At 38.0% G+C, this 72089-nt stretch overlaps 3 protein-coding genes and 1 long non-coding RNA gene across 4 annotated transcripts in view; 1 reads left to right on the top strand and 3 right to left on the bottom strand.

Annotated features, from left to right (window-relative positions):
• LOC101745327 (adenomatous polyposis coli protein) overlaps positions 1–25000 on the bottom strand; it is a 51527-nt gene extending 26527 nt beyond the window's left edge. The window contains exon 1 of the mRNA XM_021347395.3: positions 24811–25000. The gene's annotated coding sequence lies outside the window, so the exon portion shown is untranslated. The remainder of the gene's footprint in view (positions 1–24810) is intronic.
• A 16412-nt stretch (positions 25001–41412) lies between these two features.
• On the bottom strand, positions 41413–44126 carry LOC134199022 (uncharacterized). The gene is made up of 3 exons (XR_009973337.1): positions 43801–44126; positions 41956–42031; positions 41413–41465 (listed from the first exon to the last, which is right to left on the bottom strand). It is a non-coding gene; the product is annotated as an uncharacterized LOC134199022 (long non-coding RNA).
• Positions 44127–44926: 800 nt separating this feature from the next.
• LOC101740185 (FAST kinase domain-containing protein 4) lies at positions 44927–58544 on the top strand. Its single transcript, XM_004925215.5, has 11 exons — positions 44927–45073; positions 45290–45452; positions 45955–46145; positions 46848–47075; positions 47473–47645; positions 50492–50717; positions 51238–51388; positions 51559–51786; positions 52960–53026; positions 53666–53771; positions 54706–58544. The coding sequence occupies exons 2-11, from the start codon at positions 45290–45292 to the stop codon at positions 54820–54822; spliced, it is 1650 nt and encodes a 549-aa protein (XP_004925272.1). The 5' UTR covers positions 44927–45073; the 3' UTR covers positions 54823–58544.
• A 1169-nt stretch (positions 58545–59713) lies between these two features.
• On the bottom strand, positions 59714–70517 carry LOC101745468 (carbonic anhydrase 1). Its single transcript, XM_062669230.1, has 9 exons — positions 70501–70517; positions 67887–68068; positions 67179–67355; positions 64333–64459; positions 63735–63837; positions 62931–63043; positions 62290–62413; positions 60855–61027; positions 59714–60415 (listed from the first exon to the last, which is right to left on the bottom strand). The coding sequence occupies exons 1-9, from the start codon at positions 70515–70517 to the stop codon at positions 60385–60387; spliced, it is 1047 nt and encodes a 348-aa protein (XP_062525214.1). The 3' UTR covers positions 59714–60384.
• Positions 70518–72089: the final 1572 nt, after the last annotated feature.

The raw sequence follows: 72089 nt of genomic DNA, 5'->3' as shown, positions 1-72089 counted from the left end.
TTTAATGCAAATAACATCAGAGAATTTCTATTGCTGTTATTGTAATGTGTTGTGATTGTCAGTGGAATGGAAAGCGAACGTTAAACGCGTCATACACAATTAAAATTTCCAAATATAATTATAATTCCAAATATTTAACCCTTAGAGCGCGAGCTATCGATAGATCGACTCTCTATTAATGCGTATAAAGTGCGGAGTGTCGGAATATCGACGGAATGCTTAGTTTGATTATAGGTATAAGGCATCGACCTGTACGACGCGTCATTTTTAATAAGCTAATAACATTTGTAAATAACCATTTAAAATGATTTTGCTGTGAATTTAGCATTGTTTTTTTTTTAAGTTATTTTCAAAAATCCTTTAGCAATTTTTGCAAAATATATGAAAAGCAGATCAGCGCTAAAAGGGCCCACAGACACAGCTCACTGAGTTTCTCGCCGGATCTTCTCAGTGGGTCGCGTTTCCGATCGGGTGGTAGATTCTGCGAAGCACTGCTCTTGCTAGGGCCAGTGTTAGCACAACTCCGGTTTGAACCCCGTGAGCTCACCTACACGCTAGGGTGAAGCTGATATAGCCTTTCAAGGCTATCAGCATAGGTAGGAAAAAAAAGCTAAAAGGGGTAATAACAAATTCCAATAATACGATAAATTTGCTGTCCTTTCGACATTCAAGACTCGTAAGAAGGTCATCTGCACAATACGAGACGCCGGGCAGGTTCCCGTCAAACACACAATGGCGAAGCACCGGTATCCTCCCGTTACAATGGACGTCGAGTGGAAGCGACACGCACTATTGGTTCCGGTCGGAAATTTGCAATGTCTGCTTTAGAAACGGGTGTCGGGTCAAGTGGATTGTTTACGTTTGACAGTTCGCTCATACGAACGAATACGCTATCTGCTTACCGGAGCAAATAAATAATACCAAAATCCACGGTACATGTGCGTCCCATTTATTGTTTATTTGGAGCACTCTTAATCTGAAAGACCCCCAAAAAGTTATTGATTTGTTTTGGCGTTGTAAACTGCATTTACCTACTCAATGGTACACAGACGTTGAAGTATTTTTATGATTAAAAGAAGAGTATTTAAAACTTATGCTTTGACAATATATTAGATTTAAGAAAAGTCACTTAGGTAGATACAGTTAAATGAACACACACACAATAAGCCGCTACTTCTTTAATTACAAAAATTAAAAAAACCTTTTACAATGGACGACATTTAGGTACATAAAGAGTAAACAAATGACAGATCTAGTGAAATTTGACAAATTTTTTCTAAGTTTTTATACAAAAGCAAATGTACCAAATAGTCCGTTTTTATTCACAGAGAACTTACCAAATCGCTATCTTTAGAAGTTAGATCATCGAGTGGATTCCCGTTCTCCATGTCCACTCCGGAATCATTGGGATCCGTTGTTCTTCTTCGTGTCGCGTCACTTGTCGTCACCTCAACGTAGTTTTGTCGCAACGGATTAAAGCTAATACGCAGATCGGTCGTGAAATCATCGTATAATTTGAACTGATTCGCGTTGAATTCCGTTACGTTATCCAAGAAATCATTATCGTGGCTGTCCCGTGTCGATGTTTTGGAGCGATCTGTATCGCTTTTGTACGATCTATAGTAATCGCGGGAACTCATTTTTGCACTTTTTTATATTCCTACTAATTTCATTTCTTTCGAGGAGCTCCTGGGAATAGTGTTTCAGTAAGAGCTGTTGCGTCAGTATGTATCTATTTATCTAGATGTATTGAATAGCGTCTGGCATACAATAAAACTAGTGTTGGGCAATAAATTCTATCGATATTTTAAGATCTAGTGCGTGCGTGTGTTTGGCCTAGATATGGACTATAGTTCAATAATAACTGATGTAAAATTTTATTAAAAGAGATCCCCTTAGTAGAAACGATGTTTCTGTTTTATTATTTTAGTTGGATGATAGTTTTGTTTGGTACGTTGCCAAGATGAGATGGTCTACGGATACCAAGTTTCAAGTCAATCGGATGCACGGTTCAGTAGTTATAACGGAACATCCGTAAAAATCACTGTAAATTTATATATTAGTATAGAGTATAGATAAAAAAAATCAAATCGTAATTTCAATCATAGTTGAACTCTCTTTTCGTGTTAAATAAACTATATTCAAGTTTAATATAGTGGTACTTGTGGTGGACGACAACAGCATTAATAGGCCACAGCAGTTAAACAAATTTATTTTCAAATTGGTCGTTCAAGACCGAGAATTGTTGTTTTGTGTCACACTTAGTAAATAAATCTATGCACTTGTGCCCATACGGTTTCTTTCTGTTTTATACTTTTTTTAAATATTACGAATTAGTATTTCCATTTCAAGAAACATTGTGTCGCAGGTATTCTGACAAAATTCACAAGTCGAGAGGCGAAAGTAGGTCGAAAGGCTATTTGCTTTTAGAGCCATTTCGCTTGATACGCGACATTTGTCTTTGTAATTATTAAAGGTCGGTTTTATTTGGTATTATAATCAAAAATTTTACGTTTTTAATTGAACTGCAATGAAGTTTACCACGTTCAAATAGCTGAACGAATTTTTTTGTTATATTTTTCCGTATTTCAAAATTTAAATGAATCTTCTGTAAAATTGCAAAAACGTCGCTTAAGCCGCATAGCTTTTCACTCCTCAATTTTTTTTATAGCTTAGATGTGTGCGCGAGCTCACAGCCCACCTGGTGTTAAGTGGTTACTGGAGCCCATAGACATCTACAACGTAAATGTGCCCCACCTTGAGATATAAGTTCTAAGGTCTCAGTATAGTTACAACGGCTGCCCCACCCTTCAAGCCGAAACGCTGCAAGCTGAAACTGCTTTACGGCAGAAATAGGTGGGGTGGTGGTACCTACCCTCGCGGATTCACAAGAGGTCCTACCAACGCAAATTATAATTTGCGGATTTGATTTTTATTACACGATGTTATTACTTCACCGTGGAAGTCAATCGTGAACGTTTGTTAAGTACGTATTTCATTAGAAAAATTGGTACCCGCCAGCGGGATTCGAACACCGGTGCATCGCTAGATACGAATGCACCGGAGGTCTTATCCTTTAGGCCACGACGACTTCAAAATATCTATTCTATAACCGATTCTTCATGTTCACGTTAAAATAATTAACAAATTTAATTATTTTCCACGTAAACGCCTAAGTTGTAAGCGTGATAAAGATCGAAAAGAATGAATGGAACGCAATCATCAAAGCCTCATCTCAATTTAGATAAATTGTGTTTGTTTTGGTATTACGAAAGAATTTGAAAGCATGAATCAAACTTGAATCTAAGTTTTGTTTAATTTTGACTTAAACCACGACTGATAGTACCTACGAGTCTTAGGAGGTTTACCAGCATACGTGGACATCAACAATGTCAGGGGCATGGTTGAACCGCTGCTAAAGATAACATCATACGTGGACCCGAAGCACGCGTTAAACAGATGGCAGATGCCATAAGATCCACATCCGATTCACGTACAGTTTAGAAATACAACGGCGATCGTAAATTTCATTTGAAAATAGCTTGTTTACGTTGGTAGAGATTCAAGGTTGATTTGAATGTTTAAAAATTAAACGTAGGGAAATTATATGATAGTTAAAATATAAAGTAAAAAGGTTTTTTTATTGAGTTGTATAGTAAATCGAAGTATTACGTGATATTAATCTGACAGGATTCATTAGAAGATACGGTGTGACGATAGTTATGTAATAAACTTATAAACAAAACATCATGATCACATGGACATTTCACCAGGGTCCTGCTTAATGCAAGAAGACAAAAATAAGACATAGCGTTTCTTTTTCCCCCATAAGTCATTACATTGACACACTATCGTATCTCTGAGAATGTTCAACGAAAATACATATATTCATCAGATGTGGAGAAACAAAATCCCTTTTAAATTTGGTATCCATGAGAACCAACCAAATGATAAACCAATTCCTTGTGTTTTACAACAAACGTCTCGCGATTGATATAAATAGAGTTGTATTTCAATCGCTCCCGAAGCTAAAAGTAAGACAGTGCCGTAAGTAACCTCAGCAGGCAATAATAATTGTAAAATATGATCCTATCAAATTTCATCTTAACAATCTCACATATCGTGAACCTGCAATGTATTTCAAATCAATATTCGAGTTATAATCAACGCTATAACGCGAAGGCGGGTAATGCGTGTATATCGGCAGTTGTAGTTAGTTGTAGTTATTACAATTATCTAAATTCTAACTTCGCGCTTCTGTATGCCGCCTGTTCGTTTGGGAACCTTCGTTTAAAATTTAGGGATTTGTTTTACTGTGGTTATCGTTACCTTTGAGGAAACAATTTTTCAACATCATCATGAATTCCGCATCGCTCAATCAGGTCGAGCGTATGCACAGAGGTTCGTGATCAAGTTTATTGATCGAGCTACAAACACATTTTACGATGCATCCTTCACATTACAAATAGATCATAAAGCTAGTAAAGAGGTTGCGTGGCAAGGTGGAACGAGGTCCTCATTGTTATACTACATTAAAATCTAAGTTTTATTTTTTAATTAGCGCAACGAAATATTGTACATATTTGGTAAAAACGGACGCAAGAGAAACTGAGCTAGCCGGTTGGAAGTTATTTGAGGAGCTCTCGACCGACTTCGTCGACTCGCTCTGACGATATCTCGATGGCCCTACGCTCTTATACTCTTATTAATAGTAAGGGCTCTTGTGAGTTCATATTTTTAGATCGAAGGCACCTCGATTTAACCTTGAATAGGGTTGGATAAAGACATTTCAAGATAATATATCTGTTTTATGTCTAATTGCGCTTCTGCCACACAATCCGGTAATCGTTCTCGTCGAACCCGTCGCTTGCGATGAAGGACTCGACGAGTAAATTAACCCACAGACACAGCCCATTGAGTTTCTCGCCGAATCTTCTCAGTGGGTCGCTTTTCCGATCGGGTGGTAGATTCTGCGATGCACGGCTCTTGCTAGGGTTCGTGTTAGCACTAGCCCGGTAAAAAAAGGGCTTCAAAGTTCAGAATGTTATTGTACCACACGAAGTGCTATTAAGTCAGTCCGGGAACTATTCATTTCTCATCGTCACAACCCGACTTTATGTTATCAAATTTTTACTCCACTGCAACTATTTGGCTAATTTACTAAATACGTAAATAGGGCCTGTAAAAATGCTAAACGTGAGATTATTGTCAACGATAACATACGAGCAAGCGGTCTACTGGTCTTACATCAACGGTGTGATATGACGCTATGGCTCTTTGCAACTGGGTAAATGAGTTCAGAAGTTTTTATTATATATCTGTCATCAGCAGCCCCCATTAGTCCACCATTGGACATAGACTCTAGCAATGGCCGCAACTGAACTCGGTCTTCGGGTCTGCTCATCAGCTATCAAACTAGAACCACTGATAGATGTTGATCAGGGTTTGAAATGTTCGAAGTAGTTATTTACTGGTGGTAGGACCTCTTGTGAGTCTGCGCGGGTGGGTACCACCACCCTGCCTATTTCTGCCGTAAAGCAGTAATGCGTTTCGGTTTGAAAGGTGGGGCAGCCGTTGTAACTATACTTGAGACCCTAGAACTTGTATCTCAAGGTGGGTGGCGCATTTACGTTGTGGATGTCTATGGGCTCCAGTAACCACTTAACACCAGGTGGGCTGTGAGCTCGTCCACCCATCTAAGCAATAAAAAAAATAAAAAAAAGTATCCGTTACATTTAAATCATGAGACTCTTCGCTTAAAACGATACACATAATTGCGGCGAGAACTTATGCAGACTGACGAGAACGCCCTGCTTAGAGCCTGGTAATACATATTTATGCAACGGTGTGCGACGTAAGCCGTAACTATCGCCTATACTTACGACCACACCATTACACGGTAACGCGGAATGTTGTTGCAGCACATCGGTAATTAAAGCCATTTAGTATGTACGATTAATTAATTATGCAATGATTTTCCTAATGGATTACTAGATCACTGTTATACTTCACCTCTTCGATGTTTCGTCTTGGCTTGGAATACTTGTGTATAGGGTTTGAGAACCGTTCTTAGAGTGGCTTTTTTTTATTGCTTAGATGGGTGGACGAGCTCACAGCCCACCTGATGTTATAGACATCTACAACGTAAAAGCGCCACCCACCTTGAGATATAAGTTCTAAGGTCTCAAGTATAGTTACAACGGCTGCCTCGCCCTTCAAACCGAAACGCATACGGCTTCACGGCAGAAATAGGCAGGGTGGTGGTACCTACCCGTGCGGACTCACAAGAAGGTCCTACCACCAGTAACTTAAATGCTGCTTTAACTTTTAATGTCTCCAACGACTTCAGAAGAGTAGTTAGGGTAGTGGTGACAGCCTCATGTCACCCTTATCCATGAGCAGCGGGATCGTTTTATAGATTTTCGTTGGCATTAAATAAGGCTTTAAAATTTTGAGTAAAAAAAAATCTAAAGTTAAATATAATCACATTCGAACCGAGAGTTAAAATACTAGACGTGACACACGACACAGCAGGAAGTGTGACTTTTAAAAATAGACTTCGGGTTTCTTTTACTTTTTATGGGCACGTGGAGCTGTTCAAAAGAGACGACCGTTCGAAAGGATTATCCAGTTTATTCATAGATCTGTGTGAGCGGTTAGTGGACGGTTTCATTATTTTTAATCTAGTTCATTAATTCAGTTTCGTATGGTCAATTAACATCACACGAAATATTCTTTTTAGTGAAGACAGATAGATTCTTTATCGTTTAATTTATGGGTAATTCTCATAATATTCTGAAATGAGGTGTGAGATGATTTTTTTTATGCAATTAATTCGATGTATATATTATTCTTTAAAGATTATTATATTTAATAAGGAAAGTAATTACCAATACAATTAGTCTTTTTTTTTTCCTACCTATTCTAGTAACCTAGTATCTATAGTACATTCTAGTATCTATAGTACACCGCAACATAATTATATATATTTTTATATTTTCCAGAATTTCTGTAAATTAAACAGTTGTCTGGAAGAGATCGCTTTTAACGATAAAACTGCCTATTGTCCAAATGTATTTGGCTTTTTTGATTGTTTTTTGAATGTAAATTGTGTTTTGGTGTGCAATAAAGTGTATTCTCTCTCTCTAACCTTGAGGGATTATTCTAGATTCACCGAATTAGTAGGTGAGCTCGCGGGGCTAAAAACCTGACGTTGTTGCTATCACGAACCCTAGCAAGAGCCGTGCTTTGCAGATTCTAGCACCGGATCGGAAACGCGACCCACTGAGAAACCGGCAGAAATGCAGTAGTGGGCTGTGTCTGTGGGTTAATTTACTCGCCGAGCCCTTCGTCGCAAGCGACGCGCAATTAGTCCCAGTAACGTTATTTTCAAGGAAAAATAATTACCATTCTACATCGGTTAGATGTTTGTAAAAACCGAAGTGTCAAGAATTTAGAGATTTCATGAGAATTATCTTTATACAGATTTGAAATACCAACGTATGGAATAATTTGAAAATATCAAATTTAATTGGCCACTTTTTTTAAATAACTATCCCTTACTAATTATAACGCTGGTTGTCTCGCGAACGTTTTCAATTTTTGAGGAACAGTTAAATTGACTGGTTTGGTAAGAGCGTTTGAGGATCACCCCCCCCCCCTTTACTTACACGGAACAAGAGCTCGGCTTCAGACAAAACCTCAACCAGATCATGAGTATCGAAAAGAGCTTTATTAAGAGAAAGAACGAAGCGCACAACAATTAGGAGCACGAAAGCAAAACGTTCAACGAACGGTGAAAGTCCATAATCATTTATGGAATTTCGCGATGCGCAAAGCCATTACAATAATTGGACCGTGACGACCGGCTCTAGGCGCCAACGCGATACGTCCAGCCCATTTTTGCCGGAATTTTACTGGTGGTAGGACCTCTTGTGAGTCCGCGCGGGCAGGTACCATCACCCTGTCTATTTCTGCCGTGAAGCAGTAATGCGTTTCGGTTTGAAGGGCGGGGCAGCCGTTGTAACTATACTTGAGACCTTAGAACTTATATCTCAAGGTGGGTGGCGCATTTACGTCGTAGATGTCTATGGGCTCCCGTAACCACTTAACACCAGGTGGGCTGTCAGCTCGTCCACCCACCTCAGCGATAAAAATTTTTTAAATTATCTAGACCGGTTTTTACGTCAAATTAATTGATATTCCAATACCTACTATCGATATTTTCAGTTCACGGCTCTTCAGGTCGGCAAATAAAAAAATAATGTTGGAAAACGGCAAACAGTCACAAATTGGCTTCAAAATAGTAACGCTCTAAATGTTCTCACATGCAAATCAAAAAAACTGAACCGTTTTATTACGTAAAGAATATATTACTACAATTTAACCAATTCTGTTTTTTATTTATTGCGCATTTTTATTAAATGCGCCACCCACCTCGAGATATAAGTTCTAAGGTCTCAGTATAGTTACGACGGCTACCCCACCCTTCGAACCGAAACGCATTACTGCTTCACGGCGGAAATAGGCGGGGTGGTGGTACCTACCCGTGCGGACTCCCAAGAGGTCCTACCACCAGTGCGTTAAGTGTTTTAAGAGAGTTCATTTATACGACGACAAACGCATAGTATACATAAATATTCAAATATTTAGATTGTAAACAACCTTGAAACTTGTATGAATGAAACTGATAAAATGAGATGGTTGTAAGAAAATCAAATACAATAAATGCAAGCGTACAAATAATGTTCTTATCTTATATAAACAAGCTTTGATGTTCTCGAAAAAAATGTTTTTTTTTGAGACATCAGGTCGCAGTGTCGTCGAGTCTTCAAACTGCAAGGCATTATTGCGTCGAAACATAAAGAGACAGAATCTGTATCCACTCAGTGAGAGAGAAAGCCTGTTTGTTATCTCTTCTCCAGACTATCCTTTAGTCAGTCTTTACGACACTGACAGAAATAAAAAATAGGTAAGTGATATTCTAGACATTACACGACATTTTTTTTATTGCTTAGATGAGTGAACGAGCTCACAGCCCACCCGGTGTTAAGTGGTTACTGGAGCCCGTAGACATCTACAACGTAAATGCGCCACGCACCTTGAGATATAAGTTCTAAGATCTCAGTATAGTTACATTTGTGTAGATAGGCGTTAATAATCCCAGATCAACTTTTGAACTCCCGAGCAGTGAGTGGTTCGGCAACTAAATTTTGGTTCAATATTCCGTTGGTTAGGCGAAAAACGTTACGAAGAAAGAACTATCAGTAGTGACCTATTAGCGTTAACATCTGGTTTAGCGTTTCGTAAATAGTTGGCACAACTTCACAACATCAGTGATATACAACAGTCGTGTTAGTCAGCTGATTCTTGGAATAGCAGGTTGAGATAATGCATATTAGACTGGTAAAATCCGAAAGGATATATTATTGTTTTTTGGAAAATTATCGTGTGACGAGCCCGCATTTTCTTGACGCCCGCGGCCTTGAAATCGAAGTATCAGTTCCGGTAGAACAATGGTCATCTTTCCCTTCAAATCGATATGTATGACGGAAACGCTGGGTATATCCCATAATTCTGTGGTGCGAATTTCCATTTGACAATTTTATTAGCAATTTAGGTTTATTATAGTTTAGTTAGGTTTGTCTATAGACTTCGAAACCATGTTAAAGGATAGCAGTAGTCAGTCGATCCACAAATAAAAAGTTGCTGGAAATATTTACGCTTTATTTTCCCCTGCCTAATCGTTGGTAGCCTTAGGGGCTATTTCAACTTGGCGCAGACCGGTAGGTGATCTTACGGGCTCAACCTGAGAGAATTTGCTAACACTAGCCCTAGCAAGAGCAGTGCTTCGCTGAATCTACTACCGGATCGGAATCGCGACACACGGAGAAGATCCGACAAGAAAATTAGTATGTCTATAATATGGGCTAGTTTGCCCGTCGAATTCTTCGTCGTAGCCAACGAGTTCAACCGACCGATTGACCGGTATTTTCGCATCAGGACAGCCATGAGCGCCTTGGACGACAACAGTTGCTGATACGGCGCACCAAAAAACTCCATGCATCTTATGCAAGCGACCGCTTACAAAGAAATAATGAGACAAATTTTATATTATGCAACTAAAACTCTTTTTTTATATGTGCCGGTACAATAAGCCATTCGAGAACTCACAGAGACAATAAAAATCAAGCCATTAAAGCACAAACAATGGATTACGAAATTTATATCAACTAGTATCAAGAAAAACGACTAAAAACTTATTACAAAACACGTGGGGACAATGACACATTGAAAGCATGTAAGAAACGGCTTTGAATTAACAGTCGCCCGTGTCGGTAACAATCTTAGTAATTAGATTGCTCGAAGGATATAGAGAGTCATTTACTGGTGGTAGGACGTCTTGTGAGCCCGCGCGGGTAGGTACCACCGCCCTGCCTATTTCTGCCGTGAAGCAGTAATGCGTTTCGATTTTAAGGGCTGGGCAGCCGTTGTAACTATACTTGAGACCTTAGAACTGATATCTCAAGGTAGGTGGCGCATTTACGTCGTAGATGCCTATGGCCTCCAGTAACCACTTAACACCAGACGGGCTGTGAGCTCGTCCACCCATCTAAGCAACAAAAAAAAAACATACATAGACGTGCATACAGCCTATCCGATTGTAGGTATTTAGCGTTGTTCATGGACATCAGCAATGCCAGGTATACAGGCAAGTCGCTGTCTACCGCAATATAGTCTAGTATCTCTCTCCACAAAAGGCGTGAGAATTGAAAAAAAAAAATCGTAAAAAAAAAAGTATTACGAAATATTTATACGATTTGACTCACAACACAGTAACAGTTGTTCCGGTGCGTTATTTCTTTTAAAAGAGATAATTTAAAGTGATATTACTCTGGGAAACGTGTTTTATCTTTTTTAACGTGTGAAGATAACATTGTTAGGTGATATGAATAAGACGTTAACAGTGTGCTCAGTGCGAGTCCGTTAACGTTCTCGATAGCGTAAAAGTTAACTCAAAAGCTAACAAAAGTTTGTATGGAGTTGAAACGTTGCCTACGTTTTCCGCTAGGGGCGCTGTTCCATACAAATTCGAGTTAACTTTTACGCTATCGAGAACGTTAAAAAACTCGCTCTAAGCACACTGCATCGAAGGAGGATAATTTGAGTGCTCGTGGGCTAGCCATGTTCAATCAGACATCTGACTGTCAGGTCACAGGGTCGAGGGAGAAGCAGTATCTATATTTTCTGAGAGACACTACAGTGCATGAGAAAAACAAGTCTTTGATTTCTCAGAAATATTCCGAAACGCTGTTAAATGTGCAATTGCAAAACTAATTTCCAATCCCGAATCCCGCCAAGGGAAGGTATTTGTATGATAAATATAAATGTCTTTTCTAGGGTTATGGATGTATATTAAATATAGGTATGTGTATAATAAAAATCTTACATTTATTTCCGTTATCTGGTACCTGTAACACAAGTTCTTCACGAACTTATCACGGCACCAGTTAACGTGGTGTTATTGTTAGTAAATATTTATTTATTAGTTAAAAAAAAATAATTGAAAATAAGCATTTTATATCTGGACTTCCGAGATACCAGATTCGTAGGTAAAGCGATAATTTATATAGCCTATCATTATTCCCATCTTAAAACGATTGTTCCTAACAATGATCTGTTTAGTTACATCTACATTCTTTATTACGTGCAATGAACAGCAAAAAATCGAGGTTTGAGTACAATGCGCGTTAATTATGACAAGTTAATGTGAAATTATGAGATCGAGTGTCGTAAGCCGCGACCTCTTACGCATATGAAGTCAGTCACTCATGTATATTACAAAGCTAGGTGGTGCGGTTTAATAATCTAAGTACAATATAATACAATATTATGCCGTTGTATTGAACTAAAGGGTTTAGTATTTTATGGAAGAAAGTTTTATAGTTTTTTTTTTATTGCTTAGGTTACCGGACCGCATAGACATCTACAAAGTAAACGCCGCCACCTACCTTGAGACATGAGTTCTAAGGTCTTAGTTTTTACAGTACAACGGCTGCCCCGCCCTTCAAACCGAAACGCATTACTGCTTCACGGCAGAAATAGGCAGGGTGGTGGTACCTATCCGTGCGGACTCACAGTACGTTCTACCACCAGTAAGTTTTGTTCTGTTTATCGAACTATAGGCGATATAGTTCGGGTTGTCGGTAGGAGTTTACCGATTGTGATTCCCACGAGTAGGTACCACCACCCTGCCTGTTTTAGCGCGAAGGGTATTTGTTCTAGTTCGAAGAGTGGGATAGCCGGTACACATATGCATCCGCGATATAGACCTAATGTCTCAAGGTAGGTGGTGGCATTCAGATTGTGACATCTATCGCAGTAAGTAACCACGCAACTTACATTGGGCCGTGAGGTCAATGCAATAAAAAATCGTAAAAACTTAATTAATGCAATCTCTATTGAAAGCCTTATTTTAAGGTAAAAGATAACCAGTATTCTAATCGATTGAGTGGGTATTGGTGGAGGATCATGGGAGAGTCGCCCGGCAAGAAGTCGATGATGACAGTGTAGGTAAGTGACAAATATACAAAAAGACCCATGGCCAAGAGAAAACTGGAACACTAACTGTAATTTTTTTTTTTAGGAATTCGCCGGACTTCTGCCTGATGTAGGTAACACTACACTACACTGGGGATGGAGGGCGGGGCATGTCGGAGTCGAACCGACTAAAACCTCCTGTCGCTCAACAACCAGCATCCAAACCTTGCATGAGACAGAGCTCATGAAAAGGCAAAGGGGGGAAAGTGAAGCGTTTAGTGCGGAACACATCTCTGCCATCACCCTCCCCCTCGGGACGCCGGACCACCAGCCCATTCGGTCGGACAATAACTGCCATAGGGTTCGTCAAGGTGTGCCTTAATGGCTTAGATATAATAATAAAGGGCATGTACTGCATTTAACCTTGATTTGAACTCGTTACGTAATGAAACATTTACGTTAAGCAACTCCATTTTTAACCGTGAATTAAATTTATCACGTGACGAAGCACTTTCGGTGGAAGTCGGGGGGCACTAGGCAATTTCCTACGGATGAGGTCAAGTTCGTTAAAAGGCGGGGACACGGTTCGCGGTGTGCAAAGTACGACAGAGATTTCTTTATGTTTTCAAAGTCGTTTATTGAGAACTAGCTGACCCGGCAGACTTCGTAGTGCCTCAATCGATAAATAAAAGACCTAAACATTGGTATAAAACAAACTTAAAACAAACAAAAGGCATCAAACAAACAAAATTGTTATTTTTATTTAATTCTGAGCCTTTTCATATTTATCTACCTTTTAAACCTTCTCTAGACTTCCACAAATAATTCAAGACCAAAATTAGCCAAATCGGTCCTGCCGTTCTCGAGCTTTAGCGAGACTAACGAACAGCAATTCATTTTTATATATATATAGATAGATGTTGCATTCTGTCATGTTACTGCTACGCAACCCACCCTTATCTTAAAACATCCAGTTTTCATTAAACTACAACTTCATTACTTGCTTTACGTTTATCCTACATTCTTATTGGGCAGCTGTAAAGTCACAAGAGTTAGTATAATTTTAAGAGCAGTTTTTTATATTCTCGCTCAAATAGCCCAAGCATTTCTTAGTATTACGGCAAATAAGATGTCATTCCACCAGTCTTAAAATTTATCATTTCGTACGGTATATGAGAGCGTTTCAATTATTTTCAATAAGTAGAATGTAGAGGGTACTTGATTTAGATTCTCTATTGTTTGTTCACTGTTTAGTCTCTGCAGTGAATGAGTAGTTAGAGTTTAACATATTTAATACGCTTTTATTAGCTTCAGACGTATGTATGTAACGGAATCTTTGAACATGATTTTGACCCCCTTTAAAACGTCGGATTAACTCTATATTTGGCATACTTATTAAGGACCGATGATAATTCAATATTTTAAACGGTTTGATCCGTTATCCTTACTAGGATAATCAGGATTAGCGATTTTTTGTTTTCCTGAGACCTGGAGTGTCTGCGTCCAGATCAAGAAGGGAAAAAACTACCAGGCGCGCCGATCACCTGTTTCTCGGCTAAGTTACCGACTGTTCAGATGAAATTTTTGAAAATTTGAAAAAAAAAATTTGGAACTGAATTAAAAAATTAAAAATCAATAATAGTTTAAAAAAACTAAAAAAATAGGCTTTTATAGAAAATCCAACTAAAAATAGAAAATAAATTTTAATAAATTTGAATTACAAATAGTGTAAGAAACGCACGCTTTCTTTACAATAAAATCTTTTTTTTTTTTTATTATTTTTTCTGTTTCTATGTCTAATTTGTCCCGTTTTGTTTCGCAGTTGTCTTTTTTTTTGTTCCATTTGACTTAGCTTTATCTTTTTGCATTTTATTGTTGGTAAAATCAAAACTAAGCGATCTGTATAACAAAAGAATCAAAGATTGTTTTAAAATTGTTTGCCGCTGTAATAATTCGACTTTCACTGACAATAATCGATTTATCGGAACGAAATTGTTCATGAGAGCGTTCGCCAGATCCAAATCGCATAATTGTTATACTCTTCAAGACTTTTTTTTAAAACTTTCAATTTTGTTTTTTCTGTATGCTTCAAAATTGCTTATTATTGCGGGGACTTCATTTTCTATATTTTTTAAAATTGTTTAATTGTTAATTTTTGGTCTTATTAACATGAATGAATGAAAATTGTGTTAATCGTTTGAGTGATGACAGTCTCGGTTAAAGATCGTCTGCCAATGTAAGCAAAACTAAAGCTATTTTCACTCGAAGCACTGACGCCTACCCACATTTCATCTTCAATGAAATAAGCTTATCTTGCTTATTATCAACCTACACAGCCACTTGTTATGCATCAATGTAACCTTCACTTTCCATACTTGGTTCGCAATAATAATATACGTGGTCGAAATATTAATATTTACATTTATCCATCCAATCCATCATATTCATAAGAGTTTAGAGTATACAAATTAATAATATATTATAGAAGGTAAGCTGGGTGTATCTCTGGTCGGGCAAATAAGCTGTGATTGGTTCACGGACAGGTAATTTTTCTATAATAAAAATAGCCCCCTTGTATTGACGATCGATGCCTCGGAACGTGATACAGAAGCAACGTCATGTGTTAAAATTCATTCAGTAATAATATAAATATTTTTTACTTATGCTGAGCTCGGACGGGCCCTATATGCCCCCATGCCCATTGCCATTCCGGGCCATGAAACAACGTTACACATCGCCCTGAAGGGATCTTGTCTCAAAGTGGGTCGGTGTTTATGCCGTAAGCTTCGTAGTCTGCTTTACACCAGCGACCGTGAATTGGTATGCCCATCTACGCGAATATAATACAAGAAAAAAACCTTAAATTATCTGCCATATCGAGTAGACATTATTGAGTAATTCACAACATACTTAAAGTTGTACACGCGACCCAGAATGAAACAATCCAAAAAGGGATAAAACATTTAAATTCTCGATTATGTTCTTCGCTCACAGAATGATTCATTGCTGTGATGCAATAAGGTCATATTTTTGAACTTAAGGCCTTGATGGTAGATTAATAGTTTAGGTGTAAAAATAATAAAAATATTGTTCAGTTTTCAATTTTTATTTGCATTACTGTAAATAGGTTTCTATTTGTATCGCAAATATGTGTTAAATAGTATGAATATTTATTTGGTTGAAGCTTTTCTTGATTAGGTTTTACCCAATCGTTAAAGTTTAGTCCTGTCATCCTTTTGGCTTTTTAATTATCGGATTAAAGAGAGGTAAATGTTGAATAATAATCTGATCACTGAGCAAATTCTAAAATAGTAAATGTAATCCGAACATTAACTACAAATTCCTTCCTTAAATTCAATTTGCAAATGAAATCGAGTCTAACCTAATTAAAATTATTGATAAAATTAGAGCTTTTAGAGCACTCGTATTCAATACGTTATAAAAAGTGGATCACGAAACTAGATACCGTTATGGAGTTAATCCTTTTACCCTGGACGACCTAATTACATTTCTGTTTTGTAGTTTTTCAGTAGGGCGAAGTAGAAGGAAAGAGACCCCGCGGCCGATTACCTAGCCGTTGGTGTGATCAAATAACCGCTCTAACTGGGTTGCCAGTTGCAACCGCCATTCGAGAAGCTGAGGACCGGACGAGATGGAAACAGCTCACGAGACATGCCACGTTCAATTTTCAGGTACACGACCTTCAGCAATGAAGAAAGCGACGAAGAAGAAGAAGTTTTTCAGTTTCACGCTGTATTGAATTAAAAAAATCCGTCGATTACTCTTTTTTTGAAGAAGACAGAGAGTGCCGTTGTAACTTGTTTTCTTGCTCGCCGAAAACACATTACTATTCACGATTCGTTTGAATCGTCATCGGACACAATGGGCCTTTGTCTAACACGATGAATTCATAAACGAATTCACAAGCACTTGTCATTACGAATTCTGCGTAAAAATTACAATCTTAAATAAGACGAATTGGACAAGTGAAATCGCCTTGTTAGCGTCAATACAATCTAGACTCACGTCCTAAAGTAATTGGCGGCACTCGCGTTGTTTATGGCCTCCGGTACATACACACTTAACAGAAGATGGGTCCTAAGAAAGTTAATAATAGAAGCCATTGTTAGCGACACGTCTCCGACCTTGAACGTCCGTGGATATATAGATGGGTAGACGAGCTCACAGACCACCTGCTGTTAAGTGGTTAGCGGAGCCCATAGACATCTATAACGTAAATGCCGCCGCCCACCTTGAGATTGAGTTCTAAGGTCTCAGTTTAGTTACAACGGCTGCCCCACCCTTCAAACCGAAACGCATTACTACTTCACGGCTGAGATAGGTAGGGTAGTGGTACCTACTCGTGCGGACTCACAAGAAGTCCTACCAACAGTACAGTATATGTAGTTAAATTCTCGAACCTGCGATCAGCTACGATGGCCGCTCGCGGTACCGGTATTTCAACGCGTAAATTCTGGTCAGGCTTACCAGTTTCAATGGCAACGGCTAAACAGCTTCGGCGTGGGTGTCTGTTTAATATCTGCAGATAGCCTTATGCCCAACGATGCATTAAGTAATGCGAGAGATACGCAATCAATATGTCAACAGTGGCTCGAAAGATATTTTTATAGATCCAAATGTTTTATTGACGGGAAACTTGATCGGTTTTTTGGGGTATTTATTTCAATGCGGTCTATCCAGTGGGTTTAGTTATAATTATAGATATTTTGAAACTTTGCACACTCATTGGACATTGTCTTTGTACATTTGTTTATCTTTTTGCGTCGCGTAACTAAATACCACGTAAGTGAAGTTTTTAGTTTTAGCGAAGAAGAAAAAAAACTGAATACTTATGTGCATTTTGTCAGATTTATGTGATGCTCCCAAAAATAGGCAAACTATATATTAAAATATATCAACTATAATAACGCATCACATTCGTCAAATACAATCCTTAGAAGGTACTCAGTATTTGGTACTTTTGTTCAGAAAAATAATATTTTACTGGCGCGAAATTTTGTTACCTGACCGACGATTTTCTTGAAAGTTCCGGACATCAAGCCGTCAACGTCCTGTAAGTGGCGCTCTAGGCGTTTCAACAAACTGGCGTGTTTCAGCTATTAGTCATAGCGCCGCTAGTTTCAAACTAGTATTTACAATAAATAAAACTTTGGTCTTTAAACTTTAAAAGCTAACCATTTTGTAAAAAGGTTTATAGCTAATAAATTGAGAGCAAATACATAAAATTCGAAAGCTCTAATAAAAAGTTTATCCAACGATGAAGTTGCGCACTTTTGTTTCGTAACGAAAGTACCTACTCTAGGTATTATATATTTTTATTTGAATTAATTTCGAATTGGATACATATAAGCTTTTCCGGAGTAAAAACCGCGAAACATTTCGTAAGAAGATAAAAAGATAAAGCCATGAGAGGGTCTTAGATGGGACAGAAGAGAACGGTTTTTTTATATTATTTTATTTTTAGATGGGTGGAGTATGAGATATATTAGCTCCATATTAAAATTTTAATGCTCTAACTGTATTATTAACAGATTTTTTTTATTGCTTAGATTGGTGGACGAGTTCACAGCCCACTTGGTGTTAAGCGGTCACTGGAGCCCACAGACATCTACAACGTAAATGCACCACCCACCTTGAGATATAAGTTCTAAGGTCTCAAGTATAGTTAGTAGTTGCCCTCAGCTAGACGTATCTGGACAAATGATTATATCAGAGCTTTGAGGAATGATTTCGCAGGGTCCAACAGAGAATGAATAAGATATACCTACATCAAAGATATATAATACTCAGCATCTGATGATTTACCATTAAGAAGCAGTAGAAATATGAAATAAAGGAAAACATATCGAAGGCTATTTGGTTTAAACGACTTTCGGAAAGGCTATTTGTTTTAAGCGATATTTCGCTTAATACGCGACGGTTATATTTGTAATTAAAAGTGCCTTTTATTTGGTATTAGTATCAACAGTTCGATGTTTATAATTGAACTTCAATTAAGTTTACTCCATTCAAACAGCTGAAGAAGTTTTTTTGTTAAGATATTTTTGCCAAATTTTAAACTATAAATGGCTCTCCTGTAAAGGTGCACAAATGTCGTTTAAACAAAATAGTCTTACACCCCTCGATATTTTTTTTGCCTTTGTAGGCAGACGAGAGAGCATACGACCCACCTGATGGTGAGTGGTTACCGTCTCCCATGGACTTCAGCAGTGCCAGTGGCAGAGCCAAGTTATTTATTTAAGCCAAGTATTTAGTATAATATTAGTATCAATAATTCAATGTTTTTAATTGAGCTTCAATTAAGTTTACCCCATACAAATAGCTGAAAAAATTATTTTGTTATGATAATTTTTTTAAATTTGATCTTTAAATGGTTCTCAAAAATGTCGCTTAAACCAAAGAGCCTTTCACGTCTCCATATATATATATTACTTACTAACTGACCCGGCAGACTTCGTAGTGCCTCAATCGATAAATAAAAGACCGACGGGGGACACATCAAAGAAAAAACAAAATTGTTATTTTTATTTAATTCAGAGCATTTTCATATTTATGTACCTTTTAAACCTTCTCTGGACTTCCACAAATAGTTCAAGACCAAAATTAGCCAAATCGGTTCAGCCGTTCTCGAGTTTTAGCGAGACTAACGAACAGCAATTCATTTTTATATATAAAGATTTCTCAAAACTTCAAAAAGATTCATTCAATAAAATTATTCTTTGATTACGTTGGAAATATAGCAATTTTATTGTATTGCGAACAGACGTACATCAGACGACACCCACACAAATGTGATTCATACGTAGGTACCTACATGTTACGCTTCGTTCGTCAACTATCAATTACATTCACAGTTCTCTTTGATACAAAGTATGTATATTCATAGCGGTGAGTTTTCATATTTTAAAAAGAAAGTTATTATTGTTGTTGTATGGCATCTATATATTATATATAAAAAAGAAATGCTGTTCGTTAGTCTCACTAAAACTCGAGAACGGCTGGACCGATTTGGATAATTTCGGTCTTGAATTATTTGTGGAAGTCCAGAGAAGAATTAAAAGGTAGATAAATATGAAAATGCTCGGAATTAAATAAAAATAACAATTTTGTTTTTCCTTTGATGTGTCCTGCGTCGGACGGATTCCTTTTGTTTGTTTAAGTTTATTTTATACAAAAGCTTAGGTTTTTTATTTATCGATTGAGACACTACGAAGTCTGCCGGGTCAGCTATAATCTAATATAAATGCAGATGAACAATTAAGTATATATCGGGTGGTTACCAGAGCACGAATACCAAACTTTTTTGATAACATTTAAAAATTCGCGCGCGAATTCCGACCTGTCGCTTAACTAACAATTTTAACAAAATTATTTTTTTACTTTGAAGGATTCATAGACTATTCTGTATGTCTAGAAAAGGATAAAGTACTATTTCCGTCTATTTCAAATAAAATACCTTAAAGTATTAATATCAAAGAACAAAGAAATTTCTATTTTCCAATTACATTTTTGAAGTTTACCATTAAATAAGAATTTTGCTTAAGCCACGTCAATTCGGTGCTATGTATTAGGGAGAACTGAAACAAACAGTAGCTGACCTCAGTGTTCTTAGAGCGCGTTTTTTAACGTTCTCGATATCGAAAAAGTTAACTCAAACTCGCACTGCCTACTATTGAATCAAATGATAACAATTAGATTCAAAAAATTGGTCACCAACCGCTGAGGTCAAATATGGGATCCTTTGGAAATTTTTAAGTGAATTAAATAGCGCGATTCTCTGAAGGTAAGCATGATCTATTTTAACTTGCAAGCCAGAGATAACAATATCTTCCGAGATATTAAAATCAAGGTTTTGTTTATCTAACTACAGAGACATAAGTGACAATTGCATGAAAAATAACTCTTTATTCTAGTATCGCTGTGACAGAAAAAAAATGAAACTTAACTTCGGACAATGTAAATAAAATATGCTATATTTTTATATCAAACCCGAAGAGAGATAGAAACAGGCGGAGAAAATATTTACTCACTAAAAACACAACCTAGCGTTTAAAAAAAAAATTTCTTCCAACTAGCTCTCTAATGGTGGCTAATAAAGCATTGGAAGATCCAATTTTAGTATTACTTTGAGAATGTCGACAGCAAATCGATCGAAAAATCTTTTCATCAAAATTGGAAATTTGACCTAAATTAATCTTATTGTATTATAAATCCAATTACTTTCGCTTCGTATAATATCGTTCCTATGATCGGTTTTTTTTTTCTGTACTACAGACTACAGAAAAACAACGTATTGTTAATTTTACAGAGGAATCTAATCAATTTGAAGTCGTCGTGGCCTAAAAGATAAGACGTCCGGTGCATTCGTGTTGAGCGATGCACCGGTGTTCGAATACCAGGCGAGTACTTATTTTTCTAATGAAATACGTACTCAACTAATGTTCACGATTGACTTCCACAATGAAGGAATAACATCGTGTAATAAAAATCAAACCCGCAAAATTATAATCTGCGTAAAAGAAAAAAAAGGGAAATTCTCTACTGCTACGCAAGAAATCGGATAAACTGAGAAAGCCTACTTCTTACTGGTGGTAGGACCTCTTGTGAGTCCGCGCGGGTAGGTACCACCGCCCTGCCTATTTCTGCCGTGAAGCAGTAATGCGTTTCGGTTTGAAGGGTGGAGCAGCCGTTGTAACTATACTTGAGACCTTAGAACTTATATCTCAAGATGGGTGGTGCATTTACTTTTGTAGATGTCTATGGGCTCCAGTAACCACTTAGCACCAGGTGGGTTGTGAGCTCGTCCACCCATCTAAGCAATAAAAAAAAAATTAAAAAAAAAAAAAAAATCGATCTAAACTATTTCTTTTACATAACAAGGTAGATTGTAGAAGTGGCATCTGTTTGTGATTATTGCGCATAGCTCAATATAAAGCCGTCTATTCCAGTCTTGTATCTCCGACTCGTATATTACATAACAACAAAGGGAATAAATCTCTTACACGGAGCGGCTGACATTGCCAATAAACTGAATTATCGTTTCGATAAAATCGTACGAAATATTTTTGTGCTAAGAAAACCCGCAATGGTTGGTGCCAGTAATGTGCTTTAAAAACAAAATCGAGACTTAGGATTATGTCTATGAGCGAGCGGGTTTGAAGCTTTGTTGTTTATTAGCTCCAATTCGACTGGATAGATTAGAGCGGATAAGGAGTTCTCCAAATTGGGTAATCATATCCAGGCCGTAAATCTTAAGAACTTTAAACGCAACCGTAGCAAGCTTCATTAACATCATCATTATCCTGCCCTTCTCCCAGTCACATGGGGTCGGCGCAACATGTTTTCTCCTTATCATATACCATTTCTTCGCTCACTCCCCTCTTACCCATATCGTCTTTCACGCAAGCCTCATTAACAATGTCAATAAAATTATTATGTGAAATTCACGATCTTGACCTACAACAAAAATAATCTCCAGTTACATAACAATATCACGGCTGTATTTTAGGGTAACGACCGTGTATACGAAAAGTATACTATAATTAGTTAGGCGCAAGTGTTTATGTCCGATGATTCATTCATTCGAGTGAAGTAGTGAGAGTGAATTCAGTATGGTAAAGTGGATGTGGCTTAGAATTACTAGCCCGGTTGAGTTGCTCGCTGCAAAAGTGACCTAACCTACAATTTTTCATATTTGTGCATATATATCACTACATAGTATAAAACAAAGTCGCTTCCTCTGTCCCTATATCTGTCTGTCCCTATGTATGCTTAAATCTTTAAAACTACGCAACGGATTTTGATGCGGTTTTTTTTAATAGATAGAGTGATTGAAGAGGAAGGTTTATATGTACAATAACATCCATTAAATAGTGGAGAAATCAATAATAAATTACAGTTTCCGAAGCCAAGCGAGAGCGGGACGCTAGTTGGAACATAATTGAGACTACGACGAAAATAGTCAAACTGTCTTTACTGGTGGTAGGACCTCTTGTGAGTCCGCGCGGGTAGGTACCACCACCCTGCCTATTTCTGCCGTAAAGCACTAATGCGTTTCGGTTTGAAGGGTGGGGCAGCCGTCGTTACTATACTTGAGACCTTAGAACTTGTATCTCAAGGTGGGTGGCGCATTTACGTTGTGGATGTCTATGGGCTTCAGTAACCACTTAACACCAGGTGGGCTGTGAGCTCGTCCACCCATCTAAGCAATAAAAAATAAAAAATAAAACTGTTCCATTGAGTTTAGTTACTACATACTGGTTTGTTGGTGATAAACGTTCATAAGCCGCATGTACATCATCGCGACAGCCAGAACCGCCACCACCCACGGAATCCTGATCATTAACGTCTCTCAACATCGTTACGAACTTAGAATTAAGGACTTGCTTTTGAAGTGCTATTTTCAACTTTATTATTTAGGGGCATAAGGGGAACAGTAATTGTGATTTAAATGTGTCTTAAACTAGTATCCGGTAGTTTTTTTTTTTTCGTTCACGCTATCAAGCGGTTTGATGTAGGAGTGGGTGATATAAATCGTATATATATTCAATATCTATATATCGCAGCAATATCGTTGAATCCGATATCGCCCCGCACGAAATCTATATATCGATATCAGCCGATACACGATATTGCTCGATGTGATGCGCATCGCCATATCGGACCGATTCGTGAATCGAAATCTATATTTCGATATCAGCCGATACACGATATTGCTCGATGTGATGCGCATCGGCATATCGTACCGATTCGTTAATATCAGCAATATTCGTTTGGTTCGTATCGAATCGGCCAGAGTGAGTGAGCGCACAATAGGGATATCATGTGATGAATGAAACAGAAACAGGCATTATCCGTACAATTGTAAACCTTATATTTAAGTCCATATGTCTGTAGATTATTCTTAGCGTATCAGCAGGATACAATTAAGAAAAGAAGTTTCAACTTTCGACCCTAACTTGAATGCAGTATAGCCTATTTGCATCGTTGAATTTAATTTCACGCGCTTTGACCTTGAACTAGAATTTTTGGACAAGTGTTTATAAATACTTAAAAGTTTTTTGTGTTTGATTTTTAAAGTACACATTTTTCTATTTTTAGTTGAATCCAAATAATTAAACCGTATAACGTTGACTTAAATCTATATCTACTACGATATTATATCAGCGTATCGTTTCAAATCTCAAATATCATGAATCGAGAAAATCTACCAGCATCCATCAATATATAGATTCAGAAAATATATAGATTCAATATCCGATATTGATCCTCGATATATAGATACGATTCGATACGTGGCAAAACCGATATTACCCACTCCTAGTTTGATGTGTCCGTCATACCAACCGCCCGAACTTGTAAGAACACTACACATCTTACAGGTTTAAAAAAGAAGCTAAGTAAAACATTTGTTTAAATGGAATCAGCTACTCAAGCAGTTGGATTTTCGACTTAAACTACGACTTATTATGTGAACTCCATATAATTCGCAAAGCGATGTAGTGTAAGATGACTTTTACGAAAATGTCACTTTAAATAATACTCAAGTATCATGATTTATTTTCACGGAGAGCTAAGAGATTCAAGGACCGAAATCTAGAACTTTCTCCGGTTTTATAATAAACACATACATGTACAGTATTCAGATTCACTAAAGTTTAAATTTTAAAGTTAACATCATAAAGTTTTTTTTTTAAAGTCACCGGTCTGCTAGTGCTAGCCAAACGAGAAAAGAATTTAGAAAGAAATGTATTTTCCGAGATAAAAGTTTGAGAAACACTGGCATAGGTATGCACCCTAAGCGAGCATCCGGGTTGTTAAAGACGAGTCTACATTCAATAGAGTGCTTTTTCTTGTTAAGGAAATGCTACATTTCGCAATGTGAATGTGTGAATTTTCTTTAAGCAGATTGGAAAAACTCACTGTAGGTACATAATTTCACTTTGGCAATTTTAAGGGAAACGTAGTTAGTACTATTCGGAATTAATTTTAATTATTAAATTCACCCTTTTTTATTTTTGTCTACTTGTATTAGGAAGAAAAATTGAATTTTCGTGGGCTTTATTTAAACATACGCGCTCAAATTTGTTTTTGGTCGAGTAGCTTGAGAGTAAAATTTTTTAATTTTAAATTCGTTCCGTTTTTATAATTATATTAAAATTATTTAACGACTATACTATACTATCACCGACGCAACAAGCATGAAACAAAAATTCAACGAGGCCTGAAAAATCGTTCAAAGGTACGAACCGACCACAGATTACTTCCATAGCGCACTATCCAAGCATATGGCGCGAAAAATTCTACTAAAACACTAACGCATCTTTTAATTCACTTCACAAAAACACGAGACTGGTTTGAAACAAACAAAAAAAAAACGAAATTTTCGAATTCGGAACGATAAAATGGCCGCGACCGTTCGCTTGCCGCGCGCCGCATGCACTAATACTGAAAGTCGGCGGGCGCGGGCGTGCAATTCAAACATAACATCGAAATAAACATAGTTTTTTGTACGTTTACTTTCAAAGATACATATAAAGTGAGTTCATTTACCATCGCATCTGTTTAACGTTAAAACTTAAGGCAGCTGTAGAAGTGAGGATGACAGTTTGACGGCTCGTGGGTTCTGAATCCTACTAATATTATAAACGCGAAAGTTTATAAGAATGTATGGATGTATATTTGTCACTCTTTCACACAAAAAGTACTGGATGGATTTTGATGAAACTTTACAATAATATAACTGACACATCTGAGAATAACATATAGGGTATACTTTAAAAATATAGTGTGAATTACCCAGAAAATAACGAAAAGTGTTAAATAAGTAGGAAAACAAACCGCCATCTTAATTTCATAATCAATAATAAATTAAATGTTCCCGAAGCAGAGCGGGAGCGGGTCGCTAGTAGAAACCCACAGACACAGCCCACTGAATTTCTCGCCGAATCTTCTTAGTGGGTCGCTATTCCCATCCGGTGGTAGCATCGGCGAAGCACTGCTCTTGCTAGGGCCAGTGTTAGCAACAACTCCGGTTTGAGCCCCGAGAGCTCACCAACACGCTAGTGTAACGTTGATAATATAGCCTCACAAGGCTACCACTATAGGTAGGAAATAAAAAAAGGTAGAAAATGGAATGATCCTAGCCGAGCGTTTGAAATTTGCAACACGAAATAACGTTATCGCGACGTTTTGTTACACTGAATATTCATTAACTTCGCCCCATTATTGTCTCGTTATAGTGACATTGTAATTTTTAATAATGACATGCTACCTGAATCTTTGTGTTGTATTATACTATGGTGGATTTTAGTCAGCATAGTTAGTTTTATCATCTCTCTCTCTCTCTCTTCGATCGGTTCCTCACTGGTGAGGATCGTGACTCCGTCCGATTTCGTCAACCAACTGTCTCCATCGATCCCGCCCTGCAGCCCGGTGGAGTGCGTCGCTGATAGGTATCCCCAGTTCCTCCGCTATTTGGTCCGACCATCGTTTGGGACCTCTACCCCTAGGCCTTTTTGCCTCTATTTTACCGGTCACAAGGCGGTGAGATATCATACGCGGCTGAGAATGGCGGGCGATCGAACATGATGGCATTAAGAAGCTGAGGCCTATGCCCAGCAGTGGATACCAAACGCATAAAGATGAGATAAGATGTCAAAGTGTTAATAGTAGCTTCAGGTGGGGCGTGAATCCATGTGAAATGTAAACAAATTCAATTTCCTATAGGTAGGCAGCGGCTTGGCTCTGCCCTTGGTATTGCTGAAGTCCATCCGCGACGGTAACCAATCACCATCAGGTGGACCGTATGCTCGGCTGCCTACAAGGACAATAAAAAAACCCTGACATCATAACTGAAGGACCCAGATCTCTTCTAAACAAATAGATAAAAAATATTAGTGTTATTAAAGTCATATCTACGAGTATTAGTTACAAATAAAATAAAAGTCGGTCGGTATCCGAAAGCTTCTACATATTATTATATATATAATATATATCTAACTAGCTGAAGCGATTGACGTGTACTATATGAATTTATACGGCCGTCTGGTGGACTGGTAAGTGACATGGTCACTACACAAGGGGGTCGCGGGTTCGAATCCCGCCAAGGGGAGATATTTGTATGTATGTGTATAATAAAAATCTTACATTTATTTCCGTTATCTAGTACCTGTAACACAAGTTCTTTACGAACTTATCACGGGACCAGTTAACGTGGCGTGATTGTAAGTGAATATTTATTTATTATTATTTTATTTATATATGAATACCTAGTGATTGTTTTGTGGATTGTAGTTTTCCGTTAAAACTGACATAATATTCAGTGACTTTCTAGTGAAGCGGTTATGAAGAGATAATGGTTCATGATGTGGATGCCATGTTTTTTTTCCTGTACCTATTCGCTGGTAGCCTTAGAGGCTATTCCAGCTACCCCCGGACGGGTAGGTGAGCTCACGGGCGCAACCTGAGAGAATTTGCTAACACTAGACCTAGCAAGAGCAGTGCTACCGGTCACCGTTCTCGTCGAACCCCTCGCTTGCGACGAAGGGCTCGACGAGTAAATTAACTCTCAGACACAGCCCACTGACTTTCTCGCCGAATCTTCTCAGTGGGTCGCGTTTCCGATCCGGTGGTAGATTCTGCGAAGCACGACTCCTGCTAGGGTTCGTGTTAGCAACGTCGTCAGTTTGAGGCCCGTGAGCTCACCTACTAGTTAAGGTTACGCTGGAATAGCCTCTCAAGGCTACCAGTTTAGGTAGGAAAAAAAAAAAGCAGTGCTTTGCAGAATCACTGTGCAATAATGCACTGAGAAAATCCGGCGAGAAACTGGGCTAGGCCATCAAAAGAGATAATGTGCCAATGTTCACCGTGGAGGGTATTTGCAAATAAAAATAAGAAAATATTTCGTCTTCATTTGAAAACCATTTTAAATATAACTGATATTCGTATACGGATTGATCAACATTAGATTCGAATTTAATGTAATCTATATATATTCAGAAAATTCTCCACCGATGCAGAATTCAACTAAATCCACTTATAGCATGAAGCTTGGAGTTCAAAATGGCGCGGCGTCCGCGACGGAATTAGAAAAATATTTCAGCAGAGAAACTTGTTTTTGGTTTTTATTGAACCACAAAAGGATTCTTTCAGGGGACGATGAAAACGAAAGCGAACCATTCCTCGAATATTCAACGTATTTTGTTAATGGTTCGCTTTTAAATTGAAATGATTACTATCTACTTTTTAAATGTTATCATTAATTTCCTATCAAATAACTAATCGAAGTCTTCATTAGACTTTGACTTTACTGCCTGTGTGAGTAGGTACGGATTATATAAAGAGGAATGATCATCATTGCTCATGGGTGTCAGTAGGTCAATAGGTTAGGTGAGTGAGGTAACCTGATGGTGAGTTGTTACCGTCGCCCGTGGACTTCAGCAATGCCAGAGCTAAGCCGCTGCCTACAGTTAAGTACACTCCGCAAGCCTCGTTTGAAGAAGGACAAGTCATAGCGCTTTCGGGAAACACCGTGGAGGGGAGCTCATTCCAAAGCCGTATGGTACGTGGCAAAAAAGATCTCTGGAAATGCACTGTGGATGAACGCAGCGGCTCCAGGTAGTATGGATGAACTCTACTCCGGTGGCTGGCAGTGTGATAGTAAAAACGAGATGATGGAATCATTTCAAAAAATTCCTCAGAGCGCTAGGGTAAAAGCCAAGCAGCCTGTCTCCTTGCAGATATACTAGTCAACAACTGATCGTAGAGTGTATAATAAAAAAAATCCAACTCACACCAATAAATTCCTTTAGTCTCCGCTAAATTATTTCACAACATAATACGAGTAAGACATATGAGATGGCGAGTGTCAGTCGATCGCGTAATGAGGTTGACGAAGCCACGCTCTGTATACTCACACTGGTATTGACTACACATCGACAAGCCGTTCAAAGCTAAGCAGAAGATTAACAATTTATAAATATAGCGACTCGAATCTTTTCAAACCATAGACAATTATTAGGTAGGTACTCAATTAAAAGAGAAGCATATTTTTTTCGGTTGGGCTCAAAATATTATTATTTGCATGATAGCCCAATTTACAAAAGTTGTTTTTTTTCTCTACCTATTCGCTGGTAGCCTAAAGGCCTATTCTTGCTGCGCCCGGATGGGTAGGTGAGCTCACGGGCTCGACTTGAGAGAATTTGCTAACACTAGAACACTAGCCCTAGCAAGGGCAGTGCTTCGCAGAATCTACCATTGGATCGGAATCGCAATCCATTGAGAAGTGTGAAGTGTGAAGTGAATCCAGTGAGAAAATCAGCAGGCTGATATAAGGGCTTTTTTTTGGTCAGGAGGAAATCGCCGGACTTCCGCCCTCCCCTGGGGATGAAGGGCGGGGCATGTCGGAGTCGAACTGACTAAAACCTCCTGTCGCTCAACAACCTCGCATGACCATGAAAAGGCAAAGGGGGGAAAGTGAAGCGTTTAGTGCGGAGCACATCCCTCCCATCACCCTCCCCCTCGGGACGTCGGACCGGCGGTCGTCGGCGCCACGACCACCAGCCCTCTCGGCCGGCAGGCTATCCGGAGCCCGCCTAGATGGCGCCGGTTAGAATGGGTTATCCTACGGAATGATATAAGGACTAAGTTAACTGGGTCGGTCAGATATCCACAATTCCACCCTCGCTGGCTCAGACAGGTGAAGCCGGAAAGGCCTTCGGGCCACCAGTAATACTGATTCACAAATGCGTGAAATCGCAGAGCCCAGCGCCTTCCGATCTTATATTATTGTACTTTTTTATTAGTTTAATCGTACATTAATTGTTAAATTAACGCCGAAGTCGATTAATTGTTTTGTATAGTTTATTATAGTTTTTTTTTACATGTAATTATAGTTTTTTCACCAGTAATAGGTAATTATTTATATTATTTTCATCAGTAATTCGATTCGTGCTGTAAAACTTGGAACATTATTCCTATGACGCAAATATTATTGTTTTGCGACTCAAAATATATGGATATACAAGACAATGAGTTTTTAACGTTATCAAAGGATGACATGATAGTAAAGTTGGCTGTCTAGCATCTAGTTTTACTCTTATTTGAAATATCTATCCTCAGAAAAGTATGAATGGTTGATTTTGTATCTCAGTTGGGACGGTTGGTACACTAATCAGACTGTTCTTCAACTTCCAAATCTCACCACCGTCTTTTTTTATCAGAAGAGCAATTGTTTCAAAACGATTGCGCTGTATGCATGGAATATCGAATTATTGTGTATCGTATTACCGGTGGTAGGACCTCTTGTGAGTCCGCACGGGTAGGTACCACCACCCTGCCTATTTCTACCGTGCGTTTCGGTTTGAAGAGTGGGGCAGTTGTTGTAACTATACTGATACCTTAGAACTCATATCTCAAGGTGGGTGGCGCGTTTACGTTGTAGACCCACTTAACATCAGGTGGGCCTGTGAGCTCGGCCACCCATCTAAGCAATAAAAAAAAGAAGAGAAATCTATTCGAAACGATTGCTCTTTTGCACGATTGCATGGAATATCGGATTCTTGTAACAGTACTGCATCGCCAATCGATCATCTTGAAAATTCACCAATCAAAAGTCCTCGTAAGCACTTTTCGTATTAAATGACTAAAAGCTAACTGAATACTTGATATTGTCCAAATTAGTTAAACGATTGTTACTAGTTTGGATATATTGTGATTAATGAATTTAATTGTAGAAATAATCAGCTGATGTTTTGGCCCGCATCCAAGCTGTAGGCGCCACCGTGCAGACTTGCGCATTGCGCTTGTATACATTTCCGTATCGATATTCCACGCCAGAGCCCTTGCTTATTGCCTTCGCAACATATTTTCATATCAGCAATAAATTTGTATTTTATAACATTAGCAATTTTAAACAAGAAATTCCGTTAATTTTTGGGTAATTTTCGAAAGCCATCTTTTGTGACAAACAATTTTTGCTGTCATGGGATTTTTCCTGTTAAAATTAACTCTATAGTTCATAAATCAAGTAAAACGATTAATAATTTTGGTTATTTTCGGCATTTCCGTTTCTTCTTCGCTCAACGTATGCACCGAATGGGTGATATCATTCGGCAAACACATTTGTTACAGTAATATTATGTTACGCCAGCGTGACTTATCGACACCGAATTGTGGAACCATTCATAAAATTCAGTTTTCATAATTCATTCGTATTTTATTTCGTTAAAATTTATTATCATTATTTTATTATGTAAATTATGTTTCCGATATCGAATTTTAGGTGAATTCTTTTAAGTTATACTCACAATAGCCAAGAAGCTAGTTATCACGACAAAGACATATAAGCATCGTCACATTGCTTACCTAACTACAAGCGCACACAACGCTACTCAATACATCAAAATTTCCGTAAGATACCTCTGTCTTATGCTCCTTAAATCAAATTAATACCGAACTTACTAAGCCTTTAAACTAAGCTCAGATTTTAGCTACAATACGAAACATCAATTACACTTCACTCTCCACTTAAAACCACTGATTCAACGAGATTAACCACAGGTGTTAAAAACGCGAAATATATTTGTTTTCAGTTCTCCGACATCTTTCCTTTCACTGAGAAGGAAAATGTGGATTTTATAAAGGACTCTGTTTCGTGATTTCTTGTGCAGGAACGCGCCGGTCCACGCCGACGAGGCGACTGGAAGGATCGACCGTACCAACCCTAGGGGAGGACGACTACGCGGCCGGTACAGATCTAAAATTTGCAATGTTATTCCCTACAGCGTAAGGTTTAATTTCGACTAAAGCAAAATTGTTCGATAAACAAGCCGTCCCAAATTTCCAAAGGACGTATCGCTATTTTATTTCACGGAAATTTCAACCTTACGCAATTAATCGATGGGCGAGTTTGTTGATAGTGATATTTTTAAGGATAAACTAGGGACGAGGCGCGGTCGTAGTAATGTCGAATGGGGGGTGATAGCATTATGAGGGCGTTGTTTCCCTAGCAGTTCTCTTACCGGTCGCTTTCACTAAGCCAACAACGTTTACCGGTAATACAGACATCAACATTCGCTTTATTGAGTGAAAATGTTAAAATATTCAACGAAGACAATACGGATGATGTCAGCGTAACGTGATATGCGAAACAAAACCAATATATTGTATTTAGACTAGCGTTCATTTTCGATTCCGGTGTGCGCGTCTATAAATCGACTGTGCGCTTCTTGAACTAATAATTGGCAATGGTTTGTTACGTAACTGTTTGTCGACCTCTTAGCTTAGAAATATATTATGGTCTTCTTACCTTTAAAACTATAATTACGGTACAACGACTGCGTCAGACAGAAATGGCAATCCAACGGCATGCGAACCGAATAAAATGGCTACGGCATTATCCGAGACATACCTTTTCAGCTGAATTCGTAACTAGATAATTTTTTTAAACTTAACTTATTTTTCAGATTAAGTTAAATATTACGTACAGTACATTATAGTCTGGGAGGAGTTAGGAATAAAAATAATCGATTTTTTTTTATTCCCTTTTCGGCAGACCAGAAGATGCTTCAGTGACCTAAGGCAGACAAATCGTCCAGTACATATTCTCACGAATAGTATTTAAATCTGTTAATAATACTTTTAGGGCATTAAAATTCTAATATGGAGCTAATATATCTCATACTTTTCTACATTCCATAGGGGGATGAGATTAATAAAAACAAACTATCACAATTACCATTTCGGATTTTGTTCAGAAAGGTTTCACTATATCATCATAATTGATTTGTTTAAATCGGCGAATCATTTTGTCCAATCACTCAGAACTATTTGCTTCGGTTAGCGTGTAATGGAAATGTGATGCGTAGAGAGGAGATGTATGGAAATGGTAGTGCAAGGTAGTGGGGGAAGAGGTCAACCGAAGAATACATGGATGGAGTGTGTGAATAACGATATGAGAGAGAGAGGAGTGAGTGTTGAGATGACGGCTGATAGAGGAGAATGGAATAGAAAAATTCGCTGTGCCGACCCCACTTAGTGGGATAAGTGGGATAAGGTGGAGACAAAGAAGACTCATAACTATTGGCTTGGGCTTATAAGCATCATCTCAGATCATGGAGTTTAGTGAAAAGGCTACCTTAATGAAATGTTTCTTTCATAATACTCTAACCGTAATAGCTAAAGTAAAAGAGAATTGGTAGTATCTTATACAAGCCCTAAAGGTGCTGTTCAATGTTATCGAAACAAAGGCGATCGGGTTCCACAGCTATCTTATCCGAATGCGCCGAATGTTCGAGTTCGGTTATCGATTTTTCTACATCTTCCACTTGTTGAAAGATGCATTACATTCAAAGGGTATCGTATGGGTAAACACTATTGGACATCCGATGGAATATAGTAAATCAATTCAGGATTCTAGGCCACTTTGAAATTCGCTGTCATAATTATTGCAAAATTAGTCACATTAAGATATTTTTGGCACACGATCATATCCATCATACGGGATTGTCAGCAACACACACAGCGCCTTCACGGATATCAGTCAAAAACTCTCCGTGAGTTTCCGATTATTGAGTTTGCATACGACAGAGAAAATATTTAACTAACCATAGATAAATTGTTGTCTCATCTTCATACGTAGAAAAAAACGTCTTTTTGGTGGTTGATATTTTTTTTTTAATCCTACCTGAGCTGATAGCCTTCAGAGGCTATTTCAGCGTAACCTTAGCTAGTAGGTGAGCTCAGGGGCTCAAACTGGACTGATGTTAACACTGACCCTAGCAAGAGCAGTGCTTCGCAGTCTCTACCAGCGGATCGGAAACGCGACCCACTGAGAAGATCCGGCGAGAAACTCAGTGGGCTGTGTCTGTGGAGTGGTTGATAGACAAACGAAAGCATGTATGTGTGCGGTGCGAAAATGGGTAGTCAGTAAAAAAAACCATTTAAAGCTGTCAAGACGTCTCAATGATTTTATTTAAAGAGACACTCTGTAGCATTGCTTCAGTACAGCACTTAAAAACTGGCCGTGAAGCAGTGATGCGTTTCGGTTTGAAGGGCGGGACAGCCGTTGTAACTATACTGAGACCTTAGAATTAAGATCACTAAGGTGGGTGGCGGCATTTATGTTGTAGATGTCTATGGGCTTCGGTAACCACTTAACACCAGGTGAGCTGTGAGCTCGTTCACCCATCTAAGCAATAAATAAAAACCAAGACATTAAGCTGTTTATGGAATGTTTAAAATTATCCAAATTAAATATACTATCAAAATTAATAATACTCAAAGATAAAGGGCAACACAGTAGTGCCATTAGACTTCGTATATCCTTGCTCAAAATATACTCAATTTGCGCAAGAGATACAAAAAAATATCTTTTACATACTGCAGTATCCAAAGTCTGACAAAACGGATGCCAATCTCCGATATGAGACCTAGTACAAGAAGATACAAATAATAATGTTGCATCGATATCTATAATATATTAATACGTGAAGCAAAAACTTTGTATCCCTTTTTACGAAAATTGCGCGGACGGAGGGGTATGAAATTTTCCACACTTATAGAGAATATAGAGAAGAAGTGCACAATGATAATATTTTTTTTAAATAATGCATAAAAGATACATTAAATCAATAAAGAAAACATTACACACACTACATAATATGTATTTGACGCACACACGCATGCATACTATTTATTGTCAAACTTTTGTTCTTGACGTCTGTTGTCAAATTGAGAATAGATTAAATATTGTTTGTCTTTGTTAATATTTTTATAGTGCAGTTTTGGCAAAATTTGTGATTATCGAAGTATAAAATACACACATAATAGTGTACAAACTTACAATCCCAATTAATTATAGTCGAATTTCGACTACTGCGGAACCTCTAGTTTCGATAAATTCTGTACACGTTTCGCTGAAGGAAGCGACGAACGGATCATGCAACTACAATAGCTAAAGTTAACGAGAACGGAAGCCATGAAAATTGCGTTATGCACAAACAATACTCCAATGTACATTATACTCTAGACCGCCTAGTAATTGCGTTTAAATTTATTAGCCTTGTGTGTTAAATATTTCAAAGTCTTGACAAATCGTATCGAAATCCGGTGGCATACACGTAATATTTTATTGATACTTTAAGGCTTCGTCAAACAGAACGTGTAATTAGCGCGCGTCAGAGCGCTAACCTGACGCCGCGCTATGACGCCGAGATGTGTTGTACTACTATGGTAACATACCGTCAAACAGAGCCCCAGCGCTATAAGTACGCAGCGCTCTGTCGCGGCGTTAGGACGCTTTGACGTCAGGCGTTGTAATTTTTTACAAATTTTATTTTAGCGTCCGAGTGAATGTGTATTAAAATACTAGATAATGCCCGAAAAAATTATATAAATAATTAGAAAATACCCATGCTTATACAATGCCACATCTGAATCACTCGATTTCTTAATACTTTTAAATTTTCACTGCTATCGAAAGGCACTATGATTTGGCGAATGCGTTGCGTCAAGGAGCGTTAGACTCATCTAGTCAATTTGAAGAGCGCGACGTTAAGTACGCGGCGCGAAGTACGCGTTCTGTTTGACGAAGGCTTTAACTGGAAAACATGAAAAGATTGCTCTTAGAAGATGACAAGGTGCAATAGTAACACAGAGTGGTTGAGTTCGCTTACACGTATCATCTGATTTTAACTAATCTATCATTAGGGCAAATAAATATGAGATAATATTATTTGTCAAGTCCTCCTGTGACTACGGATTATTTAGGAATATAAAACTGAACTACATATTTCTAAATGAAATGTTTTCGAAGTTTCCAGCGCTTAATGTCTTTTGATATTCATCAGTTTTCTCATTGAGTGTTATATGAGGCGGTCAGCGCAAAAGTGGCCTAGCCTAGCCCACAATTTTTCATATTCGGATTTATATACTCCAATTTATTCAAAACATAAGAAGTTTTGATGCTAAATTGGCTTATCCTTAGTTTCACCCATAGATAACAGATGCCTTTGTAAACATTATTTTTGCGGGTATTGTTTTTGCAGTGTAAAATTAAAATGAAATCTCATGTCTCCATATTAACTATTATGCTTAGGCCACCTTTGCACTGACGGCCTCACATATACATCGGAAAAGCTGTATGAATACTGTAGCCCGGTCGGATTCTCGCCGAACCCGTCGCTTGCGACGAAGGGCTCGATGAGTAAATTAACCCTCAGACACAGCCCACTGAGTTTCTCGCCGGATCTTCTCAGTGGGTCGCGTTTCCGATCCGGTGGTAGATTCTGCGAAGCACGGCTCTTGCTAGGGTTCGTGTTAGCAACGTCGTCAGGTTTGAGCCCTGTGAGCTCACCTACTAGTTAAGGTTACGCTGATATAACCCCTCAAGGCTCTCAGCTTAGGCAGGAAAAAAAATTATGAACATTGTAGCGGGCTTAGTTTAGATCAGTCTGTGTCGAGTCGTCGCCCAATAAACAGGTTGCAAACTGTCGGGTCTTGTTAATAATTAACACCCTACATAATATCACACACGCTCTATACATAAGCACAGACTCAACAAACACAGTAGCATACATGTATTTAAGCATTACATACAATTTACTCGTCAAAAGTAATATAATATCGTAAATCGTAGCGTGCATTTTAATTGCCTTTCTCAACTGTAAACAAAAATTGATAACCAACATTCACTGCCACGTGATCCTGTGCCCTGTAGCCGATATCTATAGCTGATGTACATTTATTAGTAACACAGAGATCGACGTAAGATGATCGTAAAGTGTTAAAAAACCTATAAATAAACAGAAATGATCAACGAGAAAACTTCCATTGAAAGGATACAGTAACATTTAAAAAACAAAACTGAATTATACATAGTTTTTTAATTTTATTGCTTAGGTGTGTGGACGAGCTCACAGCCCACCTGGTGTTGAGTGGTTACTGGAGCCTATAGACATTTACAACGTAAATGCGCCACCCACCTTGAGATACAAGTTCTAAAGTCTCAGTATAGTTACAACGGCTGGCCCACCCTTCGAACCGAAACGCATTACTGCTTCACGGCAGAAATAGGCAGGGTGGTGGTACATACCCGTGCGGACTAACAAGAGGTCCTACCACCAGTAAAATTATTATAGAAGTAGAAGTAGATTATAGAAGTATAATAAATAGTAGTTGACAACAGAACCCTAATAATGTACAAACGACTACCGGGCGACCACTAGGAAAAATAAATACGACACGTGACAATATAAAAGGCAAAAAGTCGGTTACAAACAAAGTCTATACATAAACATACAGGCTAAGCGAAATCTAGAAGCCGCACGACTGCTGCAATTGTTCACGTGGGCTGCGGGCCACGTGTCGTATCGATCGCGATACTGTTCCCGGGAATTACTGCGCTTATTTATCTCGGAACAGCTCTCGGCTCTTGTTCGTGGTAAGGTACTATTGTCGGATTAATCCCGTTCTTAATATGTAGTATGTATGTATGTGTATGTATGTCATATATGCATGTGTGTATATATGTATGTATGTATTTATTTTGCGGTAGGCAGCGGCTTGGCTCTGCCCCTGGCATTGCTGAAGTCCACGGGCGACGGTAACCACTCACCATCAGGTGGGCCGTGCGCTCGTCTGTCTACAAGGGCAATAAAAATAAATAAATAAAAAACTTTTTTTGTGTATCTATTTGTAACTTAATATAAATTTCATTGCACCTACTACTATTCACTCTGCACTACCTTTGGTTGACTGGTAGAGAATGCCTTAGGCATTAAGTCCGCCAATGTTAATTTTACATGAAGTTTAATAAATAAATAAAGCCATAAACGCAGGCAATGTCAGTGTCGTAGGGTATGGAATATATGTAGATGGTATTCTGTTATTTATAGGCACGTTTCTGTAGCGAAATCGTACGTCGTGGTTCTCAATGTATACAGCGGTTTATCTATTGTAATTACGATTTAATTCAATTTTTATTTTTTATAAATATGCCAAGTCATTTCTTTCTTAAAGTCCATTCTCATCTCTATATATAAAAATGAATTGCTGTTCGTTAGTCTCGCTAAAACTCGAGAACGGCTGGACCGATTTGGCTAATTTTGGTCTTGAATTATTCGTGGAAGTCCAGGGAAGGTTTAAAAGGTTAGAAAATATAAAAAAGCTCGGAATTATATAAAAACAAACAATTTTGTTTTTCCTTTGATGTGTCCCCTTGTCTTTTATTTATCGATTGAGGCACTACGAAGTCTGCCGGGTCAGTTAGTTTGAAATATAAATTTTCCCTACCCGTTCGCTGGCAGCCTAATGGGTACGTGAGTTCACGTGCTCAACGTAAGGGAATTTCCTAATACTAGCCCTAGTAAAAGCAGTGGATCGCAGAATACACCACCGGATCGGAATCGCGACTCATTGAGAAGATCCAGCAAGAAACTGGAACAGCGGTTTGAAATAATTTCTCTCACAAAGTTGTGTTACAATAAACCTATAAGTATCACAAATGGTTAATAGCTCTGAAAGATAAAAAAACATTGTACGCTAAATTCTGATTCTTTGTTTTAAAGTCACTCAAAAATATGTAAATGTGTAGTTAATGCGTTGCTTTTATAGGTTTTTGCTCATTACCTTTAAGGCCAACAAATTTAATTAAAAAAAAAACATTAAATTATTCTTTAGTCAGAGGTTACAAATGTTAATCCCCGAAAGTAATATCCAACCTATTTGGCAAAAAGCCCTGGTACGCTCCAATGAAAAGAATGTCAAAATGCCGCAATTTATTTCCCCGGAGGGTAGGATTACAACTTATTGCACGTAGATTAGATTTGCTACCCCCCTATCGTGTCTGAGCGGTGTTAAAGTTACGCATGTCACGATCAGTGCTGTGAAACCAATTTTTATTGTACGTATGGTTCAAACAAAACGGGACGTAATTGCGCAAAACTTCTATTATCCGCCAACAACTTTTGCGAGAGTTGCACTATGGCCTAAAGCTAATCACGAGAAGTCAATATGTGAACTGCTACAGTTAATATCTTAAGCTCTAAAAGGTTTTTTTTTCTAATGGTTTTGAGAGACCATTTCAGCGTAACCTTAACTAGTAGGTGAGCTCACGGGGCTCAAACCTGACGACGTTGCTAACACTAACCCTAGCGACAGCAGTGCTTCGCAGAATCTACCATCGGATCGGAAACGCGACCCACCGAGAAGAAAGGGGTATGGGGAGATGGTCGTTCAAATGTTTGTGTTACAAAGTTCCGAGCTTTTTGTCAAAGTTTAAATCGTCTTAATGATCTCCAACTTTCAGTAGAAAATGGCCCTTCAAGACGACATAGCTCATCAATTTCAAAAGTACCGAGTGAGCCCCAATATGTTTAAAAATCATATCTAGATTCAATTGAGAAACTGCGGGAGTTCATCAGCCCTTCCCACTAAGAAGTAAAATCCACAATTGTGTAACGGAATGCCAAAAGCATTAGCACCCCACCGTTGATTTATCGAAACTATTCACTAGACATGTTCTCAAGTGGCTTTTTGGTCTAGGGTAAGGGAGGTTTGACAAATGACAGCGACAGCTCCTAAGCGATGCGTGGTGTTGATTTACGTTTGAATTTGGTATCTATTTTGGTGGTGTCTTTGAAATAAGTTCACTATATTTAGTTTGTTAAATTCAGTAAGCAAAAGCCACGAGAAATTAGAAAAAACGTATAGGTTGAGTGTTCTCAAAACGGAAAAGTCAAACCAACCCGAAAGCGTAGCTAAAAAGTTATGTATTCTATTAACACGTTGAAGGCCAGACCAGAAACCACATTTAGCCCAGTGGGCCGCGACGGGCACCCTGTGACCACCAATAAGTCGGGTCCAGGGGGGCGCGACAGATACCGCGAGACACCATATGACATCTCTCGAAGAATAAAGCTGCTTTCACACTACGCTATAATATAATAGCACATAGTATATAGCTCATAGCACAACAATATCGTGCTCCATACATTGCTATGGACACGTTCACACTGTACTGTACTATGTATTATTGACTAAGTATACGCTGCTATACTATATGACACTATACTACAGCGTAGTCTGAAAGCAGCTTCACGAGTAGTCACTGTTACCGTAAGAAGTCCATTATTTTTGAGTTATTCTTTGACAATATTTGCAAAAAAAAACACCTCAACGATTTTTGGACGATTCTTGATTGATATGCGGGCCCAGGGGAAAATAAACCGTGGACACATGGTGTCCGACGTAGCATGGACGTAGCATTCAACGTGTTAATTACCTATTACCACTAACCTGCAGAATATTTTTTTTTAAAACTACGATTTTCTTTTTTGCAATATTATGGTTCTTTTCGTTTTCCTAATAAAAAAACATGATCGAATCTTTGATTTCAAGGTCACAAGGTTAACGACGGAACGCGCACTCTAATATGTACTTATTTGATCCAGACCTTAGTTCTAATCTGAGAAAAAAAAAACCTTATTGAACATCATAGATTGTCTTTCAATTAAATATTAAAAGGTTAGTAAGGTCATACTCGTGATATCTTTGTAGAGCATCCAAAATAGAACACTAAATTTTACTATAGGTACGATGTCTTCACTGTACCTACACAATGGAGGAGTTCACAAAGCGTGCGTAGTCCGGGATTGAACTGCATTATCGATCGATTGGTGTACAATATTTACACGAGAGTAAAGGCCGTCAGACACGGGTGTTATTGTAGTAAGTACGAGTATCTGTACTTACTATAATATTTTATCCTTAACTTACAATATCGCTCGCTACACATTTTGTATGAACTATCATACATGGTTAAGATAATATTATTATATATTTGATAGTTCATACAAAATGTATGTGTGATATTGCATGTTAAGATATAATATTACTAGCGGCCCACTCCGGCTCCGCTCAGATCTTTAACAAAAATTTCAAAGATGTTTGACGTTGTTTTATTTTTTTTAATAAAAGAATACTTATTGCGGCATAGCCGACACTATTTTAAATAATAATGTGTTCTACAAAGTCGTAGTACATTATTTTATTCTATCATCAATAGTTTTCGCAGGGCACGCGATGTAAAGAATATTTTAGGTAATTTTTTTACACCTTGGGTTACATTAATGGAGTTTTAGTAAGGATCCCTAATTTTTTTCAAATAATATTATAGCCTATGTCACTCGGGAATAGTGTAGCTTCCAAATAGTTTCTTAAATAGGTTCAGTAGTTTCGGAGCCAATTCAATACAAACAAACAAACAAATCTTTCCTCTTTATAATATTATTAGTATAGTATTAGTATAGAACTATAGATAGTATATTCGTCGTGTGTGACGCCCTTATGATTGTTTCTGCGCCAATGCGTATTTTACGTGCTGATTTTATTTATGTGCTGACTTTGGTATCCGGAACCAGTAATTGGTTTCGTCGTCTCATTTAAAATTAGTCATTATTAAATACATTATAATAATTAAGTGCTGTTTAAGTAAGCGTTTTTTTTTTGCATTAATTACGTATATTCGTGATTTACGTCTCATGTTAAATAGGTAGGTATTCTTAAGTTTTTCGTGTGAGCGTCATTTTCAGGCTAGAGGATGCGGTATCGAAATCTTCTGCCAGATTATAATTATCTACAAACAATTTCTTGTCAATTGTCCATAGTTTAGAATTCTCAACTTATTCTTCTGTCTTACTTATTGTATTTACTTACTGCGTAGATAGCTGAACAAATTCACAGTCCAACTAGCACACAGCAACTAATCGACACACAGTCTGATTAGCGTATGTTACTATACACGCGATGTTTATTTCCGGTGCTGATTTTTTTTAAATTGCATAATGCAACTTACCTAAAGGGTTTCGTTGATGCTAGATCCATTCTCTTCGGCAGATCGGCACCTAAACATTGCGTCTACTTAATTTTCTTTGAAAGTAACAACCATGATGTTAGACACTGTAGCGAATGACAGTTCCTTCAAGACATGCAATTTTATTACTGATGGTAGGACGTCTTGTAAGTCCGCACCACCACCCTGCCTATTTCTGCCGTGAAGCAGTAATTCGTTTCGGTTTGAAGAATGGGGCAGCTGTTGTACTGAAAAAGTGAAACTTAAAACTCATATTTGAAGATAGGTGGCAGCATTTACGTTGTAGATATATTTGGGTTTCGGTAAACAATTAACACCAGGTGGGCCATGACCTTGTCCATAATGTCAATAACCCATGACTCACAAGACATCCTACCACCAGTAACACCACTTAACCAGATGAGCCGTGTCTACCAATATAAAGCAGTAATTAAAAGGTATTATATATATTTTGCTTTTTTAATAGGGCTACTAGATTTAAAAATGTGGGTATTGCTTATGTAGTTAAAAAAATGACTTACCCGTGAAGAATGGACGTGGGAGGGGGCGGGGTGCGGGGCCCTCTTAATGAGCAGCACCAGCGCCATCTGCCCCCGCCTGACCACAGACAAAACAAAATATAATTACTTTAACAAGATTTAGTGTACAATAGTAGTTACAATTTGGCTTCAATAAAACAATCATGATTTCAAACCGAAACTGTCTCTGTGGTTGTGTTATATTTAATACATAAATATAGTTTATTCTAGATTTGATAAACACACCAGAAACTTTTGGTACTGTTTGTTCCCTACAATATAGTAATTTTTACATTAATAAGCAATATGTAAAAAGTGTCTTATTATATTATTGTGGAGAAAAATTGTGCTTAGTTTACTCTTTTGGTGCATAAAGTTGCCTTATTGTGTCAGGATTATCAAACTGATCAAGTAAAAATTCTGGAGACATAGATAGAGTCTCCCAAGTTTTTACAAACTAACTCAATGATGAGAGAAAAACTTTAATAAGGAATGGATTGTATAAAATTTATAAAGTAATGTATTATGTAATTAATGGTAGTAGGGCATATTATTATGTGGCACAGATAGGTATCACCCATCATCTTCCTTGGTATCTATATCATCGGTAAACACTTGATCCCTTGTACCATCAAACCTTCCTGGCAATGATAGAACTTGGATCTAAAGCAAGTAAGGATGGGAAACAGTGGTATTCATGTTATCGACATTTATTGAGAAGAAAATGATTCATTTAAAAAAATACCACTTATCACAAAACATAATTTTCTAATGAAGATTTATGAATAAAGGTTACATATTAAATGTATTATCTGTTTGTAAAGAAATTACTAAAAAGGTGATGACAAGTGTTCTGGTTTAATTTAGGATCCCAATCCTACTTTTATGCATATTTTTAATACTATATAATAGTTAATAATAGTTATAAATATTATAATAATAGTGAATAACGTTAGTCAATAATAACAAAACAAATTTTAAAAAGAAAAACAATTTACAAACAGAGTAGAAAACTGTACCTAATAATACTTCAATATACCTTATGTAGATGTGATTTAGAAGTTTTTTTGTTTAAGCTAAACAATAACTATTTGAGAGACGATTAAAATAATAATGTAATGTATATTTATGGACTGTGTTACATGTAAAACCCAGGGTATTAATGTTTCTTAACAGGAATAGACAGAATAATAGGACATACAGGATGTGGAAGTAACACAATACACCTTTCTAATCATTATTAACACTCAAATAGCTCATCAAAAGCTTTTGGGGGTAGAAAATAAAAAGGATCGTCTGACAATTTTTTTCTTGCCTATTTTGGCATAAACTGCATTATCATGCAAACTGATTTATTATCTAATAATTTCTATTAGAAAATCTATGTATGTGAAATAGTTTACCTAATAATTGTATTAGTACTTTTTTTGACAAACATTTTAACAAGATTTATTTGTGCTGTGTATTGATTTGTGTGTTTTGGTATGTTCTAAATTATCTAACACATACATAAAATGTTTCTCAATTAATTTATAATTATTATTCATAAATATGAAAGGTTTTTCCAGTAAAAAGTTTATCTACCGATTTATTTTCTCAATGCAGGTACGAAATTAGCGAGCTTCAATTACGCGTCTTTATACGAAAAAAAATGTTGATGAATTTTAAATTATACAATTTTGTGGTTGTTGTTAGTTTCAATGAATCCAGTAAATGCACAGAACGAAAAAAAAAAGGATATTAAATTAAAATTCATAGGCCTCGTTGGCTTTCTGAATTTGTTTTTTTAATTGTTTAATCGGTTAATACTGTGACTTGATTTTTAATCTTGCTGAAAAATTTACTCACCATTTTCATAAAAAAATGTTTTGGCTGCACTATTAGAACGTTCAACAAAATACCATAACAAAAACTATCATCTACGGCCGCCGTTAACTTTTTTTAACAATTTTCAATACTAGAGTTGAGTAGCCACAGGAACTAAATATCAAATCGGTTTCAGCGAGTTGAGTGACAGCTGAATCGATTTCAATTGGTTGGCCACAAAAGAAAGCTGTCCTCGATACAAAGCGATGAAGTTCTTAAAATCACGTGCAGTGTCTTTTTTAAGTGAATACCTGAAATATAACTCTCTATTGAAGTCCAACAACAATCTAAAAGCAGCAACCTTTATACACCCACTGCTGAATACACCTGAACTCTCTTCGAGTAAGCTGCGGGTAGTGCCAATTTAATAATAAGCCTTCTGCAATGGACAAAGAGCGGACTGGATATTTAGAGCAGTATTTTTTATCAGTTTTTATATTTTTGGCCCATTTATTATGATATGTTGAAATATGTGAGATCAAAGTCAAGACTGGTCATACAAGCAAGAATTTTTTTTCCCTGCCATTGCTAGTAATATCAAGGGGCTATTTTATGCTCAAGGAACTCAGTCTGAGAAACTTCTGCTAACATCTACCCTGGCAACAGCAGTGCGTCGCTGAATTTATCACCGGAACTGAGAAGATCCATCGAGAAACTCAGTGGGTTGTGTCTGTGGGCTATTTTTTACGTCGGTGAGCGGTGCTTGGAATGCTTAAAAGCACTGATATCAGATCGGGAGGATACGAAATGACTTGACGAGTTTTCAAGCAAGTGTAGGATACTTGTGCTATTTGAGAAAATCAAATAGTTTAGTAATAGGAGTGTAGAATGTCATCCCACTGGTTTTAAGCCATATACTTGAACTGCAATTGTACTTTGATAAATTACTCTTCCCTTGAGAATTCTTGTCAAATGATAGATCAGAAACTCAGTGTATTTGTCTGTTTTTCATTAATAAACCTAAAACGTAAATCTCGTAAACGTAAACTCACATTGTACTTGAGTGTTGAATTTCTCTCATTATCAATCACTATCACGTTTTAGGTTTATTACATTAAGAATACAAAAGTAATGTAGAGATATGAATAATCAAAAACAAAAATAGAAGTTGCCAGTTTATTTATATTTTGAAAATTTTACCTATTTGGCAATAATCACAGATGAATGTCAAAAAGATAAATAAGATTTCTTTTTATTTTTAAATGCTATAAAATAATTATATCTCAGCTTTCGGCTTAGTTTAAGTTAAACGAAGGTATATATGCAACGAATAATAGACATTAAACAAATATCCGCTTAAAACCTACATTTGTTTTAATTCACAACTCGTGATGTAAGACGTTCCATGACTTCCATGTCTATCCAAAATCAGTTGTTTTCGATCATTCTGCGGCAGCTTTATGTGTTAGACGATGCTTTTAGATATTTATTAAGAGGTATTAATACGTTGTTTGAAACATTTCGATTCCAGATGCTAAGGTTCAGCGGATCAATATCTTGGAGGTTAGGTATCAGGGCAATCATAAGAAAGCAGTCGACTACGAACGCTGCCGCCGTAAAAACTGACAAAATCGAGGACACTAAGAATGTTCAAGGAAAAATACCCATTGCGGAAACGTTTAAGGATACTTCAGGTAGATTTTTCATTTAATACATTATCTTTGATTGATTTTGCTAGATGTAAAAAATGTCAGAATTTTATATAGATTCAAGAAATATGCATGTTTCAAGAAGTAATTTACTATAAAAAAAATCTTAATTTGTTTATTAAATTAAGAACTTATGACATTTTTATTAGTATTCTTGTTGACTAGATGACTATTTTTTGTTAAGTTATCACTGGAGCTCATAGACAACACAATGTGAATGAGGCTTGAGACAATTAATGACAGGCTTGAGACAGGTCAATGGTATAATGAAATATATATGTAGTATAAGTAGTGATTAAATTAGAATGTCTATTACAAGAAGTTTAAAAAAAAGTTGTCAAATACAAACTTGTTAGGCCATCAATACAATGGTAACTGTTGTGAGGTCTTAACAAATATCATGTCCATTGTTGAAATTCACCTGAAGACAAGAACAAGGACAATTAATTCCGTTTTTTGTTTGTTAAATATGGATGATTAATTTTAGGCCTCGTAGCCGCTGCATTTGCTCACTTGAACTCTGAAAGTGAAATTACAACAACTAAGAAACCAAGTCCAAAATCAGCTAAGATAAGTCGCCACCAACAGCTCGAGAATCAAATTTCCAAAGCTGCTGATGTGAATTCTCTGCTCCTTGTTGCTGAAAATCCTGTTGTGTCTCGAAGACATGCTTTGAAGGTATGTTTATGGAGATCAAATGCAAAAATTTAGATGACTATTTCCTAAACTTTTCATATTTCATTTTAAAGATAATATATAACAGAACCTGTATAAAATTCTAAAAACAACCCTGTTATTTTATTTTACATGCAGTGAAAATATAAACATAGTGTTTAAGTTACTACTGATGTCTACTTCGTTAGCATTCTAAAGCAAGAAAAACCAATGTAAGCCTAGAAAAGTAATGTTAAGTCGAAAAGCCCAAAATATTACAGGAAAGTTACTTTAGTTAATTCTTTAATGACTGTTAGCGTTTAGTACGCTGTTTTTTACTGCCAATGCTTAATTATCAATATATCAGCTATATAAATTGGCTTTTGACTATACTCTTCAGCTATTAACATTTTTCTGTTTTTTTAGTCAATTAACCTTATCATATCATTATAAATTGTAACAAAAAACAGGCAACTAAGCTAGTGTGTGACAGCCTTGTCTGCGACTTGTCATTAAAATGTTCAAGGCATCAATTTTTTTATACTCTTGTCTAGATGCAAACAAAATGGTAATTATTCAATGTATTTTTTTCTGCTACTACATCTCCACGCATATCTCAAGTCTTTTCAGATTCACATGACCTATCCAGATTTATGATTTGTTCATAATTTTTCCTTAATTAAATATAAAATTTAAAATATTTCAATTGGAATTTTTGTGTTTCAGATGGTTTCTATCTTATCAGAATGGTCGAGCACTAACAAAGTGAATTTGAATGAATTCGAGAAAGACCCACGTTTTTTAAAGCTATGTAGAATTCTGGCTAGGACCTCAACTACTCATGCGATGAGTTCCTTGACAATGGCAGAGGATCTGAGCACAGTTCTAGGAATAACTGGTGATGATGAGGCAGCCCGTCTGATTTCAAATTTGACGCTGTCACAAATGATAAAGGTAGGAATTACTATTTGAAACAGTCATTGTAGAAATATTTTTTGTTTCATGTTGAGCCATGTAAAATTGCGCTTAAGGCCTCCTGCCTGTGAAGAAGATGAGAACTTGTAAAATAAAAATGCTATGAATACGAATTGCTGTCCATATTTACTGCTGGTATTTAGGTGCACGATTACGAAAGTAGCAGCCGTAACAACCACTGTGGTAAGCAAGAAAGTGAAACAGTGTAAACTTTGAAGGTCTTGCAGTACTTGCATACTTTGATGTTAGTAACATCATGGCTGCAATGTTACTAGTCATTACATTATCTAGAAATACTACATACAATATTAAAATGAATTTAACTAGAGGAAGATGAAGATAATCGACATTGCTTTATACTTTTTTAACTATTCAGGTAATGAAGGCATTGCAGCAGAAGGGACGTCGCAGCACACCATTACTGCGTGCTCTTTCTCACAACATAACAAGTCAGGCAGAGGTCATTGATCTCAAGAAATCAGCTGATTTACTATTTTCTATGGCTAGCTTAAACTTTCCTGACCCTCTGCTACTGGACAGGATATGCAAGTAAGTTTTTTATTGCTTACATTGGTTAGACAACCACATGACTCGCTTGGTGCCTGATGGAGCCTATTGAGTATTGTTTCAATGCTCTAGCTGACTGCCCTGAACTGGACATTTTCAAAACTTCTACTAAGAGTATTAGGAGAACATTAGTCAGTTAATGGTTGAATGTAGATATGTGTCGTTTGCGAATGAACGAATCAAACGACCCGGGCCTCAAATTCCGCGCGAACGATAGGGTCACTTCAAAAAATATGAGTCGTTCACTAAATCGACTCGTTTAACACAAAACCTACGAATCAGAAGAAACGAACCATACGACAGTCATTCGGGTCATTTCGGGTTGCCGGGTCTCGACCCGCGCCCGTCTCGCTTAGTCGTTCGTTGTGACATAATGTCGCATAACGCATTTGGATTGTTTTGATCTCACGTAAACAATCGAACTATAACAGTTCCTTTAAGCTGGTATTCAATACTAAACTTTATCCAGCCAGTAACCTGATCATATTATTTAAGTCATAAATTGATGTGATAAAGGGTAACCCAAACGTTCGACTGAACGGGTCGTACGAACCGGATCATTTTGTCAACAGGTCAGTACTGATCTGAATCTCTTAAAATTGAACGAACGACACATATCTAGTTGAATGCAAATTTTTGATTGATTATTTTCTATTTACTACGGTTTTCTGTATTTTTTTTCAAATTGGTGTTATATTTGTTTTTGTTTTACGTTTTGCTTTAATTATTTAATTGTAGGCGAGGCGACGCCACAATCGTTTTTAGTTATTTAAATGCGAAGACATTTAAATGGCGTTTAGTTGTAAGGTTAGATTTTATATAGTTTAAGTTCATTGTTTGTCTCCCAAATAAAAAAAAAATATAAAAAGGAAAAAAAATACAATGGCTTTCAGGTTTTCAGTTATATCATTGTAATTAGAACTTTGAACGCTTCATGGAAGATATGAGCTTATCAGTGTGACCTACCCACATTACTCTTTAATACCAGCAAACTTGATCAAATAGCTTGACAAATGAGTATAGAGCAAGATGTAGAAGTTAATAGCATAACATCAGTTGGACGAAGAACTAGGAGTGGGTAATATCGGTTTTGCCGCGTATCGAATCGTATCTATATATCGAGGATCAATATCGGATATTGAATCTATATATTTTCTGAATCTATATATTGATGGATGCTAGTAGATTTTCTCGATTCATGATATTTGAGATTTGAAACGATACGCTGATATAATATCGTAGTAGATATAGATTTAAGTCAACGTTATACGGTTGGTTTTCTGATATCAATTTATAATATGATCTTAAAGTAATAAAAAGAACATGAAAATAAAAATATCAAAAAAACTTTCCTTCATGCTTTTACCAGGCTTAGGACTGGCTACATTATTTACAGTTTTTAGTATTTTGTGTCTTAATTTAAAATTACAAAATATACCAAAAGAGTGTAGATTTCAAAAGTTTAATACAAACACAAGAAATAAACTCAATTATTTGGATTCAACTAAAAATAGAAAAATGTGTACTTTAAAAATCAAACACAAAAAACTTTTAAGTATTTATAAACACTTGTCCAAAAATTCTAGTTCAAGGTCAAAGCGCGTGAAATCAAATTCAACGATGCAAATAGGCTATACTGCATTCAAGTTAGGGTCGAAAGTTGAAACTTCTTTCCTAAATTGTATCCTGCTGATACGCTAAGAATAATCTACAGACATATGGACTTAAATATAAGGTTTACAATTGTATGGATAATGCCTGTTTCTGTTTCATTCATCACATGATATCCCTATCGTGCGCTCACTCACTCTGGCCGATTCGATACGAACCAAACGAATATTGCTGATATTAACGAATCGGTACGATATGCCGATGCGCATCACATCGAGCAATATCGTGTATCGGCTGATATCGATATATAGATTTCGTGCGGGGCGATATCGGATTCAACGATATTGCTGCTATATATAGATATTGAATCTATATACGATTTATATCACCCACTCCTACTAAGAACTGGTCTGGCTATCTAAGCTAATTCCAATTTGTTTGATCTGATTGAGTAGTGAAATAATTTCGAGGAGTGAAAGGCTATTTGGTTTATGCGACATTTTTGCAAGTTTACAGGAGAGCCATTCAAAGTTTAACTTTGGAAAAAATAAAAAAAACAAAAACTTCTTCACATATTTGAATGGAGTAAACTTAATTGAAGCTCAATTAAAAACACCGAACTGTTGATGGTAATACCAAACAAGCGCGTCTTTAATTACAAAGATAAACGTTGTGTATTAAAATGAAATGTCCCTTAAACCAATCTTTCGCCCTCTTGATATAGTACATAAGTAGTATTTTATAAAGTCTAGTCTCAAACAATTTTTGGTCGGAAAATGACTATATGTGATTAAAAATGAAGTAAAATAAGAAAAAATGTTTTCATTACTAAATAAAAATAAGCAGGACATAACGATTAGCCACATGTGACGTCATCGTGGGTTGAGTCTAGTTAGTGTAAATTTAATGAGTTTGGATATTAATTTATATGTGAAATTGTATTTGTAGGTAATCTCATTAGTAGTAAACTGTTGGGACGATTTGAGAATTTTTCAAATATCAAAACTTTCCAAATGGTACCAATGAGGGTGTTATGCAAAAAAATTTACAATGGACTCAATAGGTGGTGCTATTATCAGATTGATCGATGCCTGATGAGCTTGGTAAAAATGACTCGCTACTAATGATCAAATAAATTATTGTTGCAAGTAAATTAAGATATCTTAAAATTATTATTTTTTATGTTCTATTCGCTCACTGCATTCATTATGTTCTAGTGACGTAATAGATAGCTTACCGAAGAACGAAGACAAGCCGGCCGTAGTGAATTCGATAATTGTGTCCCTGGGCCTCATGAAGTACAGACACGAGCCGGCGCTGAACGCCATAACGGAGTGGATGATGGACCACAGCAGCGTCTGCCGCTCCAGCGACGTGGCTTCGGCCGTCGTCACGCTGGCCACCTTAAACTACGTGCCGCCCGGATCCGAAGCTCTGTTTGAGGTGATTTTAAAATTTCTAAATCAATGGGTCATTTTTGATATTTCGCAATTTGTGTGATTGCCAGTGGTAGGGGGCTATGTCGGCCCGTACGGATACATCAGTGTGCTTAGTGCGAGTTTTTTTACGTTCTCGATAGCGTAAAAGTTAACTCGAATTTGTATGCATTGGAACAGCGCCCCTAGCGGCCAACGTAGGCAAACATTCCGACTCCATACAACATTAAGTTAACTTTTACGCTATCGAGAACGTTAAAAAACTGGTACTAATCACACTGGCCATTCGTTTATAACTCGCTGCTATACCGTAGGAGCTTTTAGTCTTCTTGAGATACACTTAAAAAGTTACTCACGTAACGTACGTAAGCTAATGGTCGCATTTTGAAACATCGGTATCAACATTTCTAAGTTTTGTTGAAGCTGACACTAGGCCTTAGGCTACCAGCGGATCGGTAGGAAAAGAAACAGGAATGAATAGTAACTTCCAGACCGCTTTGTTACTAATATGTACCTTTCGAATACAGATGGCGCGCTCTCTTAAGGAGGAGGAGGTCGTGAAGCCGTCCACGTGGCTGGACTTGGTCTTCTCGCTCCTCATTCTCGACAAAGCGGATCATCATCACCTGGTATCGACTTTACGACCGGAATTCATCGATAAACTGCTCACGACTGGCGGTGAGCTCAATATTCAGGTTTTATCCGTGTAACGGTAGCCGTGTAAGCAGCCTTGCTATACACATGAGACTTGGACCTCACGTCTCACGGTGGATGGCAGCGGTCGCGCGGTGATGTCCATGGGCTCGATTAAGTGTTTAAAAAATATATATCGAGATAAATTCCTCTAGACATCCCGATCCCTTGTCGCCGGAAGCTGATGATGATAGACGCATATATCCAGCTGACGAGGCAGTCTTCCGTCCGCCTCCCCGACGACGTCCGCGAGGGCGTGCCGCTTGTCTACAACAAGGAGAAGGCGCTCTTCATTCACGCCGTGCTCGAAACATTCAGGAGTCTGGTCTCTTCTACCAACTTCCTAAAGAAGGACTGCAATTCGAACATGGGCTTCTTGTACGGTAAGTGACTTGGTTTTAAACGTTTCCTTAGATCGTTAAGGAATCGTGCGCACACGTGTCTGCCGCATCTAGACTTAAAAAATTACTAACATTCACATCAGTATAACCTCAAATGACATAATGACTCGTAATTAATCAAATCAAATAAAAAAAAAATTATTCAACATAAATGAAAGTACATACTTCTTGAACGCCAAAAAGAACTACCGCTAATTCACAAAAACTAGCCTCCGTCCAGAGAAGACTTGGCAAGCAACTCAGCGGGCATGTCTTTTTTATTTAGATTTTTTTTTTTACATATTATATGCAAGATGACAAAAGCATGTAGACATTTACCAGATGTTTGTTGAAAATAGTGTGCCTAGAAATGTTGGGTAAACTGCAAAATAGGACTCTATCTCTGAAAGATAAATTAGATGTTTCAAAAGAATTTACAGAATGGAAAGAGTCTCTGATAATTGGAGACATGAGTGGATGAATGGTACCGTTTTTAAGATTTTTGAGTTTTTCACATTGAATGAAGGTGTTATGCGCCTATAAACTATATTAGACCTTAAAAATCCGTATTTAAAGGTTATTTTTAGAAATTGCACGTGATGAAGGAAGAAAAAGTACAAGTAACAAAAGTTTGTAGCCCCTTTTCTCAAAATTAACAAATTGTATCATATCCCTTTCATCAACTCATTTTTTCAATTGTCAAAAGATGAGTGAACTGCTAATATAGGTACATGATTTCTTGAATATAAAAGCAAACAAGTGAAGACGTGGGTAGATCCAAAAATAAATGAAGTATATGTTGGTTAAAAGATTTATAGAATGTATTTTTTTAATTCAATAATCCGGCGCCCTCTAATTTGAATACCGCCTGATTAGTGAGGCCACTCTATTCGTTCACAGTTGGCCTGCGAACTTATGCGTGGGCCGTGCTGAACTTTACAAGTAAACCTCTTGTGAGTCCGTGCGGGTAGGTACCACCATCCTATTTCTGCCGTGAAGCAGTAATGCGTTTCGGTTTGAAGGGTGGGGCAGCCGTTGTAACTATACTTGAGACCTTAGAACTTATATCTCAAGGTGGATGGCGCATTTACGTCGTAGATCCAGTAACCACTTAACACCAGGTGGGCTGTGAGCTCGTCCACCCATCTATGCAATAAAATAAAAAATTAATTTCAGATGCGGAATTCGCTGTGGACGCCAAGTGTCACCCCGTGCCTCTGGACAAAGCCGCCGGTGATAAAAGGTAAATAAAAACCGTGTTTGTTGTACATAAAGTACCGACATATAAGGGCATATACCACGTCACCAATTTTGAATTATTTAATTATGTTTTCATAAAAAAAAGCCAACAGTATGTAACAAACTTGATCAAATCAATAGAACACATTGAAATAACGATTTTTTTACAGTACAAACGTACGCAAAAATAATATTTTTATTAATATCATAGGCAAAGGGAAGACGATTGATTACCATTTTAGTTTGTTTTTCTCTTTAATTATTCATAAGCAACTTAATAAATTTTTAGTTTTCTAAGATTTTATATAGCAACTAGCTGTACCCGTCCGCTTCGCTTGGCATTGAAAATTAACATTCTTATTTCTCACCCACACAAAGAATCTCATCATTAACGCCCCCGCAACTGGGGAGTCCAACACTTATATAAATATTAGCCTATCCATTAAGTACATGTATTTATTACATGGATACCAAGTTTCAAGTCAATCGGATGCATGGTTCAGTAATTATAACGGAACATCCGTAAAAACCACTGTAGATTTATATACAAGTATAGATAGAGAAAATGAATCTTAATGTGCCATCTGATAAGGTCGAATTTTGATCGTTGAACGAATTCTTAGTGTTATTAATTTACTTCCAGCGTGTACAGGATAGCAGTGATGGCGTTGGACTACCACGACATGAGCAGAAGGACGATAGCGCCACTGGGCACCAGCGAACTGGGCGCGCGGCTGTTGCGGCTCAAGGTAGGGAGGGGGAGTGTCAGACGCCGGGGGGTTGGGAGGGGGGACTAGCCTATGTGATCTCAGTGGACCACCACCTGTCTATTATAATCGTGAAGGTGTCCTTTCAGAACGTCATGCACGAAAATCTATAGAATTCGTAATGTAAATGTATCGAGTCGTCAATACGAAAACGGATCATTACAATAGATGGTAGCCTTCGAGATTTACATTACCGCATGTCAAAACAATTTTCTTGCTCTCGATTATGAGTATAAATTTTGAGTTTCGAGAACGCTTTTATTTATTGCTTAGATGGATGGTCGAGCTCACGGCCCACCTGGTGTGAAGTGGTTACTGGAGGCCATAGACATCTACAACGTAAATGCGCCACCCACCTTGAGATATAAGTTCTAAGGTCTCAGTATAGTTACAACGGCTGCCCCACCCTTCAGACCGAAACGCATTACTGCTTCACGGCAGAAATAGGCGGGGTGGTGGTACCTACCCGTGCCGACTCACAAGAGGTCCTACCACCAGTAATTACGCAAATTATAATTTTGCTGGTTTGATTTTTATAACATTTGTTAAGTACGTATTGTACGTGACGATTGGATTGCGAAACGAAAGTAAGTAAATTCATTCGTGTTGCTAAAATTAATTCATTTTACGAACGGTAGGGGCGCTATTTAAATCCTATACATTTTTTCTCGATAGCAGTACTAGTATTTTTCGATAGTCATTCGTGCCTCTGCTTTGAAGTGCAGGGCGACGCGACGGTTGTGCAATTGACCTACGACCTCACGCCTCAAGGAGAAGTGACACTCAGCGACCCGACGCTATCGGCTCGCCTCAACCCGCCCCCAACCCTTCCCCACCCGCTGGTCCCTATTGTCTTTGGTTTCAGAGACATTTGTGAATATTATTTGCACGAGTAAATGTTTATTTCTCTCCGCAGGGCTATAGAGTAATACAGATCCATTACACGGACTTCGATCCTAAAGACAAACTGGTGACGAGGGTGCAGTACATAGAGAAATTACTCAAGGAAGCTGTGAATAATAAAAACAATTAGTTTATCTTTATTAAATTTTAAATTGTGTATTTCGCCAGTGCTCTGAAGTCTACAACATGTTTATTATCTTTGTTCAAACCAAACGAATGCAGAGTGGTAATTAGAACTTCATGCTCTTTTTCCATATTAATGACCATTCAGATAAAAATGGCTTTATTTATTTATTGTATAAAATAATATTATTACAAAGTCAGCCTTAAAAAAATCAACAATTCGTACACTAGATAGTTAGTATTAAAAAAAATAGCCGCGTACAATGTGCACAGAGTATACACGCTATTAAAAAAAATCATGAATGTTGCCAGGTATTAAAAAAAAATTTTGCTAAATTGTGAAGCGTATTCTGTCATATTTTTAAATTAACAGTAATCTGTATAGTTTGTTTTTTTGTGGCACTTTATTGAGTTTTTAGTTTAAATTATCATTCAGATGTAACTGGATTGATTTGTGAATGTTTTGGTGGATTTGTGAATAGAATTTGTGATTTGTAGAACGACAAAACTGAATCGTTGTTTTCGGTCTAGTGATGTAGCGAAGTGTTCACAAACTCTGAGCTGTGCTGAAAATTTTTTGGCACGATAAAATTTAAAAACACTTGGAGCGTTAAGAAAGAACTGTTTTTAATATACAGTCTAATATCAATCGTTTTTGTTTTCGAAAATTATTTTTTCAATACTGGTGGTGTCTACCGCTACTATTGATAACGCAAATCATAACGGTAAATCAACCCGATAATGGTTACGCCATGTAAAACTTTTATTAGACTTCAAATAAGTTTTTATTTTTTATTCCTTAGATGGCTGGACGAGGTCACAGCCCACTTGATGTGGTCACATGCCCACATGAGTTCTAAGGTCTCAGTTTTTTTCAGTACAACGGCTGCCCCATCCTTCAAACCGAAACGCATTACTGCTTCACGACAGAAATAGGCAGGGCGGTGGTACCTACTCGAGCGCTATGACATGTCCTTCTTCAAACGAGGCTTGTGGGGAGTACTAAACGGTAGGCAGCGGCTTGGCTCTGCCCCTGGTGTTGCTGACGTCCATGAGCGACGGTAACTACTCACCATCAGGTGGGCTGTATGCTCGTCTGCTTGTACGGCAAAAAAAACCTACCCGCGCGGGCTCACAAGACGTTCTAGATTTTTCCAAAAATATAGAAACAACTTATCTGTTGTACCGATTCAAAGGTCTTCCTCTGGTCGTTTATTATCGTCTGCATTACATGTCCTTGAATGTGTTAAATATAAAGAACAATAAAAATTTCATTGGAACTAATTAAAAACGAAACTTCAGTGTACAACAAATTCAATACCAGCTGACTTGACAGTCTCGCTTGGGCGAGTGCGGTTATTGACCCCAAGATTTGTATGCTTTATATTGCGCGGACCTGGCATTAATAAAGCTACGAGTTTTGATTGGCTTGGCAAATGAATATATCTGTGGTGCAGTAATTAGCTCCCGACACTTGCGCGGAGGGTCGTGGGTTCGTTTCCCACATCGGACAAATATTCGTGTTATGAACAGGTTTGTTTACACACAGGCAACACAGGTAAACACACAGACACACAGGTAAACACACAGACACATAGGTAAACACGCAGACAAAGAGTCTGTGCGTTTACTATGTATACATGTATATATTTAAACGTATATAAGTATGTATGTCACTCAAAGGTACCCATAACACAGGGCATCCTAAATTGGTACCGGATGACCTAGCGTGATGTGTTGACAGTTTTATATATTTTTTTATAGCTCCCATCACGCTTCAAACACTTTTGTAAATCACTGATTTATTAGTCGCGTATATTCAATACAAACGGACTCCCTCTAATTCCGGGGCAAATTAAAAGGCTAAATATTTTTCCTATAAATTAATTATTTAATACTAGGATTCATTCCGGTGGTAGGCGCTCATCGAAATCCTTCGCGATTTTTTTTTTGTTTTTTTTTGTTGCCCTTGTAGGCAAACGAGCTTACGGCCTACCTGATGGTGAGTGGTTACTGTCACCCATGGACTTCAGCAATGCCAGGGGCAGAGCCAAGCCGCTGCCTACCGCTTAATACTCTCCACAAGCCTCGTTTGAAGAAGGACATGTCATAGCGCTCGGGAAACACCGTGGAGGGGAGCTCATTGGATGAACTCTACTCCGGTGGTGGGCGATGAGATGGTAAAAACGAGATGCCGGTATCATCTCGAACAATTCCTCAGAGCACTCCCCATGGAACATACATAAGTCGATATCTCGATTGTATTCGTTCAACGATTATTATATCCTGGGAACTGTGTGTTTGTTTATTGGTAAATATATACCGCAAGACCGGTTAAACGTCATCATCATCATTATCCTGGCCTTCTCCCAGTCACTTGGGGTCGGCACCATATGTTTTCTCCTTCCACACTCCTCTATCATAATATACAATTTCTTCGCTCACTCCCATCTTACCCATATCGTCTTTCACGCAATCCATCCATTTCTTCTTAGGTCTATTTCTTCCTCTAAAGCCTTCCACATTCATAGTTAAAACTCTCTTAACAACACCGGTTAAACATGTTAAATTATATAGATTGCAATATGCCTAATTGAACCTCTTCAAGGTGGGTATTCCAGTAGGGGCAATTGCTTATGTTATCTGCAAATATTTACCAAGCGAGTACTTACATTTTGGAACATAAAATACACATTATTAGTTTAAGAATAAAGCTTATTATCGCGTATTAGTATTAGCTATAGAAATAAATCGTTGTCTATACTAATGTCGATATGACGTCAAAAAACCAATGGCTCGGCAGAGTTCAGACGTATCGAATGACACTTTTTTGTTTAAATACGAATAGTTATGAGAAATTCGATAAACATACCTACCTGTATACTGAGAATCACGGTTTTCACATTTTCCCGTTATTGGGTTAAAAACTACGGGCTGGCAACCTCTAGCAGTGACCGTTTTGAATAACATGACGGTTATGCTGAAGTAAAATTCAAGGTTTGACATTATTAAACACTAGCGACCCGCCCTCGCTTCGCTTCGGAAACATTAAAACACACAAACCAAAAAAATAAAATAAAAAAAATTAAAAAAAAGTAGCCTATGTTCATCAGGGACAATGTCGGCTTCTAATGGAAAAAGAGTTTTTCAAATCGGTCCAGTAGTTTCGGAGCCTATTCGAAACAAACAAACAAACAAATCTTTCCTCTTTATAATATTAAGTATAGATTTTTATTGCCTATGAAATCTCCTTGAAGTGAGAAGACGCTCGCGGTCTTCAGCAAAGAGTTACACAGTCAAGCCGATTCCTACTGATATAATATATCCTTATTTGCTTTTGTATTAATGAACTTGCTACCTTCAATATATCATGTAATAGTTTTTGTTGTAAGCCGAAGTCGAAGTAAACCTTAATAACGTTGGCAACATCTAGGTGTGTATCGACTTTTTGGCAGAAATATTAAAAGGGAGTTTATAGTGAATTGTTAAGTTAGTGTTCCGTAATGTTCAAATGTTTAATAATGGTGATTAACTTTTTACTATTTATGGGAGAACTCGAGCTGGGAGAAATTAGTGGAAGTTGCTTTGCGAGTAAGGAAATTCCTGCTAAAAGGTCGAAGAACTAATAACCGTAAAACAAACTATGAAAACAAAAACGTTTTACTATATATGTCTTGTACAGTGTTGTTAATATTATTTTTAAATAAATTCATTTGTATGTACTGATTATTGTGGGTTTTTTTTTTACATTTATAATGTCTTTTCAGACTATGCGAAGTGTGAGGTGTCCAGCGTTTTGAACCAGCAATAGAAAGCGAAGTCAGTATGTCGCCACCCAGTGTCGTTGACTATGCGTGTCAGTTAATTTTATTGGGGTATCCGTTCATTGCGTGCAGTGTTTTTATTTATTTTTATTGCTTAGGTGTGTGGACGAGCTCACGGCCCACCTTTTGTCAAGTATGGAGCCCATAGACATCAACGTAAATGGGTCCTACCAACTTGAGACATGAGTTTCATGGTTCAGTTTTCAGTACGATTTTTTATTTTTATTTTTTTATTGCTTAGGTGTGTGGACGAGCTCACGGCCTACCTGGTTAGGTGGTTACCGGAGCCCATAGACATCTACAACGTAAATGCCGCCATCAAGCTTGAGATATGAGTTCCAAAGTCTCAGTATAGTTACACTTAACGCATTAGTGCTTTACGGCAGAAATATACAGGCTGGTGGGACCTACCCGCGCCGACTCACAAGACGACTTACCAACCGTAATTACGAAAATTATATTTTTTGAATATTTCATTTCATTACACGATGTTGTTCTTATACCGCGGAACTCAATCGTGAACGTTTCTTAAGGACGTATTTCATTACAAAAATTGGTACGTGCCTGGGGGGTTTGAATACCGGCACAGTTGCATCGCTTGGTACTAATGCGCCGCGCGCCGGGTGGGTTATTCTTCAGGCCGCGACAACTTCGACGAGTTTTTCAAACGTCTAATGAATTAGCAGCATTTTTCTTTGTCTTGTTCAGTAGCTATTGCCTAACTTTTAGTGATATCAATTAAACTTCATAAATTCATAATGTGAAACTTGAAATCTCAGTGATTATCGTCGAATTTCGATCACTGGACCAACTTTAGTTTTTCAAATTCTGAGATGTTTAGAGGGGCTTACACGGAATTACACTTGCCCATAAAGATAAAGTTTAATTTAGCCTATCGTCACATACCTATAGTGTGTGTCCATGATGATAATACTATAATATTACCTTCTCATATCTGCGTTTAGCCACTTCGTGGCAATAGGCGTGGTTTTTTTTTGTATGATTGAAGGATTACTGGTGGCCCGGAGGCCTTTTCAGTTTCACCAGGACAAATCAAATCAAATCAAAATCAAATCAAATCAAAAAAGTTTTATTCAACATAAATGAAAGTACATACTTGTTGAACGTCAAAAGAACTACCGCCAATTCACAAGAATTAGCCTCCGTCCTGAGAAGAATTGGCAAGAAACTCAGCGGGCATGTCTTTTTTTTTTTTTTGAAATATTAGATTTTTTTATTTATTTTAAATATTAAATATTATTGGCAAATTGACAAATGGGTGAGCAAAGGCTCAGCCAGGAGGGATGGGATTTGCTAGTAGCTGTCCGAGCGTCTCCGGAGGAGACCTAACAACTCGAGAGCAATTGCTTCGCGAATGAATTTACTACCGGATTGGAATTGCGTCCCGCTGAGAAGATTCACGAGTTCGACGAGTACGGTTACCGGGGTCCCTAAGCCTGCTCTTAGTGTTAGAGCTGAAGGCGTCAACGTGGGAATAATTGATGTAGGGTAGGTGTTGGTTGAAGAGTGTACATCGAAATTGACAAGATCCTCAAAGAAGTTCGACGTCGCCGCAACATCGATGTGTTTATTAACTTAAATCGTAAAACATGAACATTAAAAACTTTTCAAGTTAAGTGTTATTTTTGTTCTAAATACCAATTCAAAAACATCGTAACACAAAACTGGTGCAATCTTGCACCGCTTGCACATATCCGCTGTAATTCATTTTTCAAATTCTTTTCTTATCGCGACCTCAATTCTTTTTTCATGTAGCTGTAAAAAAAGGTAATTATTTAAAAATAGTTTTCGTAAAAATGATCTGTATTTCATATTAATTTAATAATGATTTTAAAAAGTCCGTTGTTGATATTTTAGTTTTAAGCTTATCACGCGATTTAACGCCTAAAATAATTTATTATAATTTCGTTTCACGGTTTTTGTATTTTTTTATTTTTTTTATTTTTATTACTTATAAGGTTGGACGAGCTTACAGCCCACCTGATGTTAAGTGGTTGCTAGAGCCCATAGACATCTACAACGTAAATGCGCTACCCAGCTTGAGATATAAGTTTAAGGTCTCAAGTATAGTTACAACGGCTGCCCCACCCTTCAAACCGAAACGCATTACTGCTTCACGGTAGAAATTTTTGAGAGATTGCCGAAAATTTGACGATTTCTTTATTTTTCGATATAAATATAAGAAGCTTCTTACGTGGTAACATTTCTAAAGAAATCCGCAACCAAATTGACGACGTTTTCGAAAAACATCACTAAGTGTGGTTTGTTGACGTGGTTTGATGGCGGAGTGAACACCACGTGCTGAGATAAACGCTGCTGGCTCCGGAAATTGTGACGTCCAGCGCTTATCTTGCTGAACTGTCGGTACTGGAATCAAATATAGGTATATTTAAGACAATAACATGCAAATTTTAAAAGACGTGATGACATTGTGAATGGCCTAAGTCTAGATTTGGGCTCAATGCGACCTTAATTCTTAATTGTATAGGACCTCTTGTGAGTCCGCACGGATAGGTACCACCGCCCTGCCTATTTCTGCCGTGAAGCAGTAATACGTTTCGGTTTGGCCGTTGTAACTATACTGAGACCTTAGAACTTATATCTCAAAGTGAGTGATGCATTTACGTTGTAGATGTCTATGGGCTCCAATAACCACTTAACACCAGGTGGGTTGTGAGCTCGTCCACTCATCTAAGCAATAAAAAAAAAATGTACCTACTTTTTTTTCCTACATAATCGTTGACAGCTTAAGGGGCTATTACACTTACGCGTGCACCGGTAGGTGAGTTTACGGGCTCAACGTGAGAGAATTTGCTAACATGAGCACTAGCAAGAGCACTGTTTCGCAGAATTTATCACCGGATCGGAATCGCGACCCACTGAGAAGATCCGGCGAGAAACTCAGTGGGCTGTGTCTATGGGGTATAAAATAATAGCCTGTCTATTAGTATACTATCAGTTTTTCTCGAATAGTAGACACAATTACAACTATTTTGAAGGTTTAATCTTGCGTTTTTTATTCTCGTTATATTTCTTCCGACATTTCGAACATTTTAGAGTTTTCAAGTCACCAAATGAGAATAAAGTTATTAAATTAGGTTAAAAAATAAAGTATAAAGTTATTCTTTTTGCTATTTAATTATTTAAAATTATACAGGTTAGAATATAGAAGCTTAATCCGTAAATGTTTCTCTAGCGTTAAGATTAATAATAATTTGGTTTGCAAAGAATCATTAGCGGTACAAAGTGTCTTGGCTGTTGCTTCAACGAATTTTTATCAGGTTCGCAATAATTTCTTCTATCTTTGATGTTTAAAAAGGCTTTATATATGAGTCGTCTATTATCAAAGGTGGCAATCTGTGCATTTGGACAAAAAAAATTTATTGATATGTCAATACAGATTGATTTGAATATAATCGTCTCCTTCAAAGAATACGGTTCAAAACCTGCATTAAATAAAGGTTAATAGTTAACCTATTATTTATCTAAGATGTCGTTCCGAAGAGTTTTGTGACTGCCAATCGAATACAAAGTCAATAATTCGTTTTTCTGATTTACCAATCATTGTCCAAAAGTCAGATTGCCGGCTTTGATAATAGTCGACTCATATGTAGGTACAGTTCATTTACCTGCGTATCCGATATGCGTATAGGATATTGATAGATGATCCAAATAACAACCTCATTGCACTCCGGCGAAGTTAAAGATCCAGCGTACGTGAAATAATTGTTGTTTTTAGGACTTAGGAGTTTACTAGAACAGAGTATTTTAAATTAGTTATCATATTTTGTGGTTGTTGATTTTAGAGTTTCTTTCGTTGGCAGATGAGCTCACGACTCGTCAGGCAGGCAGTGCAGTAGGCAGGGTGGTGGTACTTACCCGCGCGGACTCACAAGATGTCCTACCATCAGTAATTACGCAAATTATGATTTTGCGGGTTTGATTTTTATTACACGATGTTATTCCTTCACCGTGGAAATCAATCGTGAACATTTTGTTGAGTACGTATTTCATTATAAAAATTGGTACCCGCCTGCGGGATTCGAACACCGGTGCATCGCTCAACACGAATACACCGGACGTCTTATCCTTTAGACCACGACGACTTCATTAGGCCACGACGATTTCAAATTATTTACCCTATATCGCATATATATTGGGTGACACTGTTCTTAACAAAACATTTTCGAATAAAAAAAAGATTTTCAATTCGACTGTTTTGGTTTTTTGTTAATAACGTGCTCATTAAAATCGCGATAATTACCCTAACCTTATATCCAGTAGTATGCCACTCATTCTGTCTCCGGTACTCGTCAGGTTCGGAAGGTGCTCAATTATTTCATCGACAGGAGTGTTTTCGTAGTCGTCTAAATCTGCTTGTACCTTATTGAAACATTTCAGAAACGTTAATTTTCGAAAAAAGGATAAAAGTGCCACAAAAATGACTTTAATATACCTAGCCTATAATTTTTTGGAATATCATTATACTAGACTGAGCTCTCTGGATTCATTTTTGACACGTATCGAATACTAAATGTGCATTTACTAAATACATAAATACATAATCGGGTACAAATTATACACTGTTGTCTGTACCGCTGTGAGCAGCGCGTCTTGCTGCTGTTTTGACCGCTTTACCCTTCACTCCCGGGTTCTGACTTCGAGGGGGATCGAGCACTTGGGTGAAAGCGCAGGGGAGTCATTTAGTGGGTAGAGCTCTGAATACCATCCTTGATCCGGTTACCAAGGTCTGCAGACCGTCCGATCCCACATAACCCGCGCCCCACCTATGGGTGGGGGCTTTGTGGGAGGTTCGACACCCAGCCCAGAAAACAAAAGAGAGCTAACTACTTTATCACCCAGTAAGGCACCACCTTAGAATAGGGTTACGAATAGAATACGAATTTAGATAGTACGGGTCAGTGTTATATAACCTGTTTATTAAATTTGTTTAGGTAAATCAAGATTGCATATAATTATCACCGAGTGTAGTTAAAGTGTAAATAAACTTAATTTGTGTTTAGTAAGTAATACTAGAGGGATTGAACTATTAATTAGGTTTTTGAGTACTCACTTCACAAAACACAGCTATGATAGCTAAGCCGTCTCTCTTCATTAGAGCCTCGTCGACAGAGAGGTCCGATTGAACATGAACGAAATGTATTTCCATTGGGAACCTGTCAATTTGTAACAATTATGAAGGTAGTCACACTGACTGGTCGACTGGTGGTAGGACCTCTTCTGAGTCCGCACGGGTAGATACCACCACCCCGCCTATTTCTGTCGTGAAGCAGTGATACGTTTCGGTTTGAAGGGTGGGGCAGCCGTTGAACTATACTGAGAACTTAGAACTTATCTCAAGGTGGGTGGCGCATTTACGTTGTAGATGTCTATGAGCTCCAGTAACCACTTAACACCAGGTGGGCTGTGAGCTCGTCCTCCTATCTAAGCAATAATAAAAGAATAAAAAAGTCATTGGTCTCGCGAAAGCCATTGCCTTCCTTGAGACATGAGTTCGAAGCCTCAATTTTGACGTATCGCAGCTGTATGAGTTAAACTGAGATTTTCGATTGCTTCGTGTTGGAAATTTGAAAACAACCGTTACGGTTTTCTCTAAAGAACACACTAATCACTAAACTGCCTTCAATTTAGTTGTAAAAGAAAGCTCATACTTAATTCCGTTTAAAGAGTGTTCGGAAATCCAGTGGAAATGCATCTGTTCAAGTCTGTAGTTGTGTTTGAGGGGGCCTCCAGTGATCGTAGGGTGGATCGTTTCGTCTCCATCAGTGGTGAACTGTACTGTAATAGGTAAACATATTTTTAACTCTGACAGCTGAACAGAAGGTCTATATTACTTTACGTCGGAAAGCGATACCGTTAGAGCAGAGCCATTTAAAGTGTGAAATTTGGAAAACATATAACAAAAAAAAACCTTTGAAGGTATTTGAATGGAGTAAACTTAATAGAAGTTCAATTAAAAACATCGAACTGCTGATGCTAATACCAAATAAACTCTTCTATATCGTTCCCTCACTACTGAGGATCGCGACCACACGTGAAGTTCTTCCACTGTATTCGATCATGGGTGGCATGGACAGCATGGTACAGACTACCACCAAGTGCTTCCTTTACTACATCTGACCATTTGGTTGGTGTTCTGCCCACGACGCGCTTGCCGTCTATGCGACCCGCAATTATGAGCTTCTCTAATTCATGTCTGGAAGACCGAATGATGTGTCCGAAGAAGCTCATAACACGTTCACGGCAGATGGCAGAGAGCCTTTTTTGGATGTTTAGCTGCCTTAGAATGGACTCGTTTGTTCTCATGGCAGTCCACGGTATACCAAATAAAAAGCACATTTAATTACAAAGACAAAAGTGGCGTATTAAGCGGAATGTCGTTTCAATCAAATAGCCTTTCACTTGTGGCGGGTAGCCATCATACAACGCAAGATAATTGACAGATGTCTGAATCTCGCTTACGACATTTTCAAGATAAAGCGCATATATACAAGTTCCGAACAACAACATTCGGACCGTCGGTCTACCGAGCAATATCATCCGCTCGGTGGAAGATCTTCCCTTTGTCGTATATATAAGCTCCAAACTGGTGACCCCGACGTGATAAACGCAACCTTCTGATTCATCATCAGCGCATCAAGAACTTCGGCTACCACAATTCCCGCATTCTCGCAGATAAAAGCAAGTCATCGATAGTTGTCCCACAGCAAGCCAGCATCGCAGCCTCAACAGGACCATCGCAGCCGACTCACCGCGCTTCCTGGCCCTACGTCACGCACCTACACTGCCTCATCGCGCAGCATTCAAGCTCAGTCTCGATTCACCGCAGACTTCGAGCAGCACTTGCGACAATCACGCAGCATTCAAGCTCAGTTTCGACTCACCGCAAACTTCGAGCAGCAATGGCACTTGCAAGCTAATCTCAGCACGGACAACGATAACTAAAATGACACGACCTCCGGTCTCGGAGGGGAGTGATGTGGCGGGTAGTCATCATACAACGCAAGATAATTGACAGATGCCTGAATCTCGCTTACGACATTTTCAAGATAAAGCGCATATATACAAGTTCCGAACAACAACATTCGGACCGTCGGTCTACCGAGCAATATCATCCGCTCGGTGGAAGATCTTCCCTTTGTCGTATATATAAGCTCCATACTAGTTTATATGCGCTTTATCTTGAAAATGTCGTAAGCGAGATTCAGGCATCTGTCAATTATCTTGCGTTGTATGATGGCTACCCGCCACACACTCATCGAAAAATACACCGCTAACAGACCGATTGCTGACCATGACAATTCATGAATTCGTAATTATCTCAGCAAAAGTGTCCGGTCTAAGTTCTGAGGCTTCTTCAATGTAATTTACCGTTTAAACCCCAAATCGGGATAAATTAACTAATTGTTACTTATTCTACAATTTCCTATATTTCCGTTAGCTCAGTCTTTGTGATGACGAAGACGCTAAATCTAATTGGGATACTCAATAGTATAGATATTATTTTTCAAAATCATGCTTTCTGACGACGAACGATTAAATCATGCATTCTGATTGGTGTTTAGTTTGACGTGGAAACAACGTCTAAATTCTTCAAAAATATTTCATGTAAAATTGTTCTAGTGCAAACGATGAATATTTCAAAAAACTAGTTAATGATTATGATTAAAAAATATCCTTCTTTTTCTCCATCGCTCCCTCATTGCTGAGGATCGTGACTACGTTTCAGCTTGTTGACTGCCAGCCTCCATCGGTTCCGGTCAGTTGCCTGGTGTAGTGCAGCGCTAAGTGGTCCGCTGGTTTGCTCGGAGATCTGGTCGGACCAACGTTTGGGGCTCCGGCCTTTAGGACGTTTTCCTTCTACTTTACCAGTGACAGACGTTCCAAGTTGTCTACACCTCTGCGGGCAACGTGGCCAAAGTAGCGCATTATGCGTTGCAGACAGGTGTTAGACAGGCGTTGAGCGTTCTCCATTTTAAGCTGATGTAAGACCGAGACGTTCGTGCGGTGGGATGTCCATGGAATCCTTAATTGGCGGCGTCAACACCACATTTCAAAAGCATCAGCTCTGTTTCGGTCAGCTGCTTTTATGGTCCATGTTTCTGCTCCATAGAGAGCGATTGAAAAGACCAGTGAGTGCACAAGATGTATTTTGGTCCTATTCGATATATTGCGATCTTTTCAAACTTTGCTGCGTCAAACTGCGTCATAAAATATCCTTAGACTCGTTCAAACTAGTTTTTTGATTGTTTGCTCATTGGTTAGTTGTTAAAATGCACCGAATTTTGCACAATAGTACTTTTATTGTTTAAACGCAACGATATTGCCACTAGTGTTTCAGGCTTCATAGAAACTAATCCCAACTAAGGATCCTCGCATTAAATCATCACACTTCCACGAAAGACTTCCCAAATGACCAAATCATATCCTTATTTCTCCAATATAAATAGTCATAATATTTACGATACTTATTTAACATTCTTGTTCTTGTACTTACTAGTAAGCCCGTTGTTAATCGCCGACAGCAATACTTTTTTGTAGCCAACAAACTTGAGGTTTCCGTATTTGATGAAGAGGCTGTTGAAATCCTTGATGACGTCCGTTGTTTTGATGTCAATAGGTGATTGTCTTTTACCGCCTTCTCGACAGCGGTCTCCCGGCCAGTTGTGCTGATCTAAGGTTTTGTGGTATTGTTAGAAGGAGAATTTACACATGCGGACATTATCTTCCAATAATTCGAACCAATGATTATCTCGCAGGGGAATGGACGTGACAAATTTGCGGGTTTAATTTGACCATATTTCGTGGAAATATTGATTCCCTAGAGCATAGGTAAATGAAGCCCCATGTAGGCACCCTAGGTGGACAACTGGCTCAGTACTCATGAAAGGTATATGGTGCACTTATAGCAGAAGGCTCGGAAGTAAATATTTCATTTGTGCAACGTGTTTCAATCGTAAATTAATACTCTCAAGAGCAGGATAGCTATTATAGAAATGAACCGATTTCGTATCGCGAAGTATGCGGTGGCTTTGGTACTACATCATGGCACTGGGACTCTGAGCTCTGTGAAATTGTAGAAATCTAGGAATAATAAAGTATGTTAGCAGATTTCGCTTCGTTTAATATACGTCCAACTTATAAGGCGATTTTTTTTAAGTTTACGATTCAAAAATTTGTAACTAAAAATTATGAAAAATATTACCGTCATACCGCCAAACTGTTCCGTAATTTTTTGACGGTGATGTAATTCCTAGAAAACAAAAGTAGATTACAGATAATAATAACGATAAAGATAAATAAATCCATTCTTGGTAGCCAAAACTGGCCACAACTCTGCCTTCTATATCTACAACACTATATACATTTGGTATCTGGGCGATAAACCTATCGAGCGGTCACAGGCTTTCTATGTTCCCGTACTTGTTTCCTTTAAGGTCCTATTTCCAGTTCCAATTATGATGAAGACTAGCTTTCCACCCGTAACTTTGGCTGCACACTTTATATGGCTTTGGTAGGAACCTGTATTCGGAAATGGGATGAAAAGTACCCTTCCTCTGATTTTATGTACCCTTTCGTCCATAGTAGTTCGACTTAACTGAATCAATACTACATATATCTCCTAATCTAAATTGAGACAAGTGTCTGCCGACCTGTGAAATCCGGAACACGTAACTGCTGTTATCGCGTTACGGTATATCCACTGTTTATCCAAAGATCGGTGGTTACCCAAGTTTGATTTTTATGAGACAATTAAGTTTTAGGTTGAGTAATTTCGTGAACGTAGAAAGGTTGCATTTTTACTTTGGAAAAAATTACTTGTCGCGGACGGAAACGAATGCACAAGAAAGGCAGCGATACGTGAGGAATGGCGACGTCTTGTGAAGCGCACCAACACCCTAACTAATGACCACGGTCAATCCGCCAAGAGTGCAAGCGGGTAAGAAGAAGAATACAATTGAGACCAGGTGCAACGGGAGTCCGGTAACTCTTCAATTTAATTTACAAAAAAAATGTAAGCTAAGAGGTCGACCGAAGAAGACATGGATGGAGTGTGTGTATGACGATATGAGAGAGAGAGAAGTGAGTGTTGAGATGACAGCTGATAGAGGAGAATGGTATAGAAAAATTCGCTGTGCCGACCCCACCTAGTGGAATAAGGTGGAGATAAAGAAGAAGAATTTAGTTTATTATAATAAACTTTAGTTCAGTTTTATGACACGTGGGCTCAAACCTGACGACGTTGCTAGCACGAACCCTAGCAAGAGCCGTGCTTCGCAGAATCTACCACCGGATCGGAAACGCGACCCACTGAGAAGATCCGGCGAGAAACTCAGTGGGCTGTATATATATTTTTTGAAGGTGTTAAGTATGTCACGTAAAATTACCTACCCAAAAACACAACTGTCACTAAATACAAACGCATTTTAAACTACGCTTTAGACATTCTATTCAGCAAATGATTATTGTCTTTTTCGTGATATAACACGACGAGGTGTTTTGTCTTAAACGTGCTTCTGTTTGTAAACTTTTGACTATGATTCTTTCATAATACGTTTGTTATGAGATGTTCTATTACGAATTGTTTTGAACTTCCATGTCTAAGTGTTCATTATAAAGAGATTTTTACCGTAATTTCTAGTTTTAATGAGTTCCCAATATTTCGGCCATCGATATATACTTAACACTATCATCACGGTAGACTGAAGACTGTAGAGTATTAGGAGCAGACCAATCTGACGTGTTCGCTCATGCGACCCGGCACAAAGACACCCCTCCGATCCTTACATCCCGCTTTTGGAGGCTAGCTGTTGCAGCTCCGTGGCTAGTGAGGAACGACGACCTGGGCCTCAAATCGATCCGCAAACACATCAAGTCAGCGTCAGAACGGTACTTCGATAAGGCTATGCGTCATGATAATGGCCTTATCGTTGCCGCCGTGGACTACTCCCCGAATCTTGATCACGCAGGAGCAAGTCACCGTCGACGCCCTAGACACGTCCTTACGGATTTTTTTTAATTGCCGTATAGGCAGACGACCACACGGCCCACCTGATGGTGAGTAGTTACCGTCGCTCATGGACTTCAGCAATGCCAGGGGCAGAGCCAAGCCGCTGCCTACCGCTTAATACTCTCCACAAGCCTCGTTTGAAGAAGGACATGTCATAGCGCTCGGGAAACACCGTGGAGGGGAGCTCATTCCATAGCCATTCCAAAGAAGATCTCTGGAAACGCACTGTGGATGAACGTAGTGGCTCCAGGCAGTATGGATGAACTCTACTCCGGTGGTGGCCGGTGCGATGGTAAAAACGAGATGTCGGTATCATCTCGAACAATTCCTCAGAGCACTCCCCATGGAACATACGGTACAGAATACAGAGGGAACCGAAGTCCCTCCGCAAACCCAGAGGTTCCAAACGATCCGTGATCCATCAGATCCAATAACTCTTACATTAGACGCCTTCAGTTCTAACACCAGGAATAGGCTTAGGGACTCCGGTAACCGTATTCGTCGAACTCGGCAAAGAGTTCGCCGTGCAACCTAATCTAAGCATCAGTTCGCTGAGTTTCTCGCCGGATCTTCTCAGCGGGTCGCCACTGCGATCTGTTAGTAGATTAATTCGCGAAGCGGCTGTTCTTGAGTTGTTAGGTCTCCTTTGGAGGCGCTCGGGCAGCTGTTAGCTAATCCCAGCCCTTCTGTCTGGGATCGTACTCACCCACCCGTCCTGGTGAAACTGGGAAGTCCTCCGGGCCAGCAATAATCCTTCAATCACAAAAAAAACAATAAGTCTACACTCTTGTCCGTGTTTGGATATTACCACTGGAAGAAAACCATTCTTAACCAATTTTTAATTTTTTATTGGTTAGATGGATGGACGAGCTTAAAGCCCACCTAATGTTAAGTGGTTACCGGAGCCCATAGACATCTACAACGTAAATGCGCCAACCACCTTGAGATATAAGTTCTAAGGTCTCAAGTATAGTTACAACGGCTACCCCACCCTTCAAACCGAAACGCATTACTACTTCACAGCAGAAATAGACAAGGTGGTGGTACCTACCCGTGCGGACTCAGAAGAGGTCCTGACAACAGTAATAAAGTCAAATAAAGGAAAATACGATAAAATACGAGTTAGTGATAGCTGTTTTCTTTAATTCTCTTTTAATGTTTCTGATAAAAATCCGGTCAGACCATTATCATGTAAGATGTTTGGTCTGAAACATATTGTAATTTCGATAAGAACTATTAATTTAAGTGGGTTTTTTGAGTCTCTAAATCATAAATACACACATTTATTGGTGCATATCTTTACGAATAAAATATGATATATTTATAAACGTATAAATTATGCTCAATTTATTTTATTGCCAATCGATAACTAAAATTAGTTCGCGATTTTATTCTTTGTGTAGACATTGTGTAGTTTTTAGTAATTTTTTCTTGTTTGTTCTGATGACTTGTTTAAGATGGTCCTTGAGATCATCCATCTCGATTTTATCATCGCATTGCTGGCCATCAGAGCAAGGTTCATCCATACTACCTAGTACCACTGCGTTCATTCACAGTGCGTTTCCATATATATTTTTTACCACATAAATTTTTTTTATAGCTTAGGTGTGTGGACGAGCTCATGGCCCACCTGCCGTTAAGTGGTTAATGGTTGGCCCATACGTCGTAGAACGTAAATGCCGCCACCTACCTCGAGACATAAGTTTTAAGTCTCAGTTTTAACAATACAACGGCTGCCCTACCCTTCAAACAATTGAATTGATTTTAATTATTGTTAAGTACACTCGGCTTAATAACATCTAAATAATCAAGATTCAATCAAAAATTATTTCTATGGTTTTTCTCTTCAAAGCCATGAATATTGGATAATAAATTTAAAGTGTGAAAAATTTAGCATCCATATTAATAGTGTAATTTTTTTGTATGAAAAGCAAGAAATAAAATGTAGAATAGCAGCAGCAGAAATAGGTAGGATGGTGGTATCTACTCGTGTGGACTCGCAAATCGCAACCAGTAATTACGCAAATTATAATTTTGCGGGTTTGATTTTAATTATACGATGTTATTCCTTCACCGTGGAAGTAAATCGTGAACATTTGTTAAGTACGTATTTTATTAGAAAAATTGGTACCCGCCTGCGGGATTTGAACACCGTTGCATTACTAGATACGAATGCACCGGACGTCCTATCCTTTAGGCCACGACGACTTCTAAATAGCATCGGCAATTTTGCCCGTTTGACTTCGTGATTCTCAAGGATTGCTGATCACGTTGTGATGTCTTTCAGGTGGGTTTTGAGCACGTTGACTTATCTATGGAAATAAAATTTAAGCTTGCGCGTAAGTTGTTGCGACAAAGGACCTTATCGGTCGTACCTACTTTAATGATAGCGTTTAC

This window comes from Bombyx mori, chromosome 6 (assembly GCF_030269925.1).
Source record: "Bombyx mori chromosome 6, ASM3026992v2".
NCBI lineage: Eukaryota > Metazoa > Arthropoda > Insecta > Lepidoptera > Bombycidae > Bombyx > Bombyx mori.
Note: the sequence above shows the minus strand (reverse complement) of the source record. Positions and strands in the feature narration are given on the sequence as shown.

Coding starts and splice junctions, on each gene's coding strand:
- LOC101740185 (XM_004925215.5), top strand. CDS start 45,290: ATGCTAAGGTTCAGCGGATCAATATCTTGGAGGTTAGGTATCAGGGCA. Junction 45,453..45,954: donor AACGTTTAAGGATACTTCAG/GTAGATTTTTCA, acceptor GATTAATTTTAG/GCCTCGTAGCCGCTGCATTT. Junction 51,787..52,959: donor GAACATGGGCTTCTTGTACG/GTAAGTGACTTG, acceptor AATTAATTTCAG/ATGCGGAATTCGCTGTGGAC.
- LOC101745468 (XM_062669230.1), bottom strand. Junction 63,838..64,332: donor CACTCTTTAAACGGAATTAA/GTATGAGCTTTC, acceptor ACAAATTGACAG/GTTCCCAATGGAAATACATT. Junction 63,044..63,734: donor TCATAGCTGTGTTTTGTGAA/GTGAGTACTCAA, acceptor TGTTTCAATAAG/GTACAAGCAGATTTAGACGA.